The 63,414-nt window shown below is 45.6% G+C and overlaps 1 protein-coding gene and 1 pseudogene across 2 annotated transcripts; one reads left to right on the top strand and one right to left on the bottom strand.

The window, feature by feature from the left end:
* Window positions 1–4,080: 4,080 nt before the first annotated feature.
* On the bottom strand, window positions 4,081–35,171 carry Incenp (inner centromere protein). 2 transcript variants are annotated; one of them, XM_075973455.1, is made up of 18 exons: window positions 34,970–35,171; window positions 27,183–27,333; window positions 26,676–26,789; window positions 25,094–25,839; window positions 19,293–19,344; window positions 18,140–18,209; window positions 17,947–18,019; window positions 16,956–17,007; window positions 16,433–16,547; window positions 16,227–16,361; window positions 12,589–12,698; window positions 12,396–12,516; window positions 11,918–12,037; window positions 10,940–11,088; window positions 9,748–9,826; window positions 9,485–9,589; window positions 8,221–8,371; window positions 4,081–6,964 (listed from the first exon to the last, which is right to left on the bottom strand). In XM_075973455.1, the coding sequence occupies exons 2-18, from the start codon at window positions 27,320–27,322 to the stop codon at window positions 6,750–6,752; spliced, it is 2,547 nt and encodes an 848-aa protein (XP_075829570.1). In that variant the 5' UTR covers window positions 27,323–27,333; window positions 34,970–35,171; the 3' UTR covers window positions 4,081–6,749. The 2 variants fall into 2 exon arrangements, with proteins under 2 accessions (XP_075829570.1, XP_075829569.1); XM_075973454.1 differs by having other exon boundaries at window positions 16,215–16,361; window positions 34,970–35,153.
* On the top strand, window positions 22,038–24,016 carry LOC142850665 (elongation factor 1-alpha 1-like; annotated as a pseudogene).
* Window positions 35,172–63,414: the final 28,243 nt, after the last annotated feature.

Below are 63,414 nucleotides of genomic sequence, written 5' to 3' on the forward strand. Positions count from 1 at the left end.
GAGAATATGACCAATGGAACAGAATCAAAGACCCGAATATTAATCCACAAACCTACAAACACCTGATTTTTGACAAAGAAGCTGAAATTATACAATGGAAGAAAGCAGCTTTAACGAATAGTGCTGGCATAACTGGATGTCAACCTGTAGAAGAATGAAAATAGACCCATATCTATCACCATGCACAAAACTCAAGTCCAAATGGATTAAAGACCACAATATAAATCTGACCACACTAAACCCGATAGAAGAGAAAGTGGAAAGTAGCCTGCAAAACATGGGCACAGGAGACCACTTCCTACGTATAACCCCAATACCACAATGAGAGCAACAATGAATAAATGGGACCTCCTGAAACTGAGAAGTTTCTATAAAACAAAGGACATAGTCATTAAGACAAAAAGGCAACCTACTGAATGGGGGAAGATCTTCACCAACCCCACATCAGACAAAGGTCTGATCTCCAAAATATATAAAGAAATCAAAAAAACTAGGTTTTAAAATTCTAAATAACCCAATTTAAAAAATGGGGCACTGAACTAAACAGGGAATTCTCATCAGAAGAATTTCAAATGGCCTAAAGATACTTAAGGACATGTTCAACTTCCTTAGCAATCAGGGAAATGCAAATCAAAACAACTTTGAGATACCATCTTACACCTGTCAGAATGGCCAAAATCAAAAACACCAATGATAGCCTGTGCTGGAGAGGATGTGGAATAAGGGAAACACTCATCCATTGCTGGTGGGGATTTCTACTCTGGAAATCAGTGTGGCGGTTTCTCAGGAAATTGGGAGTCAACCTACCTCAGGATCCAGCAATTCCACTCTTGGGACTATACCCAGAGATGCCCAATCATACTACAAAATCATTTGTTCAACTATGTTCATAGCAGCATTATTTGTAATAGCCAGAACCTGGAAACAACCTAGGTGCCCCTCAATGGAAGAATGGATAAAGTGTGACACATCTACACATTAAAGTACTACTCAGCAGTAATAAAAAAAAATGACATCTTGAATTTTGCATGCAAATGGATGGAAATAGAAAACACTATCCTGAGTGAGGTAAGCCAGACCCCAAAATATGAATATGGTATGTACTCACTCATTAGAAAATTCTAGTCATAAACAAAGGGCATTGAGCCTATAGTTCGTGATCCTAGAGAAGCTAAGTAATAAGATGAACCCAAAGAAAAACATATATAGATCCTCCTGAAAATTGGAAGCAGACAAAATCACCAGGCAAAAGTTGGGAGCATGGGGGCGAGGGTGGGGTAGGGAGTAGCGGGTACAGGGAGAGAGAAGGGAGAAGGGTAGGGTTGGGGAGAGCTTGTGGGAGTGGTATGGTTGAGATGGAGGAAGAACGGATATGGGAGCAGGGAAGGAGATATCTTAATTGAGGGAGCCATTTTGTGGTTTGCAAGAGGCCTGGCTCTGGAGGGGTGCCCTGGAGTCCACAGGGATGACCTCAGATAGGATCCTGGGCAGTAGAGGAAAGGGTGCCTGAATTGGCCTTGTCCCTAGCCAGACTGATGACTTGAAAATCACCACAGAATCTTCATCCTGTGACAGATGGAGATAGAGACAGAGACCCACATTGGATCACTGGACTGAGATCCCAAGGTCCAGTTGAAGAGCAGGAGGGAGAATATGAGCAAGTCAGGACCATGAGGGGTTGGTTGGCCCACCCACTGAGACAGTATGCCTGAGCCAATGGGAGCTCACCAAAGCCAGCTGGACTGGGACTGAATGAGCATGTGATCAAACAGGACTCTCTGAATGTGGCTGACAATGGGAACTGAGAAGCCAAGGATAATGGCACTGGGATTTGTCTCTACTGCATACACTGGCTTTTTGGGATACTAGTCTATTTGGATGCATACCTTTCTAGGCCTGGATGGAAGGGGGAGGGACTTGGCCTTCCCACAGGGCAGGGTACTATGCCCTCTCTTAAGACTGGAGGGGGAGGGGGAGAAAGAATGGGGGAGCATAAGGGAAATGGGAGGAGGGGAGGAAGTGGAAATTGTGAAAGGTATTATTTATAAAATAATAAAAAAATAAAAATTAAAAAAATTGAAGTTTTTCATAAACTTTGCCCCCACCATTTAAAAAGATATTAAATTTGGTGAGCCATTTGGGGGTGGAAACTTGACATTTTCTTAAGTTTTTCTACCCATGAGTACAGTATCTACTCACCCCCCATTTGTCTTCTCAACAATGTGTTTATCTTTCATCGTTTGAGTTTAAACTCTTTGACAAGTATATTCCTAAGATTTTCCAGATATTATCTTTTTACTTCCATTTCTGATTCCACGGTTAACATGAAAATACAGGCTACACATGTACCTCAGTGGTAACATGTTTGCCTAGCATGCAAGCATGCACCCTGGGTTTGATCCCTAGCACCAAGAAAACAAATAATCTCTGCCAAGTCACAGTGACAAGGGCCTATGATCCCAGCACATGGGAATGTTTGGGCAGGAAGATCAAGCTTTTCAGTAGATGTTTTGAATTTTTTATATTATCTCAAGCTTTCAGTACTGGGGACTAAACCAAAGCCCTACACATGCTAAGTATACACACTAGCACTGAGGTACACCCTAACCCTTGAAGAATATTCTTACACTTTCCTCTTTTTGTCCTATAGCCCTGGCTATAAACCCATTAGATAGTTTAAAATATTGGCATCCTGAGTTGGGTGTACATACATACATGTGGGGTATAATTTGCTAGATTTTTGCTTTAAAAGTGCTTTATATACATAAACAAATTACCCTTAAATCCAATTTTTATTTAGATTTTAACATGAATTATTAGCATGCAATTGTTGAGTTTTCAGCTTCTATCTACTTGGTTATGACTTTCTTCCTGTGCTAATTCCATGGTGAATTCACAGATTTTTTAATTAACTCTACCTTGCATCCCTAGGAAAAATCTCATTTAGTCTGTTATCTGCTCATGGGAGAAAACCTGTCATAAGTATTTGTTAAAACTTTTCAAATCTTGTGTTGCCCGGCCTAAATGTGCACACCCATCTATCAGCACTCAGGAGGCTGGAAGCAAAAGGATCAAGTACCAACATAAGAAAATGCTGTTGTGCCCACCCCCACCTCCACAAGGGGAACAAACAAGACACTTGTGTTCACTGGGAGTTAATGCAGCTTTCCTTTTTCTTGGAATTAGCACATTGCTGCCCTCATAGATGCAAGGCAGTAGGGCTATAGCTTCATTTTTCTAGAAAAATATGTAATGCCACTCAGGTTACCCACACTTTGTTCTCCTTGTGAAAGATCAGCTACAAAGTCACTTTCTTTCATGGGTTACTTAGGTGTTCGATTTGTTAAGTGAACGGAGACAATCTGTATGCCCAAGAAATTTGTCATTTACTCAACTGAATCTATAAGTTGTCCAGACAGTCTCTTTGCTCTGCTTTTGGTGTTATTTTATTTGGAGACAAAAATCTCACCATGTAGCCCAGGCTTCAGTCTGAAGCCCCTTCTGCCTCAGCCTCTTGAGTGCTGGGACGACTGGCACACACCTGGTGTTTATGATCACTTTAATCCTATTAAAAGTGTCCTGATGCCATCTTTCTAAGAAGGGAACCTGTGCCTTCGCCTTCAGAGTCTCCATAGAGGCTTACAGATTTCCTTAAACCTCTCAAAAATCACAAGCTTTTGCTTTAATTTTTTCTTTCTACTATCACTGATTTCTGCTCTACCTGTGCTGTCACTTTAAATGCATCTTTGTCTAGCTGCTTTTATTTATTTTATGTGTATGGGTGTTCTACCTGCATGCATATCTGTGCTGAGCACACTGGGTACAGTGCCCATGGAGACCAGAAGAGGGAATCAAATCCCTGGAACTAGAATTAAGGTTATAAGCCACCATGTAGGTGCTAGGAATCGAACCCAGGACCTCTGGAGTAGTCAGCACTCTTGACCGCTAAGTCAACTTTCCAGCCCCTTTTCTAATTTCTTAAAGTGGCAATTGAGGCCGTGTAGATCTTTCTTCACCCCTGACATGAAGAAATAGTGCCATTAATTTCCCTAAGTATTGCTGTAGTTATATCAAAAAATACAAGACAAACACGCAAAAGGCAGTTGTATTTCTATATACCAACAATGAACAAGTATAAACCAAAATCAGAAAAGCAGTAACATTTACAGTAACTCCACAAAAATAAATATTTAACAGAAAATGTACAGGATGTACATGCTGAGACCACAAAATGCTGATGAAAGAAACCAAGGGTATAAAGATAAGCTGTTCACAGACAACAAATATCGTAGGCGTGCCAAGCTCCCCTCCAATTATCTATATATTCAATGAAATCCTAGTCAAAACTGAGAAGTTTTATACATAAGGCTGATTCTAAAGTTTACAGAAAAACGTAAAATAAAAGTCAAAATTAATTCAGAAAAGGAAATGCAAAGCTGGAAGACTTAAAGCACTGGATTAAGACGTACTACAAGTTCTGGTCCTCGGGGAGCCTGAGCAGAGCCTGCACACGGGCCCATGCCACTGTGCTCCCCCGATAAAGATGCAAAGAAATGCAGTGGAAAATGAGTCTCTTCAGTGAATGGTGCTACGATTTATCCAACGGCATGTGCTCAAATACAAAGGCAGACACCCATAGTTTAACAAGTTAACTGGAGATGATTGTAAATCCTTATGCACTGTCAATCATGGAATATTTTAGGAAACACAGAAGGACATGACTTAAAAAAGGCACAACCCATAGTCCCCAAATTAGAAAGGATGCTCTGTGAAAGGCGGGCTACAGCTGAAACAGCACAAAACGTATCTGACAAAGACTGCATTCCTACAATGTAAGTATCGTAAACTCTCCAGTAAAAAAATCCTACTTCAAAACTGTAGGCCCATATTTCTATATGGTGTGGCAGCCAGGCTCTGAAGCCATAGGCCCTGCCTGAGGATGGTCAGGTAGCCCTGCAGACAGGCCATGGCAACCTAACAAAACGTTAGGATGTTGTTGCTCCTTTTTTGTAATTTGGAGGATGCCTGGTAGAAATGTTGATTTAAGCCTACGTGATAGCCAGCATACAGAGCAGATAGGCAAATGTGGACGTGACAAAAAGCCATTCACCTGGTTACCTAGGAGACAGAATGCCGGTGTATTTCCCTCTCAGTTTATGTTTTGGTATAAAAGCTGCTTGGAGAATAAACGAGAAAAATTCTTCAGCATGTAAACTCAGGACTTCATGAGGGACAACCAAACACCTCCCTCTTGATAAAACCATGTAAGTTGTATCTTTATTTCCGCACCTCCACACCAGTCCAGAGAGATAGTTTATTTATGTTGGGGTCTGGTCAAAAGAAATAATTGAGGGTCCAGGCTAACATCGGGCACCAACACAACATGAACAAAGGACCTGAACAGACTTGTTGCCAATAAAAGATATCCAGGTGGTAAATAAGAATCTGAAATGATATTCACCATCAGCCAGCAAATTAAAACCACGGTGAAATATCTCCATATAGTCATTAGGGTGGCTAAAGAAATACAGACAAGACCAATGCTGGTGAAGATTCGGCATAACTGTCTTCCTGTTGATTTTCTAAGTGCTGAATAAATGTGCTGACAAGTGAATTTGACCTTGTGGTTTTAGAGACCTGTCCTGCAGTTTACTCAGCTGTTACCAGTGTGAATCCGCAGAATAAACTGTACTGTGTGCACCATACTTTAATGAACAAACCGTAAATGAACTCTGCAGGGGAAGATCTTCTAGACCAGGACCACTGTATAAAGCACTACTGCCTTTGTATTTAGTCTTTATTTTCACCTAAAGCAATTGGCAAAGGTCTTCTGAACAGTTTTCTACAAGCTTGTCAGCATCTCAGACCGCATAATTTAACTGCCCTTAGCGTGGAGCAGCTGGAGGTAATGGGAAAACACATGGGCCTTCCTACAGGCATGTTCAAGGCAACTGTGGGTTGATTTGGCCTGTCTGCCTGCTCCACGTGGCTGACCCCAGTTCTAGGGAAACAGCATCAGTTAGGAGCTATCAAGACTAGGGCCACCTGCACTCAGCTAAGCACTTACTTGGTGGCTGGTGCTTTTGTGGTGAAATCTGCCCCTGCTGGTAAGCACAGGTCCTAGGGTCATCTTGAAGGGCAGTCCTTCCCTGATCAAATCCCAGTACGACTTTCTCAAGTCCTTCCACTCCCCATGCCGCAAGCATGGCAGAGCCAGAGGAGTGGTCAGGCTGAGAGCATAAGACTAAATAAGAGAAGCTGTGTCACAGGCCAGGGCTTTCTCAGGGAATAGGCTCCATTTACAAACGGGAAGCATGCTCAACTGCCCTATGACAACATGCTGACATGCTTCCCAGGGGTTGTCTGGCATCAGTGACCTTGAGGCACTGCAGATGAAGGCCCAAGAATTACTGCTGCAGACCAACACCCCACTGAAGCCCCTAGTCATCTTCACAATAGCCACAGCAGCTTCAAGGTGTATACTTTATTAAATTACCTCACAACACTAAAAACTACGTCAACTGAATTTTAACAATCTATTTACAGAGTACTGCCTACAGACCAATCAGTGCTGAATCTGGTTCTTCCCCACTCCCCCGTCAAGCCCATTCTCCAATCAGGGTTGGGAACACCTGACAAGCCGAGGAGCGATGGCATGAACAGACAGAAGAGCACCATCCCAACACAGAAACAGACAGACAGACAGACATGCTTAGGCCCAGTACTGCCAGGAGGGCTGAGGATTTGCCTCATGGCTTCTTCAGGCTATAGGCCAGGCTGCTTGCGACCCTGGTGGCTTTCAGGGGTGGCGAGTTCCAAGCAGCAGAGCTAGTGCGCTTGTGGTAGCGGGGTTTGCTCTTCTTAAAGATGTCCTCCAAGTCCAGTGGGAGAATGATTCCGAAGAGCTCTGGAAGGTTCGGGGGATGGTAGTACTGGTGGATGATGGCCTGGCTGAGCTGGGTGCCTGAGGAAACCAGAGGCCTGGATCACTGCCTGATGTTCCCTGGGAGCATCCCTGATCCCTGCACCTACCTACAGAGTCCAGCCACCCTGTCCATACCAGCATGCCCTGACCCTACTCTACCTGCTCCCCTGGAGACCTCCTCCTACCCATCCCCTCCCAACACCAATTATGCTCTTATCTCCATCTTCTAGCAGCCGAGCCCAAACAAAGCACACTGGGAGTAGGCTTGGGCAATAGTTTATTCTCCCCATTTTGTAGGCGGAGACTTGCCCAAGGCACATGGCAAATGAATGGCAGAGCTAAGTGTGAAGACAAGCCTGTCTCCAGATATGAAGTCTTCTTGCCTGGCTACTCTCACCAACCTCACAGACCCTAAGGAAGAACACAGGCTGAAGCAGCAGAGCTGCAGGAGTCACAGCCCTGCCAAACAGGCTGAGGAGGACCCTTGAGGATGATGAGGGAACTCACTCAGGGCTTGCTCCGCACGAGGTACTATTCCTGCATTATTTCACCCTCAATAATCATCTCAGTTGGGTCTTAATACTATGCCCTCTTCACCGATACAGAACCTAAGTAATCCAACAACAACTACAATCAGGCAACTTTTGGTCTTACTGGCCCCTGCTTGAATGGCTTGGAGAAGTAAGATTCTAGTTACTATGGAGTTCAAACAAGGTCAGAGTAATGAAAGTAATAAAAGTGCTGACCCACTGTGGGATTTGAGGACCCTTATTCTGAGGTCAGTACCATGTGCTAACCTCCAGTTCACCAGTCCTAAAAGCACCCTAGCAGGGTCTCACATCCAGGCCAGAGACAGTATCACACCCCTATATAAATCTGAGACCTTGAGACTCAGGACAAATCCTGCTCTAGTACATACCCCTTCTATGACCTTTCTTAGTCTTAGCATTCCAACCAAACCTTGCTACACCCTTAGTACTATGCTCACCCATGGGTGCTTACTGGGGTCCAAGCCTCAAAAGCCCTGCTGGGCCAGACTCTGACAAGGGGACTCAAGTCTACGTCACATAGCTACAATCATCAAGAAAGAGTAAAGAACTCAACTCCTTCATCCTATATCCTCAGATAAGCCTTCAGTCAGAGTATTCCTCCTACCTCTAGGTGCATACTCAAAGCCCAACACAAGCCTCTCAGGTCAATGCCATAAGCCACTAGCAGCTAAGCCACCACTTCCACATGCCACAAAGACGAGGAAGGCAGCCCAAGCCTCTTCAGGAGCTCAGAGATCTGCTCACCTTTGGCCCAGGAAGGGATGGGCTTCCGGGGATGAGCCTCATCATCCGTGGAGTCATCACTATTTAGGTCCATTCCATAGTTATCTGTGCTGATCTTGGGGTGGGATTTGGGTCCCTGTGGAGTCATTTGATATGAAGTACAAACAGGAGACTGGAGAAAAAAAATAATCAGCATGGCCATTACTCCCCTCTGCTGCATTCCCGGAGGATGAGGACACTAATCATCTCCACCAACTTCTCAACATCATCATTTGAACAAGCCAAGCAACACACATCACTTTGCACCATGCCCAATTTTCTTCACTTGCCCTCCCGCTCAGAGATGCTACAAGACACACCATGACTTCAGCTTGCCCTCCATTCCTTTAACTAAATTCTACATCTTGACTTTGTGGCAGTGATAATCTATTTTCTAAACAATTTAAATACTCATTCATCAACAGGAGCTTGTCAAATCCCAGTATGATTAACTGGGACATAGCCATCAAAAGAAAGAAATTTATATGTAAGACAGATGTCTAGGGTAGGTATGATAGTGCACTTGGAAGGCAGAGAGAGCAGATCTCAGAGCTACATACATAGCAAGGCCCTGTCTCAAAAAAAGCTGTTTTTGTTGTTGTTGTTGTTGTTTTTAAAATAACAGTCTAGCCGGGCAGTGGTAGCACACGCCTTTAATCCCAGTTAGTTCAAGGCCAGACTGGTCTATAAGAGCTGGTTCCAGGAGAGGCACCAAATCCACAGAGAAACCCTGCCTCGAAAAACCAAAAATTCTAGTTTTATAATAACAAAAACCTATGCATTATGAAAAACAGCAAAAACAGAAGTAAGGTATAGGCCGACATGCCTGTAATACCTGGAACTGAGAGGTTAGAGATTAACATCTGTGAAAGGATTACAAATTTGAGGCCAGGCCAGGTGGTGGTGGCTCACACTTAATCCTAGCAGTCAGAAGGCAGAGTCAGGCAGATCTCTGTGAGTTCGAGGCCAGCTTGGTCTACAGAGTAAGTTCCAGGAAAGGCTCCAAAGCTACAGAGAAACCCTGCCTCAAAGAACAAAACAACAACAACAACAAAAAAAAAAACAAACTTAAGGCCAGTCTGTGTTACAGAGACAGACCCTGCCACCAAAAAAAAGAAAAAAAAAAGGAGAGAAAAAAAAAAGACTAGTAAGTGACTTGTCCTTTCTTCAGGCTCTAACACAGCCTGAGCTCGTAAGCAAGCGGAGAATGGGGTAGAGCACCTCCCAGTGCAGACACAGGCCTCACCTGCACATCCACAGTCACGTTCAGGGCCTTGCTGGCTGCCGCCTCCTTGGCTTTCTTTGCCTGCTCTTCCTTCAGTCGTTGCTCAGCCAGGCGCTGCTGTTCTTCCTGGGACCCAGCCAACAACAAGGTGCGTGTGACTCCCCTCTCCTCTGGCCACACTGTCACCCCATGTGACAAGGCAGGCCTGCCAAGTCTGCCTGAAGAGTCTAGCGTAGGCTTCCCAATTCTCTCACCCACAGGGAGCCCACACTCCAGCACCCTACCTTCTTCTTCTTCTCCTCCAGTTCCCTCTGAAGTCGTTCCTTCTGTAGCCGCAGGGCTTTCTCTCTCTCCTGCATCTCCCTGAGAACCACCAAGAATCTGTCAGGGCAGTCATGGGACCCCAGCCCTGCTCTGGAAGCTAGGCTTGATGGCCATGCCTTTAGAGAAGGGAACACTAGAAATGGACAGCAGCTTAGAGCCAGCAGCTAGACTCTCTCCAAAGGCAGGATTCTGAGCCTGACTTGAGTCTAAAACATGCAGCCCCGCTCTTGCAGGCAGGTGCAGACCCTGAGCCTGACCCTTCCTCCAGCCTTGTCACAACAACCACATGGGACAACAGAGCACTCGGCTCCACCCACAGCAAGGAGGGGTCACCTCCACACTCAGGAGTTGACCTCAAACAAGTCATTGAGCCTCCCTCTCAAACCAGTTTCCTCCATAAAGCTGGTAGTTTCTATGCCATAAGAGCTTCATGTAAGGATTAAATAAGAAAACCTGCAGAGCATGCAGCTCAGAGATACCAACCACAAAACCCCATCACCCTTCAAACCTAACCATTCCATTCCAGCCCCTTATCTCTGAGCAGGGATGCCTTTGTGTCGATCTATATGTCCCTTATACTGCCATGAGCTTCCAGCCCTCCAGCTGAGCTCCTCACTTCTTCATAAAGCCTACACCCACCACAAAGACAGTTTCTCAGGAGTTGAGGAGGCGAGGAAACAGTTGCTTAGCCTGTGGATCTACACACACATGTGGGCACAATTGTAATAAATGCCAAGGAGGGAACACCTCACTGGGTTACCACCACCACAGAGAAGCACAGGGGCCAGAGCTGAAGATGCTCCATGTCCTGTACTTCACTACAAACATCCCTCCTGCCTATGATGCCTGTGGCTAGTCTGTCCTGAGAGTCTTCCACCCTACTGTATCTACTGAGAAAGACACCAAAGGAGTTGTTAGCACATTTGGTGGAAGCAGAATAAAAGAAGGTGTGACCCCTAGCTGTTGCCCCTTGAATCGTCCACAGCTGGCATACACCCTATTTGGTGGTCCACCAGCTATAGGCATTTGGTTTTGAAGCCAGGGGCAAGCCTGCCAACCTTCAAGAGAAGATGAGAACCGCCAAGAAGCTATGGCCCTGCTGCCTCTCAGTCCTCACATGGATAGTAGTAAATGGCCAGTGGGCGGCCTCACCTCTTGGCCTGAAGACGCTCCTGCTCCGCCAGTTGCCGCTCCTGCTCACGCTGCTCCGCCAGCCGCCTGGCTTCAGCTGCCTTGCGCTGCTCCTGCTCCTCTTCCCTCTTCCGCTGCAGCATCTCTTGATGCCGCCGCTCCTCTTCCTCCTGAGTTGGCAATGCATTGAAGTGCAGGACACTCAAACCGGCTCAGGCCCACAGGGAGAAGCCAGCCAAGGCCCACAGCCAGGGCTCCTAAGGCACTAGCCACTACCATGACAGCAGCTAGGACTGAGTCACCAGACTCCTTGACAAATGAACTTTTGAAGTCACAGCCAGACTGAAAGGCATCTGGCAGCTGCTGCAGCACAACTAACAAGCAAGAGTGGAGCCTGGAGCTAACTGCATACAATGGGCAAGCCATCTGCGTACAATGGGCAAGCCATAGGACCCCACAGTCAGTTTCCCATCTGTAAAACAGGAAAAGCACAACACCTGCCCCTCACTTAAGAAGTGTCTATCACAGCAAAAATAAACCATACAGATTAGTACTAGAACTTCCCAATGATGGACATTGGTTCCCTAAAGTAGTGAGACTGCCAGTTCCCAGGAAGAGCCAGACCCTACTCTTCCAAGGCTAAGGCCCAAGGATGGAGGGTAAATGCCACCGATTGCAGGACATTCAGCATATTCCAGGCATGAAGTACTTCATATACATTAGTGAAGTTTTCTCTCAACTACAACCATATCAGCAAGATTGCTGTTACTTGAGTAACCTGCTAAGAAATAGCAATTGTGAGGTGAGGCCTAATACCAGATGCACGTATTTAATCTCCAAACTTTGGTGTCGAGAAAAAGTGTCTAGAAAAAGTCACCACCACCCAACCCTCAAGCCAGCAGGTAGTCCAGCATGATCTACTCTACAGGATGGGTGTGTCCAGTCAGTGTTCATGGCATGTCAGCATCAGAGCCTGTCTTACCCCACCTGTAATCGCACCTGTTGGAGCCACCTGAGCCTGCGTGCCTCCTCCTCCTGCTTCCGGCGTGCCTCTACTTCCTCCATCTTCTTGGCAGCTGCCTTCTTCTTGGCCTTCTCTGCCAGCCGCTCCTCCTTAGCCTGCAGAATCCACTCACATTGCTCTCTGGAGCAGCCCCTCACTCAGAATACAGAGTGGGACTCAGGGCTCTGTGATAAGCACCCCAGTTCTACTACAAATCCTGCTTGCTGCTCAAGCCCAGGGAAAAGGCACAAGAAGTCATACCTGCCCAAGACTGCCCACTCACAAAGAGCTGCTGGAAAACTTAAGTCAGACTTCCAGCATTTAACTTGCCTCAGAAGAGACTACAGAGCCCATGTGACAGAAAGCAGGGGTACACAGGTCACCCAGTGGATGACTTGGGGAGGAGTCTAGTCCCACCCTTCAGTGCTTGGGGCCCAGCAGGCATCACCCACCTGCCCATCAGCCCAGACTCACCCTCTCTGTCTTCTCATCAATCTGAGCAAACTTCTGTTCAATCTGCTTCTTCTTTTCCTCCTTCATCTGCTCCACCCGCTCACGGGCCTGCAGCACCTTGCGGAGGCGCTCTTCACGCTTCCTGTGGGCACAGCACAGTTAAGGAGAGCCTGCCTAGGCTGGGGCAAGCTGGGCTGGAAGTGGGGACACTTACAGCTTCAGCTCCTCCAGTCGCCGTCGCTTTTCCTCCTCCACCTTCTGTCTGCGCAGCTGCTCAGCCTCCTCCTTGCGCCGCAGGCTCTCCAGACGCTGGCGCTCCTTCTCCTGAGAGGGCAGGGCAGGTACTGGGATGTGAATGAGGACAGCCACCAACCCTAAAGGCTGTCTGGCGGCGTGCATCAGTTCTCAGTCACACACAGCAGCAGATGCTTCTCGGGAAGTAATGCCCCAGTGTACCCTGCGCCCACCCTAGGCAAGCACAGACATTCAGTTTCTCTTTCCAGGTGGACCTGAATGCCTCTCAAAAACCCAACTTGTAAGCAACACAAAAAGCTGCCCCAAATTAGATGTGTGTTGATTAGAATTATATAAACAGCTTTAAAAAAAAAAAGACTAAAGACTAAGAATGCAAAGGAAGGGAACTCACAAAATGTCTGCAGATGTTCTATGTGGGAGGCAGGATGAAGAAGAGTTACTTATCAGCACTGTGACTTCCAATGCATGCTAGGAGTACACACATGCACCGCTCTTCAAAAACACAATGCCATCTAGTGAGCTAGATCAAGGGTGCTATGTCTTCTTAGTTTCCAGACTTCGTGTGATAGGCCTGGGTTAATAATTTTTAAAACAACATTAAGAGCTAGCTAGCTGAAGAGATCAGTGCTGGTGTCACCTGCCAGGCACATCCAGGAAGTCATAGCCATTTGCAACAGCAAGGGTGGGGAGGGGCTCCAAACTCCCTGACCAAGGAGCAGACTAGTACTTTCCAGCACCCACAAGGTAGCTCACAAGCATCTCTAACTCTAGTTTCAGAGAACCTGATGCCCTTTCTGGCCTTCTTGGGTATAAAGCATGCAAGTGGTGCATGGTGCACAGACATCCATGCATATAAATACCCACACATGTAAAACTGTGCGTGTGTGTGTAATAAAAGACACTGCCTAATTTTTTTAAAAAAAGCCAAATATGTGGTGTTTACAAAAAACTTATTTCAAATGCAACAATTTAGATAGGTTCACAACCTTATCTGGAAGAACAATGTCTAACCAGCAAGGGTGGTAGCATATGACTCAACACAAATCACATGACATCCTCCAAAAATATTCCTAGTGACAAAGAACAAGTGTGTGGCTGCTGAGATTAGAGGATGAGGAGGGTGTGGGTGTGAAGGAGAGGCTAAGAACTTTCTGTGGGTAATGGACATGATCTATATCCCACATTATAAACCACATTAAAATTCATAGAAACATACCTTCCTCCAAATTCCATACTGTGTGACTTTTTTATTTAAACAAAAAATATTTAAGAGAGAAATGGAAAGAAAGAGGAACACTAGGAGCCACAGAAACCAAGCTGGGTATAGAAGAGCCTGAAAAACACTGATCTTTGGGGAAATCACAAGGAAGAAATGGGTGACTGTTAGCAGACCCCGGTTCTCCAACTACCCAGACACAGGAATAAAAATGGGAACCACTCTTCTCCTCCCTAGCAATTTCGTTTGCAGTCTGTGGTCAAATGCACTCTAGAATCCATTGGAGAACTAGAAGGAAGTGAGCCAAACCAGTTTTAGATTGCACACATAATAAAGCAGCCTGTGTCCTCAGCATGAATTTTTAGGAGGGCAAAAAAAACCTTATTAACATCATATACCTATGTATTACTGGGCTTACGTATTATTAAAATTAAGAGATGTACAAACCACACCTGCATAGGTCAGTTTCCATCTGTCAATCAAAGGTTTACTAGAGCAGAAAACCACCTACACCCTACTCCTAGCAACCAGCTCCCCTTTCTCCTGGACCCACTCGGCCTGTTCTTCCCTTGTAGTGTATCTACCCTGCACTTTCACTTTTAAATACTGGACCTCTGAGAAGGGCAGAAGCACCTGCCACCAAGACTGACGATCTTACTTTGACCCCAGAACTCCACATGACAAAAAGAGAACAGACTCAAAAAACACTATCCTCTGACTTCCTCTAACCTCCTTCCAAACATGTCCCATAGTGTGTGCTTGCATGTACACATACATGTGTATACACACACACACACAAATAAAATAATTTTTTTAAAAACTCACATTATCTGTATGTGTGTGCATCTTCAATTCTTTAAACAGAAGCTAAGAAATAACTGGTCTGGTGTAGGAGGTCCTTCTGTCTATGTGTTGCTTTTATTGGTTAAATAAATAAACTACCTTGGCCTTTTGATAGGGCAGAACTTAGGTAGACGGAGTAGAAAGAACTGAATGCTGGGAGGAAGAAAGCAGAGTCAGAGAACCACCATAGAGCAGACAAGCTGAATCTTTCCTGGCAAGCCACGACATCATGGTGATATACAGATTATTAAAAATGGGTTAAATCAAGATGTGAGAGTTAGCCAATAAGAGGCTAAAGCTAATGGCCAAGCAGTGTTTAAATTAATACAGTTTCTGTGTGATTATTTCGGGGGCAAGCAAGCCAGGTGGCTGGAACCAAAAGCAGGCCCTCTCTCTTACAACACTGGTCTACACAGCAACCACAAGACACAGGGAACAGAACTGTGGGCTGCCCCTAAAGCTCTTGTTCACAGCAAGTGACCAAGCCCAGCTTGGCCCAGCTCTGAGGTGTCTAGAAAAAGAACAGCTTCTTTGGTCATGTTTCCAGGTGCCACTGACAACAGCTACACTGTAACCTGCACAGCTGAACCCAGTCTCAGTTTATAGCTACCAATTTTCTCCATCACATATCCCATCAGGGCTACTGCTCAGGTCTATGACCAATAAATCTCAGTGGCTCTGTGAAGCAGAGACATGTCTGTTCTTTTTTCCGATCCTCAGGCCCCAGTGCTGGGGATGAGGAAGAAGATGGCTGTGAGAAGCACTTTTAGCTGTGGCCTGGATAAACACTGTAGGTCACACCCCACCCTTGTTCTCCCTCTATCAGGTTAAGGGCAGAGGGATATCTCTACAGTGGGAAGACCCAGAGTCCCAGAACAGTTGGATCCCACCAGTTACCCTGGTGACTCCAGTGCCCTCACATGCACATCTGTCTTCCTAACACTCCCACTTGCCATGTTAGCGCTTCCACGGGGACTGTCAGCTGCACAGTGACATGGACATAGTTAAGAACTAGGTGTAGCTCTGTTAAGGGGCAGGAACATACTTTACTTACAACAAAGCTGCACTGTGGAGAGGAAACAGAAAACACCAAGAGTTAATGCCAAGGGCTATTCTACAGGGCAGGCCACGCACCTATCTGTGGCAGTGGGTCTACTCAGGGCCTTTCACAACACTCTGCTGCCTTATCCCACCCAGCTCTCCCTCCCAACAATCAAGGTGTCTTCACCTGTTCCTCCAAGTCCCTCCCACCACTGGTTTGTGGACATGATGGCCTGCATTAGGTCTGCTAAGCCAATCCTCCCACTTTCCAGCCTAGGGTTCACCAAGTGGTTGAGCCTCTGAGTCCAGGGTCCATAAGGCCCAAACAGCACCATAGTATTGAGGCGACCCCTGGCCACAGAGGCCTTAACTGCCCTGTGATCAGTGTCAGGTCTCCATATGACCAGGCCCACACACTACCTCCAGCAAACTAAGAGAGCCTTCAACCACGCTGCCCCAATTCCAGCAAAGCACAGCCAAGGGACGGGCTCCCTTACCTTAGGGTCCACACGGAGGGGAGTGTTGCGTTTAATGAAGGACTTCATGACACTGCTGCGGGAAGCCAAAGTAGGGGTCATGAGCATCTGGTTCTTCTGCACTGTGTGCAAGAAGGTCCGGAGTGGCCGTACCACCTGCAGACCAGAGCGAGAATAAGCACAGAGCAGGCAGGGCAGACACCAAGTAAGGGCAAGAATCTGCTTACCTTGTTGGCTGGACAGGGTGGGGAAGGGGTCTTGTTCTGCGGGGGTTGCAGCTCCTCATCCTCCAGATGCTCCTCGTCTGGTTCACTCATTGCCTGCTTATAGCTGCGTTTCCTCCTGCCACAGACAGGACACATCATAAAGAAGACCTGAGAACCCACCTCACGGCCCTGCTACATTTCATAAAGATCATCCTTTACAAACAAATCTGGGCTCAAGCCACAGAACTCTGGACTGGAAGAGACTGAAGACTGGCCCTTTGCTGCTCTCTCAGAAAAATATAGGTGGCCAGTCAAAGGTCACAAAGCCAGAAGCACACAGAAGGACACAATCACCCATTCCTAAGCCAGCATCTACAGCATCAAGCTTCCTCCTGTTTAGTCAGAGAACTGAGTTATGATACCAGACAAGAAGTAGAATGCCTGGCAACATACCTACCCTCCTACACAAGAACCCCAGCTTGGTTCAAGGCCTTCTGGAAGCCTCAGACCAGAGCTGCCGGCATACCCCTTCCCAGATGCAAACCTGGCACTCGGAGGTGGTTCTCTGTGTCCATCTGTTTGGTCAAGCTTGGCTTCTGTGGAGAGAGCAATTTCAGTGAGGTTGTATGGATGCCAGTGGAGTATTCATGCCAATTTTAGGGAAGGGATTCAGCACCAAGAGTTACAGGAGGAGCAAGGCCCCCTCCTGGCAACCTCAGGGGGGCAATGGCAGAAACACTAATCTTAGCAGTAACTAGCCTTGAGCCCAGAATACTGGCTCTCAAGTCAGGTCCTCCAGCCCTAATACTTGGCACTGTGACACAAATGGCAGGACAGTACCACCGAAGCCTCAATCTACATGCCACTCCCTCTACCACAAAAAACTATGTGCAGAAGCCTTATGACAAACACGCCTCTCCTGCCTTCAGTTGGTACCATCATGACAGGAGGAGGAAGGTTCCTTTCATGGAGGCATCATACAGTACATTCTATTTCACACCAAAAGGAAGTACCCTTTACTCCAAAGCATCTTTGCAGCAGTCCTGGGAGCTTTCAAGCTGGCCCAACTATCCTTGACCCGTTCACAAAGAGGATGTTTTGCTCAAAACCTTACTGCTGCCGTTTCTTCACACCAGGGAAATCACCCTCCACAGAGAAACAGGAGCCAGACTCCAGAAAACTACCAGTAGCCTGGGAAGCCAGGCAGGGCTCCTGACCAATTCCCAAAGCCCACAAGTAACCCTACCCGTTTTGTACTAGAAAAGTTAGAAACCCGAATGCCAGGTAAGCATTCAGACCCAGCCTGCAGTTCTTCAGGAATCCCCTGGAGTAGGCCTCATGACCTGGATGTGGCTCCTTCACCTTATTCAGGCACTTCTCTCTGCTTCCTAACTACCCAGCTAAAGTTACTCATGTGACACCCAGCAGCAGCTCCAGCCATAAGATTATGGCCTCTTCAGGTTTAATTTATCTTTGGTCTATCAGATCAGAAAATGGGGCTCTGTACCCCAAGAGACAGGGCCAGGCTAACTCACCTTGCTGCTCTTCAATGTCTGTTGCCTGGTCAGTGGTCACAAGTTTCGAGGTATAGTCACTGTTTTTGGAGACCTACAGGAAGAACCAAGTCTTGAAGAAGCCCACATGGATCCTGAGGCTCAGGATAGCTGTGGCACATAGATTCAGACCTGGAGGGCTCAAGTCCTACCCACCTCTGGCCTGTAGCCTTACCTCTGGCTCCTCCTCAGGAGGAGGAACTGCCTCCTCAGACTCAGCCTCCTTGGTGGACTCCTGCTCCAGGCTGAAAGCAAAGCAGAGCACTGTGAGAACTCTACATCCAAGCCTTTTCTAATTCCTCAAGTTAGGACCAATATTAGATGACCAGTCCTGGACCACAAAGCAACAGTTTAGGCTAGATAGGAAGACAGCAGCCATCCCCAGTGGCTTGCTAAGTAGAGAGTGATGTCAGTTTCTGAACCTTGTTTGATATCAACCTATCAGAGATCTCATTTGGGATGGGAACTTGCTATAGTTTGGATCTTCACTGTCCCCCAAAGACCTGTGTGCTAAAGGCTTTGGTCCCAGCACAGAGCTACTAGGATACAGTGGACACTTTGACAGGTGGGACCTAGCTGGAGGGTTTCAGCTTATCAGGGATCCTTTCCTCCCTTTCTCCTTGCAAGTCCCAGCCATAAGATGAACAGTCTTGTTCTACCACACCCCTCCACTCTCCACTGCAGCAGGGCAGACTGGGCATGGATGGAAGGCTCTACAACTGTGAGCTAACCGAACCATTTTCCTTTGCAAGCTGAGTATCTCAGGCATTGTTCCAGCGATGCAGAGCACAAAAATACTTTACCCAGGTCCGTCTCAATCTATGGGGCCCAGAAAAGTCCCATCTCTTCTGAGGCCTGCTCACTACTCACCCGAGGGCCAGGTAAGCCAAAGGTATGCCCAGACCCCATTTCTTCATCCCAAGCACTGACCCTCTCTGCCCCAAAGTAAGGAAGGGTTAGCTCAGGATAGCAGAGCACAACTCCTGAGAAGCCAGTGTCCTGGCCCCAAGTAATCTAGGTCTAATCCAGGGCAGGAAGCACCCCTGAGCCCCACTACCCCACTCCACCACACCTCATTTACAGCCATGAAACTCATGAGTCAGAGCTGACAAGTGATACTGATTGAATGTTGCCTAGAGACCTGACAGTCATATTGTTTGCTGCCTGGTTACAGAGGGACCAGGCTAAGGGAACATGGGGCTGTCAGTAGTGCCATGGATAAGGAGGGAAGGCTTAGCCTCAGTAAAAACTTCCACCTGGTGGTCACCTCCACCCACCCCACGATGTGCCCTGACCACCCTTGTGGGAGGCCCTGGCATGGAACTTACCTAACTTTCTGAGGCACTTCAACATTCAGGAGCCTCTCTAGGTAACTGTGACCTGAAGGAGAAATGGGGGGGAAACAAAAAAGCAAAACAAAAGGTGCCATCGGAAAACAGTCAGGAACCAGGCCAAGTAGTCCAGGAAGTTTTGACAAGGGCATGATCATTGCTCCTTTCATAGACACATAGACCTCACTGTGCCCGGGTCTCACCCTCATTCATCCTACAACCGCAATGCAGCTCTTAGCTTTATGTCACTTGCCTAGCAGGCATACTTCCTCCTCTTAACGAGGCTAGAAGTATCTTGGAAAGAGGGGTGTCTGACATAACAATGGGCCCCAACATACGCAGTTTATTCTCTCAACAGATAGTCTCTCAAGAGACAGCTAGTCATCAAGTGCCTACTACGTACTGGGTTCTGAGCCAGGGCTGGAGGCTGAAGGCAATGGTAAGGAAAATCGACAAGGCCACTGTCTGGTCTTCCTACCAGTATCAGACCATCTTAGACAGTAAACTAGGGTATGTGCAACAATCAAATCAAGGATGCTGAAGCCTAGGTGGGGACACCTGAACTGAAGACCAAAGGGGAGGAGGCAGAGGAGTAGGAAGGCAGAGGTTTTCAAAGCATATTCTCCAACTTCTCGAAATACTTGAAGCCCTTTGGGGACATCCACAGGTCTTACTATTTTCACCAATGCACTAAAGTGTATTTTCCTTCTTACTATATTTAGCATTAGCCCAAACAGCACCATAGCAACGGAACCAAGGAGAAAATGCTGAAGCTTAGCACCCATCGAGGCTCCAGCACCAACTCTCATCCTATCATACACAGTAAAGCAATGCCCAGTTTTGGGAATGTCCTTGGAGAATCTGCATTAATACAGGAATGATTAAATATACCTTTAATCCCAGCACTCAGAATGCTGGGACGGGGGATTGCCACAAGTTTAAAGCCAGCCTGAGCTTTATAGTAAATTCTAGGGCTATCTGGACTACAGAGTGAGATGGTGTTAATGATCTAGGAAGAAGGAAAAACACTCACCAAAACCACAAAGTGTAAAAAGGGCTTGGGGGAGGGGGGGGCTAGAAAAAGGCCAGCTCCTGGATCAGGGAAGACAGACCAACACTAAAGAGACAAGGAACCTAGGTGGTGCCCAAGGCTGAAGATAAACAGGGAAGACAGGTAACAAACTGGCAGGGCTCAGAGAGAACAAAGCACCAACAAGAAGCAGGAATTTCTCCTTTCTGGGCTATGAAATCCAGGTGGGGGGCCAGAAGGAGGCAGCAACAAAATGAGACTGGCAGCTTAGCACCCATCAAGACTGTGAGGGTCTATGGCCAGAAGATAAGCTCCCCTCTGGTGTAGGAATTTACAGTCACTGTAGCTGGGTAGACAGTAGAGTGAACAGCGTTTTCTACAAGTTCTTTGACCTTGGAGAATCCTCGTGGAAAACAGTGGCTGTTTCCCACGATTTGTAGGTTTTCCTGAAGGGGCACTGCAACCATTCCATGACTTTGGTCACAAAGCACCTGAGGCACACCTGAGGCTCTTGTATCATTGTGTATTGCAAATAATATATAATAAAGGACTAGAGTCATGGGGACATGTGATGGTCTCCTTCAGTAAGACATGGAAATTAGAGACCTTGGCAAGAGGAAATACTTTATGTAACAATCAATAAATATGCCTTTGTACAGTTGTTTGGGGTTCAGTCCATTAAAGAAGCTGGACCTTCCTGCTGACACATAGGCCCTAAAATTTCATCTTGGAGTTCCCTCTTTCTTCAACTGACCTGTGCTACACACTGTACCCCAAAGCACCAACAAGAAGCAAGAATTTCTCCTTTCTCCTAACTTCAAGTTCCTTGACTGGGAGTAGGGAGAGGGGGGTAAAAAGGCCAGAAAACACCTAAGTGCACACATAACTATTTCACAGCACAAAGACACCCCTGCATGCCAAAAGAGGCCCAGGCAAAGGAAGTGGCCTGGCCTAAGGACTGAGGAGGAGCTACCCACCAATTAAAAAAAGTAGCCATGAAGTCTGAATGACAACGCTGACCTATATAACTGGACTTTCTAGAAACCCTGCAGCAGTGACCGTTGTTCCTGTCTGCCCAGTGATGCCAGAAAGCTTCCTCCTGGAGAATGCACACCAGATCAGGAGGAAAAGAGGCTTCAAGTCCTCTGAGCTCCACCACTAGACTCTAGAGACTCCCAAAGCACCCTTTACTGCCAGGCTCATTTTTGTGCCTTCTTCCTTCCCCACTCCCCTGCTGCAAGTGTGTCAAAAACTGCCTTAGGGAGAACCCAGGCAACATAACACCTGAGTTGCCTATCCAGTCCCACCTCAGAGCCTGGCATCAGAAAAGCACCAGGAAGCCTCGGCTTTGCCCTTTCTCACCCTTTGAGTTTCAGTAATATAGGCCAGGGTTAACTTTTCTAAATGAGTTATCCAAGCACTAAGATGAGCTCTCCAACTACATTCAAGGCAAATGTCATGACCATTTCAGACAGGAAACCGAGATTAAGAAACGAGGTGTACCCAAGGTCGCCTGGGAGCTGAGTGATGCCACATTCTGGTCCTTGCCTCTTTTGCCATCTTCCCTCTATCTCAAGAAGGAAGAGGATTACTGGGCTGGGAGTAGACAGAACCCAGAAGCCCATCCGAGCAGGGAAGACTGGAGGGGAAGAGCAAAAGGGAATGCTTAAGAGTTACAGGTTTACTGTTATGAAAACCAAGTTGAAGCAAAAATGGGAAAGGGAAAGACTCACATCAACAGTGTTACCACTGCGTGTGCAGACTCAGGCAAGTCCCCCACTGCTGGTCCTCTACAAATGTGGTGGAACTGGCAAACGAATCACTGAAAAGATGAAAAGGAGGCTGCTCAGATAGAAAGCAGCTCTTTCAAGAAAGCCCGGGTCTTAGAGAAACTAAAAGCATGAGCATGGCATGAGCATCACACCACATCTCCCTGTGGAAATTTTATCAGCAAACATTTTGTGACTATCACTGAAGACCTGGGATACAGAGATTTTATCAATAACATCAGTACAGACATCTCAGGATGGTTGCGCTGTCCTGATTATAGCTGCTAGTGCTGATGAATCTGAAGCTGGTATCTCCAAGAATAGGCACTCCTGTGAGGATGCCCTTTTGGCTTACATACTGGGTGTGAAACAGCTAATTGTTGGTACCAACAAAATGGATTCCATTAAGCCACCCCACAGCCAGAAGAGATATGAGAAAGTTAAGGAATCAGTACATCCATTAAGAAAAATGGTTACAGGGGACTGGAGAGATGGCTCAGAGGTTAAGAGCACTGGCTGCTCTTCCAGAGGTCCTGAGTTCAACTCCCAGCAACCACATGGTGGCTCACAACCATCTGTAATAAGATCTGGTGCCCTCTTCTGGCCAGCCAGCATACAGACAGACAGAACACTGTATATATAAGGAAGGAAGGAAGGAAGGAAGGGAGGGAGGGAGGGAGGGAGGGAGGGAGGGAGGGAGGGAGGGAGGGAGGGAGTTACAACCCAGAAGCATTTGTACCAATATCTGGTTGGAATGCTGACAACATGCTAGGCCAGGTGTTAATATGCCTTGATCCAAAGGATTAAAAAGTCACCCATAAAGCTGGCAGTGTCTTTGGAACCACACTGCTAGAAGCTTTAAACTGTATCCTACCACCAACTTGTCCAACTGACAAGCCTTTGAAGCTGCCCCTCCACAATGTCTATAAAATGGTGGATTGAGATACATATACATTATAGAAGACTATTCCATTGTGAAAACTGAATTCATGAAATCTTCAGATAAATCTTCAGAAAAGATTACAAAGATATATTGAGTAAATTAAGCCCAATCCAGAAAGACAAACATCTCATTTACTCTCCTAATCCAAATCTTGAGATTTGTGTATATAACCTAGATTAACTGCAGAAACTAGAAAGCTAAAAGGGGATGAGCGGGAGAGTAGAGAAGGGAATAGCAGGGTAAACATGATTTGAATAGGGAGATGGGAAAAAACAGAAGTGAGGGCTTCAATTTAGAGGGAGCTGGACATGGTGGCACACACCTTTAATGCCAGCACTTGAGAGGAGGATCTAAGTTCAAGAACAACCTGATCTACAGAACGAGCTCAAGACTACCAGGGCTACAGAGAAACCCTATCTCAAAAAAAGGGGGGGGGGGGGGCAGGGGTGTCTATGAGATTCTCCCTAATTCCTCCTACCCTTTCCAGAACTCCACGCTTACCTAGTCCTGTAGACCCTCCCCAGGACCAATTTCAAGCCTGTGACACTGGCCCCACTCCAAGCCACCTGATAATCTGAAATGGACAATGTGTCAAAGCTCATGCTGCACATGACCAGACTGTCTCTCCAGCTGCAGAGCCTAGAGCTGGGTCAGAGAGAACCTACCGAGGTGTGGCATCTTGACCTACCTGAGCCTGACAAACCCAGCCCCTCAGCACCTGCCTTTCTGGATGAAATGCAAGTGGGCTCAATTACCATTTTCTGGACTTTACAGTTTGTCTACCCCAGTTTCCTCTTCTATTAAAAGGTATAAACCCTGAGGAGCCAAAAGTGTTGCTGCACTGACAGATTTCTCCCATAGATCTTACAAAAGTCAGGTAGACTTACTTCCCATTTACTATGGAACTCGGCCTGTCCTCTGACCTGGGTCTTGCAGAAGTCTGATCTAGCCTCCTCCTCTATTTTTACAGGGTGCCTAAGAACCTCCAGCTATATTTGCTTCAGTAGCAAGAAGCTCTAGACAACCTATCATTTACTGCTTGGTATCTCCAAGTCTTGGTACAAGCTGTTTCCTTGGCCAGATAGCTAGTGCCACATTTTCTCCACCTGGCCAGAGCACAGCCATCCTTCAAAATCTTACAAGTCCCCACCCACTCAGACAGCCAACCCCAACTCCCAGGACTGCCTACTCTTCTCTATGGCTCATAAGATCTATTCCCATCAGAGCACTGACCCCCTGGGCTTAGATCTGAACATAATGAAAGCGGCTACTGGGTACCAGCCCGCATGTTCTATGTGGCACATCTCCACAGCAGTTTCACCATCACTGTAAAACAGCAACAAGGGATATACTGACTCTGGGAAAAGGACCATAGAATACTGGGGCTAATATTCTAGGCCTATTTCCTCACCTATAAACGATGAACTAGATCTGTCACCCAGTAGTGGCAGCCACTAGCTACATGTGGCCATTTAAATCTAAATCGAAGAAAGTGCAACGAAAATTTTATCTCAGGGCCAGTGAGAAGACTTAGAAATAAAGGCACCTGTTGCCAAGCCTGTCGACCTGAGTTCAGTCATCAGGCAGGACCAACACAGTGGAAGGAGAGAATTGACTCCTACAAGCTATCCTCTGACTTCCACATACATACACCATGGCAAGTGTGTGTGCGTGCACACACATACTATTAAAAAGAAAAAAAACTTACCAAAATCCAACTCCTTGGTGGTACACACTTACAATCCTAACACTAGAGATAGAGGTAGAAGAACTTTGAGTCCAAACCCAGTCAGCGCTACATAGCAAGAGCCTATCTCAAAAAAAAACAAGGGCTAGGGAATACTGTTCAGTAATAGAGAACTTGCCTCACTTATGAGGCATAAAATCAGCTTCTCCATCAGACTAGACACATTTTCAAGAGTCAGGCATGACTAGCTAGTGGCTCCATGCAGATTCACGTAAGAAACATATCTCTGAAGGGTCCATGGAAAGTCCTCTCAGCAACACCCCAGCTGAGCCCCCACTGCACCATCACCCCATCTTGCCCCACACTCACAGATGATGCGAGCAGAGGCCTCTGGCTCCTTGTCAGCCATCTTGGCAAGCCGGCTTGACCTACGAGTAGCATTTTCTTGTTCCGCCACCAAACAGTACTTTTTGGATAGTGGTACTTGGGAATCTTGGGAAATCAGGCTTTGCCTCACTGACCGAGCATTCCCAAGAGGGTTCTTGGCTGTGGTGGGCAAGATGTTGTTTGGCAGGAGAGGAGAAAGCACCCTCTCCTTCCGTGGAGAGTCTGGAGAGCCAGGAGAGTCCTGAAGGCCCTGAGAGGCCCGAGCAATCTTGAGTTTGGAAGCAGAACGTCCTGCTTCAATCCCTCTGTTCTTGGAACTCTGGGGTGTAGCCTTGAGGGAGCTCACTATGACGGATTCCAGCTTCCCAGCCCCTACCTTCTTGGGTGTTGATTCCTCCTCTGACGTCAGGATGTCTTGGGAAGTTGGCGGTGTGGCTGGAGCTTGAACTGAAGATGGAGGATAGCCACCTTTGAGCTGAATGAGGTGCAGCTCTGCATTCAGTTGCTCTCTGGAGCTTACCTCCACCACAGCTTTCTTGATCACTGGGGGAGACCCAGCAGTGGGAGAGGAAGCAACTGATGCTACAGAGGCTGCTGCTGCTGCTGCTGCAGCCCGAGTTATTCGCCGCAACACAGGAGAGCCGTTTTCCCCAACACTAGTAGTTGCCTTCTCCACCTTGTCCTTGCTGCGGAGGCGCTGGCTGTTCCGAGACTTCCTGCGGGATAACCTGTTGAGGCATGCAGAACAGAGGCTGAGATAGGGCAGGGGCTCCCCCAAAATAAAATTCAAGTACAATCTCCCTAGTAGTTTCAATGAAATGTGAACAAAGGGTCTGAAGGCAAAGCCTGGAGGTCCCAATGCAGACTCTACCATCAGCCATGAGAGCCCAGTTGTTCCTCTCTGATCCTAAGCCTCCCCAACTGTAAATGGATGACAATGAGTTCCATTACTCACAGAACTGCTGGGAAGATTAAATTCACACAAACTTCTCGACTGTGATCACACTGTGCTAAGCACCTTCTACGGACTTCACTCATGCCCTCAATCTGCAAGACTGAGATAATGGCCCTAGGAGGCAGGCCCCATTACTCCACTTTGGAAGATGAGAAAACAGAGATGGAAATTCATTCCAAGGACATACAGCTGCTGAGGAATGAGACAGTGGCTGACATAAATACCAAAGCTGATTTGGATTAGAATGACCAGCATCTTTACCTGAGTACTGCAGTCACCACCGTTTCTGCAGGGAATTATAACAAGCCCAACAACAGAGGAGTTGGGAACCAACAACCTGGGCCACACCTCTGGTGCTTCTCCCCTCCATCAAACCTCAAATCAAACCCCACCCCACCTTTGCCACCAATGCACAGAAATTCACACCTGTGCTCTCAACTGAGCCAACACTGCATTTTACCGACGGCATCTCAACTATGTCAGCGTGAGGTACCAACTACCACTGCCTTCCAGCGGCTGCTTCTATCAGCACACTCAGGAGCAGACTCTCCCAGAGCGCACCAAGTCTCCAGAGACCACCTCTAGTGCAACCTCCCCAGCCTTTCCTACCTTTTCCTCATAGGATCTCTGTTTTCATCCTGAAAGTTAGACACCCTTCTCTTTCTCCGACGGTTCTTCTGAGAGGGAGTTTTGGGCATCAGCTCCGGTTCATTGTTGAATTCTCTGTTAAGTACAAGAGTGAACTTGAGGCTTCCTGGGAACTGCTGAGCTGCCCCTTCTCTCACTAGACAACATTCCACCCCATTCTTGGCAATGACAAGTCAAGCTAGAGAGACCATCACCAGGAAAGCTCTCCAAAGCTATGTGAAGTCACCAACTGGACACTCAGAGCTTCCTCCTGGTCACTGACAGGGAAGCAAGTTCCAAGACAAGTTACCACAGGCCACCCACTCAAGAGACACAGCTAACTACAGTGAACCAGGAGAAGGGCTCAATCGCTTCTCCCCTGCCCACTGCACTAGGGTGGTCCCAGCATACCAGGCACTTAGGAAGAAACCCTGACAGGCTATTTGTCTGACCTATCAGGATACCCATGCCAGCATGTCCTGCCTTTACCTGATGAACATGCGCTCAGCCTCCTCCTGAATCTCCTTGAGCCACATCAAGTCCTTATTGTCCACGTTGCAGACAAAGTCCAGGAGTTTCTGGTCACATAGTTCCAACAGGTGAATGGGCCCTGGGGCTCTAGTCCCCATGGTGGCACTGTCTGGTGAGGGTAGAAACAAAAAGCATAAGGAGTCAAGGCTAGGACAGGACCTTTTCTAGGGAAAGTCTACCAGACCCAAAAATCACACACAATACCCTGTGCTGAAACCCATGCATCTCCCAATACAGAGCCTCTTGCCATTGCAGAATTCCAAACACCAACCCAATGATTGCATCTCACGAAAAGAAATGACATTACCCACTCTCTTTATAACACAAACATAGAGCATGACTGTCTCTACACACCCACACTTTAATTCTGATATAAACTTTACAAAAGTTCTTTTGGGGGTTTAATATGACCTTTCTGGATGAAGGGAAAACACCTATCCCCCATACTCTCTCTCTTTACCCAAATACAGAACTGTTTTCTTTCGTGTGGGCTCTCTTCCCACTTCTCATGGATGGACTAAGACATGGCCATCCTGTGTTGACCCCAGATACCAGACATCAGGACATCAAATCCACCTGCCTCTTTAAAATGACAGTGGAGGGCTGGCAGGACAACTCAGCTGGTTAAGGCACTTGCCACCATAACTCATGACCTGAGTTCAATCCCTACAGCATGAATTCTAACTGGTAATAATAATAAAAACCCAGTCAGATATAGGGGTTAATGTTGAAGATCAGAGCAGGCCAGCCACTAGAAACTTCTTTTACCTCCACCAATGCTCAAACAGAAGGGAGATCCTGTCCTCAGACTGCCATCTCCAGGCAGCATCTGTCTCCACCAAACCTCAGACAGCAATGAGATCTTGTCTCCTCCCTCCTTATATTCCTCTCTCTGTCCAGCCATATCCCTTCCTGTCTCTACCTCCCCAGTGCTGGGATTAAAGATATGAACCACCACCGCCTGACCTCTAGTGGTTTAGCTCTGCACTCTGATCTTCAGGCAAGCTTTATTTGTTAAAACACAAACAAAATATCCCTACATTACATTTCCCTATTTTGTCTAAAATAAAAGGCTATAACTAATATAAGAAAAACTATATACAATAAGTACAATAACTATATATAATATATTCAGGCAATAAGTACATCAACAACGAGTAGTCCATTTGCATTTGACAAATTCAGAGAAAATACTCCATTATCTAGCCTATCTTGGTGAGTTCAAAATCTTATACCTAATTTACTTTCTATCATAATTTGCTTTACCATCCAAAACTTTTTTGATATCTTTTGATAGCTTTCAACTTTATACACTTTACACCTCTTAAGTGAGTTTCTTTTCTGCATCTGGTAAACAATGAAAACTATAACTATCTAGTTATATCTCAGAAAAGGTAGTTGAAGGAAATAATATTAACTAAGTAAGCAGGAAGTGTGAGCAATTGACTTCCAAAAAAATTAGATAAATGACAAAAACAGCTGGCCATCTGGATAGTCACCCAAGGTTCCTCAGCAACATTGGGCATCCATTTTAGGCCTACAGACCTAGCATATCCAATAGAGTTTCTGTAAAACAGGATACTCTGAAGGACTGTCCATCCCTCCTTGTCTTGACAATGTCTGGCAGTCACTTTCTTTATGTCCTGCTTGTCCAATTAGGCAAGGGCACTTTCTTACCCAGTGGTTTACTTTTGCAACAAAGAAAGTAAACTCCATGTGGAATTTCTTCGATGCCCATTATCTTTTCTGAAGTAGAGTGGTGCTGCCAGGATCAGACATGTCTCATAGTTATTAAAAAAATAAAAATAAAATAAAAAGAACCTATGTTAATAAAACATCTTAAATGTTATACCATATTCTATAGATCTTTGAAGTATTTAAAGATGACCTGTCTATCTAAAGTATATCTCTGTGTGACATTGAAAACATACCTAATATGACTACTAGTTCAATTATAATAGGAGACTAACTACTAATCTGCATTTCCTTATTATCCTAAATATTTGGCAATAATAACTTTCAAAGGCTAAAAATTTACATTACATTGTTAAATAAGCTCTATAGGTACAATACCTTGAATAAGAGTAGAAATGTATATATAGTATGTTCTAACAAAATTAATCTCAAATTTGTATCAATATAAAAGTTTGTATACAGTGTACAAAAGTCCAATCCAATGTAAAATATTTAAAACTAGATTTTAAAGTAGATTCAATAATCTACCTTTTATCTTATATCTATATCCTCTCATTTTTCTTTTCAGAGTAGATTCAACAATCTACCCTTTTATCCTATCATATCTGCATTCCCTATTCTCTTTTCAAAAAAGAACCCTGAATCTAATTTCCTTTGTTTAGCCTTTTTCCTGACTATTACCAATAACAATTTGTAAGCAATCTCCTTAAACAGTAACAAATATCCATAACTCACAGAATGACCAAAAACCACCCACCCCACCTCTTGGGTATGTGAGTGTCATGTTCTTAAATTTACTTCCTGCTATCTGGGGGCAATGGAATCTTTAGGAGATCCTGAAAAGAAAAATCGAGTTAACTGTCAAATCCTAGGAGAGGTAGCTGTCATCTTTTGCTGCCCAGTCACTGCATAATGGGAATATGCAGGGTTTATTTCAAGTCATGGCTAGAGTAGTCTACGAGGCTGGATCATCATCTCAGCTAATCACCTCAAAATTTTTCTGAGCACCTTGTAGTCCAAAGCTGATCTTTAGGTGGTGTTTTTGAGCTTAGTGGTATTATCACAGTGCTGGTGGAATCATCAGTGTGGGGCCCCATCCTCCTTTTAGAGACTTCAAAGGTCACTGTTAGGTATGTTCATGGCTCACTGCAGAAAACTGATAGAGATTCAAACCCAAAATCATATACAGGAAGCTAGATGAAGCCTTTTTCTAGAATTAGTTAGTATTCTATATGATCATTAATATAACAAAAAGTTTAAAATATATATATATTAATCTCATAAATTTTGAGATATACATTAAGAAAAGTTGTTAAAGAGTCAAAAATCAAAGGATTATGAGATTAGTGGCAATAAAATAGTCCTTAAATATTTGTTTTTCTACTGTTCCACATCAGGTGGCTCTTCTGACATGAGACGGAGATTTTGGACTTTACTTTAATAAGCATGCTTCGGTTTAGAGGAGAGAGCCACACTCCAACTCCAAGTCCAGCTTTAATCTTTGACTGGACTGTGACTACAAAAAGACCACTTGCATGAGACTCTTAATCTCAGGGTCATGGGTTTGAGCCCCATGTTGGGTGCCAGGTGTGGCACAAATTCTAATTGGTATTAATAATAAAAACACAGAGTCAGATATAGGAGCTAATGCTGAAAAAAAAAACAGAGTACAGACCTAAGCCATCAAAGGCCAGGAAGTGGTGGTTCACACCTTTAATCCCAGAACTTGGGAGTCTCACAGCTTTAATCCCAGCACTAGGGCGGTGGAGACAAGAAGGGATATGGCTGTGGAGAGAGGAATAACCCTGGGACTCACATGGAAGGAGAGAAATAACTCCTATAAGATGCCCTCTGGCCTCTACATAAGCTATGCCACATCTGCACGGTTGTATAAGTGTCCTCCCAGAATGAACCATTCCATCTGCAGGGAAGCTCCTTAAACAGGAAGGTCAACAATTCAAAATTGCTCCAGAAAGTGCCTGAAACTATCAATTTCACTAGGACCCTCCCTGCCAGAGTAAGCAGCAAAAGTTGAGGGTCCCTTTCAAACAAGCAAGAGTTGAGCTGCAAAGAAGAAACTCAGAGGAGGAGCCCAGATGCCAAGAAGATTCTCAAGACAAGCTGAGCTGCAAGAAGCAGAAACCAGCTGAGCTTCCTGGATGAAGTTTATAGACTAAGTAACTTAGAAGGATACTGTATCACCTGTTGAGCTGGCTGCAATCTGTGCAGTGTACTACAGGCGTCCCAGATTTTGTGATCTGCCGATGCTGGAGTGGGCCTTGGTGATGAGGCTGTCTTTGAGTCGTTTTTGCTCCCCAATAAAACTCCCTGGTTCATCAAGTTAAACTTTGGTGGTATCTGTACTTTGGTCTGCTGTAAGTTCTCTATCTAGGGTTAAGTAGACCCTGGAGTGTTTGTTGCATGTCCCCAGGTAAAGTTTTGTCACACAACATGCATACACACATACACAATAGAAATAAACACATAAATGCACAGTAGAGCTGAGAATGGTGGTGCATGCTAAGAAATGAGGAGTCCACAGACACGCTCTCCAAAGAAACCCCACAAGCCCCTCCCTAGATTTAAAATGGACGAGGGAATAGGGTGAGTAAGCAATGCATTGTTTTCAGGAAAATCTGTCTATAAATATCAGGCAAAGGATGATGAAATGCCAGTTTCTTTCTTTAAAAAAAGTTTGGAAATATGCCTTATGATCTGGTTATAAAATCATAGCAAAAGTCCTACACTAAGTGAAAGTATTCTGTTACTGTCATAGCAGGGCCTCAATAAATACCCCAAGCAGTAAATACATTATAAATACCCCAAGTGGTAAACAAATATAAGGACAAAATAATGGATGACAGCCATTATAATCTATAGTACATCAGATTTCGCCTTACCCAGGGACACTGAGCCACCACTCTTACACTTTCTTTTAGGATAATATGCAACTTTTTTCTTTTTTAAATTTTATTTAATTAACATTTTCATTTATTTTACAGGCCAACAACAATTTCCCCCTCCTTCCTCTCCTCCTCTGTCTTCATTGAGAAAGGGGCAGTCCTACCATGGGCTTGAACAAAGCATCAAGTTGAGGTAGGAATGAGCTCCTCCCCCTGCATAAAGGTTGGGCAAGGTAATCCAGTAGAGGTAACAGGTTCCCAAAATCTTAATGCTAGGAGTCTTACAGACCAAGCTACACAACTGTCACACATATGCAGAGGGCCCACGTCAGTCCCATGCAAGCTCCCTCACTGTTGATCCAGACTCTATGTGCTCCCATGAGCTAAGGTCAGCTGTCTCTGTGGGCCATCTTCGTCCACCCCCTCCTCCCACTTGTACAATCCCTCCTCCTTTCTCAGGAGTCCCCCCAGTGCTTGGCCGTAGATCTCGACATCTGCTTCCATCAGTTACTTGGTAAAGGCTCTCTGATGACAAATAGGAAGAGACATCTTGATGGAGAGGGAAAGTTTTGGAGTTAGGGAGAAACCTGGTGCCAAGGAAATTCCCAGGAATCCACAAGGATGACCTCAACTAAGATGCCTAGCCATAGTGGAGAGGGTGCCTGAACTGGCCTTCTCCTGTAATCAGATTGGTGACTACCAACTTACACTTTGAAAAGCAGGAACCACACATGTACACCTCAGTCTCTTGCCTACAAAGGTCACAGAAGGAAAAGCTAGATTACTGATCCCCCGTCCTTCTGGAATTTAATGCCACAGATACGCTGTAGCATTAAAACATTCTAGGGTTTTCCTTTAAAGTTCTACGGTTTGATTTGTGGGGCACACTATCCCTTTGTCCTTCAAACAAGTTCTGGCTTCTAGGAACTCTTGTCTCCTATTCTATATAGCTTCTTCACTTAGCTCCACACTACACTCAGGGAGGCCAGACCTCCAACCCAAACCAAGATCTCACACACACAGATTCCAGTTATGTGCACAGCAAATGAGTGATTGTTTGTTTGCTTACTGTTGCTCTCTCTACCTACTAAACATTGCTCCCTGAGGGCAACCCGTTAGTCTTGTTCATCAACAAGAAAATGTGTAGTAGCCGGGCGATGTTGGCACACCCCTTTAATCCCAGCACTCGGGAGGCAGAGGCAGGCGGATCTCTGTGAGTTCGAGACCAGCCTGGTCTACAGAGCTAGTTCCAGGACAGGCTCCAAAGCCACAGAGAAACCCTGTCTCGAAAAACCAAAAAAAAAAAAAAGAAAAGAAAAAAAAAATGTGTAGCCCTCCAGATGCCTGGCACTTGAGGAATGAACTCATCCATTCATCAACTTTTCCTGAAGCTTCCCTTCCCATCACCGTCACACACAGGGACACTCAGTGACTAACTGACTAGGTACAGGTTAGGGCAGGCGAATACACACCCAAAGACCCTGAGCTACCTGCCAAGAGCAGCACTAAATGGAGCAAAGGCAGGAGCACTATGGCTTTAGGAAAAACTGTGCAGTCAGCTAATCACAAATACGGCCTTCCCACTGCCTTCCCACTGCCACCCCAAGACTTCAGTTCAAGGTCGGCAAAGAGAACTGTTCAAGGACACCAAAGATTTTTGCAGAGGAGCTACAGAAAGCAACAAGTAGGTAACTTTACAAAGCATCTGTTCAAACTGCCAACATGAGTGCGAGCTTGTCAACCAAGTCCAAAACCACACTTCCTCCATGAGGAAATGTGCCTTCTAGCAGGCCCTCACTGCAAGTTAGAAGAGGTGACCCTGAGAAAGGAGGGGTGTAACAAGAATCAGACTCCCGGGAAACTTCACCCTAAGCCCATACAAGAACCAGAGCACCCAAATACCACCAAAGGAGAAGGGAGATCACTTCCTTTCCATAAATACTTGTTTCGTGCCATTCACCAGATTAGCGCCTCCACTGCATTCTCTCCTAAGGGCGTAGGAGGTGAACTGAGCACCTTTCCCCACGCACCTTCACGCACGAAGATCCATCACTATAGTTGCTCTCTCATTCAGAGTCCTACTCTGGGCCAGGGACCCTCTCATTTCCTTCTTGCCACATATTCCAGGATACCACGAACATAGGTGACAAGAAGTCTAAGTCAAAGTCACCAAGTAAATTAGGAGGCGGAGCATGGATTTAAACTGCTCTTAACCACTAGCTACAGGCTTCCTGGACACTACCTACAAGCTCAGAAGAGCACAACCCTGCCCCTGGACAGCAGAAGGCTGGACGGAACTGCACTGCACACAAGAGACTAAGCTTGCGGGAATGACAAAGTAAGAGGCAGGTTCGGCTTCCGGTGTAATGGTCATGTCTTGTCTCTTAATTTAAGAGACAAGACACGCCCACTCCCTCCCTGTCAGCTGAGGCAGGCCGATCTTCAGCTTCCAGCCTGAGTTCCTTCTCTTTTCCGTCTGCCTCTCAGACAGGCATCTCCATCTTTCCCTTCTCTCCCCTCCCCCCTTCTCTCTCTCCCTCTCAGCTCTTCTCCCCCTTTCCCTTCCCCTCCATAACCCACCTAATAAATATCCAACCTCACTCTACAGGGTGTGCCCATCCGTCTGTCTCTGGCCGCCGGGGACCAGCCACCTTCGGAGACCTGCGGCGGCGTGGTCTCGTGCGCTGTCCCTACCTGGGACTGGCTGCTCTCGGACCCGCAGCCCCCTGCTAGCCACCACTTGGGGACCTGCAGTGTTTCTGCCGCCTGCCGCCACCAGGAATCCTGCAGCAATTTTATTAATCACACCTGGGACAGTTTTAAAATGCTACTCAGCTAGGGTGCAGGAAGCTCAGCAGCCGTTACGGTATGGAGACTTGGGTCCGGATCCACAGAGCAGCCCAGGCTGTGTACTAGGTGTTAAGGCACCGCGTGGGGGAGGGGATCGGTCATTCTCAGATCCCAGGGCCCAGGTGCACGGGAGTGGAGGTTAGCTCCAAGCCCAGCACCACTGGAAAGTGACCCCCCACATCACAGGTAACAAGGGACGAGGGTGAGTGGTCAAGCCCCTGGCCCAGACCAAGAAGCGGACAGGACCGGATGCCGACCACCGCGACCCCGCCACGCCAGCCTCCTGCACTCACTCACCCGGCGTCGGCGTGTCTGCCCAGACCACTACGATTCCAGCCCTCGGCCTCCGCAGAAGAAGCTCCCCGCCAAGCCCAACCCGCTACACGCCGGGGCTCACGGCTCGCCGCAGGCAAGGACCAACGGAGCGGCGAGCGCGGGCGAATCTACGATTTTCAAAACTGTGGCTCAGCCAATTCCCCCTAAGTTTCTCAGGGCGGTTACAAAATTGCAAACCAATCATGTAACAGGACAAAGGATTCCGGTTATCTATTGGCTGTCAGTGCTGTCAATCTGTGGGAAAAGACTATAGACGCTTTTAACACGCCCCAACTTCCGGGAGCCGCGGTACGCAAAGCAATGAGGAAGTGATTGCTCGGTCCGGGAAGCGAGTGTAGCTCGGAACTACAAGTCCCAGCCTGCATTGCGAAGACGAGCTTCGTTACGGGAGGACTCAAACTATCTTCGGGCCATTCACTTCGCTGGTCACAGGTTCACTATTCTGCTTTTGGAATGGCAGCTTTGTGACCTCTGCTATTTTTGAGAAGTAAAAAGGAGATTAAAAAGAAACACATTGCAAATCTCACAGAGTGTTTCCTGAGAGCCGCGATTGTCACCCGGAAGTATTTGCTAAGTACCTTACAGATTGAACACAACAGAGAATTCTCTAGCCACTGACATTAGTAAAGTATTAGTTGAGGGTTGCCACCACCTGTAAAGAAAAAGCTTCAGTCTCCAAAATACTTACACCTCCACCCTCTTTATCGAATCATTCGCAGTAGCCAAAAGGTGGGAGAAACTGAAAGTTCATGAACAGATGAAGAAGGGTTTTGTTTTTTTGAAATTGTTTTTCCTTTTATTGAAAATAGCTTTTTTTTTCTCACATAGTATATCCCGATTACAATTTCCCCACTCTCTACTCCTCCCAGTTCCTCCCAACCTCCCCTCCCATCCAGATCCACTCCCTTTCTGTCTTTCATTAGCAAACAGGCAGGCTTAGGAGATGACTCAAAAGCTAAGAGCACTGTCTGGTCTTCTGGAGGTTCTGAGTTCAATTTCCAGCAACCATATGGTGACTCACAACCATCTGTAATGAGATCTGGTGTCCTCTTCTGGGCTGCATGCTGCAGAACACTGTATATATAATAAATAAATCTTTTTTAAAAAAAAGAAAACAAAACAAACAGGCTTCTAAGGGATAATAATAAAGTAAGACATAATAAAATATAGTATAAAAATGCAAACCCTAACACATTGAAATTGGACAAAACAACAAATAAAAAAGCTCAAGAGAAGGCACAAGAATCAGAGACCCCACTTGTTTGCACACTCAGAAATCCCATAAAAATACTAAACTGGAGGCTTAGTGGTTAAGAGCACTGACTACTCTTTCAAAGGTTCTGAGTTCAATTCCCAGCAACTCACAACCATCTGTAATGAGCTCTGTTACCCTCTTCTGCCCTGCAGGCATACATGCAAGCAGAACACTGTATGTATAAATAAATAAACAAATCTTTTAAAAGAATACTAAAGTCATAACATGTACACAAAGGACTTGATGCAGATTTGTGCAAGCCCTGTGGATGCTGCCTCAGTCTCTGAGCTCATATGAGCATTGATCCCGTTGATTTAATGAGCTGTGTTTTCTTGGTGTCCTCCATTCCCTCTGGCTCCACTTACTCCTGAGGGGAGGGACTTAATGGAGACATCCTATTTATAGCTGAATATTACAAGGTCTCTCACTCTGAATAATGTCTGACTGTGGATCTCTGTTTCTGTCTTTTGCAGGAAGAAGCTTCCCTGGATGATGGCTGAGCAAGGCACTGATCTGTGAGTGTTGTGCCCACATTACGACCCCCAGAGAGAGACCACCAGAGAGGCCCAGACTGTAATAAGCAAGTTTTAATTAGCATAATACAAACATGTTTGGAACCCCTGTCTCCAAACCCCATTGCAGCGAGGTAGAGAGAGGAGTTGTATCTCCTCTGTGGGGTAAGCTTTTAAAGGTATAACTACAAAGAGGCTTTTTGAAGCTGCTTTTGGCACAGGCACAAGGTCTTTTGCTCTCTCCCATCCTGCTTCTTTATCATCAGGTGGCTGGCTGGGCTGAGCTAAGTGACCTTGTGCTCGGAATCTCCCAGGTAGGAGAGGGGAAGGCCACTATCTTCCTGGGAAAACATTCTGCTAGGAAATTTCTTCTTGACCCTTTGAGAATAAGGGGTGAGGGTCCCACATGAATACAACAGAATGTCGTTAGAAATCATTTTATTGATATGTTCCTTTACTAGACCAGTAATATTTGACTTAATCCTAGGTCCCTGGGTTATCTAGTCACAGATTTGTGGTCACCAAGGTAGTGCCGGGTGTGGGTTCCATCTTGTGGCATAGGCCTTAAGTCAAATTAGGTAATGGTTGGTTACTCCTAAACTTTGTTCCTCCATTGCCCCAGCATATCTTGCAGGCAGGACCCCACTGTTGATGAAAGGGTTCTGTTAATCCCACCAAACAAAAGTAAAGACCATTACCCAAAGTTAAGCAAGCTTTATTTTCTGTCAGACAGGGCTTTTTCTCTAAAATAGGGCTCCATTACCCAAAGTTAAGCAAGCTTTATTTTCTGTCAGACAGGGCTTTTTCTCTAAAATAGGGCTTGAAAGAACAGCATCAAACACAACAGAATGTGGAATTTATATAGCCCAAGAACTGCAAGACTAGGAGGTTTTCAAAGATTGAGGGATTTCCAGACCATCTTACCATAGTAGAGGTCAGGGTACACAGTGTGGAACATGTCACGTTCCAGAAATGAGGTCAAACCAAAGTTTTACAGAAAACAGGAATGACTTTATTTTGATTTTATAACAAAATGGCTTCTAATCTCTGGGAGGAGGTGGAGGTTGTTGTGGGATATTTTTACATGGTGTGAAGATGTATTGCTGTGATTGGTTTAATAAAGAGCTGAATGGCCGGGAGCTAGGCAGGGAGAGCAAGGACGCACAATACAGAGATGAGGTAACGAGCCACGAGGCAGAACGTAGATTAAAAACTATGTTAATTAAGTTATAAGTTAGTTGAAAACAAATCTAAGCTAAAGGCCAAGTTTTCATAATTAATAATAAATCTCTGTCATTATTTGTGGACCGTTGGTCTCAACAAGAAAATACTACTACTGGGGGTCTCTGAGACAGGGTTTCTCCATGCATCCTTGGCTGTCCTGGATCTTCCTGCCTTTGCCTCCCACGCACTGGGATTAAAGGTGTACATCTCCACCACCCAGTTAAGATGGCCTCTGATCTTACAATGGAGTCAGGCTGGTTCATCAGTTTGTGGCTGGGCTGTTGCTGATGTTTCTTTTGGTAGTGTGCAGACTATCTCTTCCTGTACCAAAGATGCTAGGACACATGGGTGAAGGCTCTATGTAGGCACCAGATTCTACTTCTCAACTTCTCCGTGTTCAATGAGTTTTGTAAGTGTGGTCATCAATAATGCTGCCTTCAGTTTGTCAAAATCAGTGTGTAGTCTTGGCAACAGACTCGATTGTTTGGGGATTCCTGTGGGGCCCCTTTGGCCAACAACTCAATTAGATTTAACCCAATCCCAGTACTAGAAGCTTCACTTGGTGACAAGAGAAGGCCCGTTAGGGCTCTGTTACCTCCATTATTTGGCAATTTCATTTAGATTGCCTTTACATATAGATATGTTTTAGGAAGCTTCTACTGTGTTAGGTTTTTGTACTATTCCTCAAATTACCCTTAATTTTAGCTGTCTCTTTCTGTATTCCCTCTCTTGCCCCCTTTGCTCCTCCTTCTTCCCATTTGATGTTCCTGTTCCAGCCCCCATCCATCTATAACTATTCTGTTTCCCTTTCCTAACAATATCTATCTGTCCCACCTAGTCCCTTATGAATAAAAATGAGGACACGACTGTAAGAAGTCCCCAGATCTTAATAGGCCCCCATATCTTAGCACAACTGACTCCATGATGGAAGTGCCGTTGGGGCTGTAAAACTCAACACATAGCTCCACCTGTCAAAACTAAAACAATGGCCTAATCCATCAAAGTTCATAGCTCTGGGAAAGACTAAATGTACTAACTTGGCTTTTTAGCTACTACAGTTCTGCTTCTGGATAACTGTTCTAGTTAACTGAAGTATGTTAGCCAAAAACATGGTTTTTGTGTTTAAAGCTCACCCTGAGAAAGGCCCAGGGCTACACTGGGATCCTGAACACACAGTGTGATTACTGCCCAGCTAATAAAGGCATTCTGTTGGCTTAAACCCACATGCAAGCAGGGTTTTTCTAGGAATCTAGGCCAAGGGAAACAAAACTCAGGGGCTAGAGGGGTTTAGCATAAAGAACAGGGGTGAGAAATGCCAAGAGGAACCAGGACTCTGGTACCAAGTACTTGCTATGCTAAGGGAGCCTGGCAGCCTACATGTGCTTTGGTATGTCAAATAGGCACAACAATTAGTTGTTTGTCCTGAGTTTCTTTGGGACATGACTCCTAATTCTGTACCTAACCTCTGGGGTTCTATGGTTTTCACCTTGGTTATTTTTGACTTAACAGCTAATATCCACATATAAGTGAATATCTATTTACTTTCTGGGTCTGGGATACCTCACTCAAGATGATTTCTTTTTCTAGTTCCATCAGTTTGCCTACAGATTTCATGATGTTATTTTTTAACAGCTGAGCCATGCTCCATTGTGTAAATCTACCGCATTTTATTTTCTTTATCTATTCTTCTGTTGAGAGACATTTGGTTGTTTCCAATATCTGACTTTTATGATTAGAGCAGCAGTAAGCATGGTTGAGCAAGTGTCTTTCTTCTCTAAGGATAAAACGTCCTTTGGGTTTATGTCCAAAAGTGGTACGGCTAGATCTTGAGGTGGATCAATTCCCATTTTCCTGAAGAAACGCCGCACTGATTTCCACAGTACCTGTACAAGTTTGCACTCCCACTAGCAGTGAAGGAGTGTTCCCCTTACTCCACATCCTCTCCAGCGTGAGCAGACATTGTTTTGTTGATCTTAGCCATTCTGATAAATGTAAAATGAAATACCAAAGTAGTTTTGATGTGCATTCCCCTGATAACTAAGGATGTTGAACACTTATTTAAGTGTTTCTCAGCCGTTTGAGTTTCCTCTTTTGAGAGTTCTATTTGGAGCTGTATTCCATTTTTTAAAATTGGGTTGTTTTTTTAAAAAATCTAATGGGATTTTTTGTTGTTGTGTAGCTACAAATATTCTCCATTCCACTGTAATTTTCCTGCTACTATGCTATGAATAGTAATGTAAATATCTGCTATGCAGGATATCTGATATGTGACCCCTGTGAAAGGGTCTCTCGACATCGAAGGGGTCACAACCCACAGGTTGAGAACCACTGGTCTGGAGCAATAAGAAAAAACACGAGTCTCCTGTTCTTACTGCCGTCCAAATGTTCCCAGACTCATCCCTTTGATCCCCCTCATTACCCTAATAAGGTCAATGTGATCATCGCTGCAGTTCTTGCAGGACTGAAACCGACACTTTGTAACTGAGCAAGCAGCTCACAGAGCTGGGTGGCTAGCTTCAAGTCACATGAAAATTCAGTAATGTGCCCAGAAATGGACATTATCAAGGTCCATCTTCTTACAGTGGAGTAAGAGGTGGTTTCCAGGGTTCCTTCAGACCTAAGAATCTGAGTGTTCACAGTCCAGAACCTTCTACTTTCCTGTCTTGGTTCTAAAATGCTAAAGAGCTGGCAAGTGGCCCTGTAGTACCCTGTAGAGCTGGGATCATTTAAAACCCTCACCAGAATAGGAGTACGTTACATTTCATGAAATTAATTATCTCAACTGAATCTAAGGTAAAACCCTTGCAATTGTAGAGCAGGAACATTTATAGAAGTATTATACCTACATTTTGATAATTTTGAGTTTGGTTTTGTTTTTAGACAGGGCTCATCCTTGAGTGTCAGGATGACAGGCAAAAGCCACTCGCTATATCCAAGTTCACAGTTTGATTTTTTTAAAAATGTGCACGGGTATTTTGCCTGCATGTCTATCTGTGCACCACATATGTGCCTGATTCCCACAGAGGCCATAAGAGCCGTTATACTGTATGGGCTAGGAATCCAACTCAGGTCCTCTGGAAGAGCAGCCAGTATACTCTTAACCTCTGAGCCATCTCCTCAGCTCAACCTCCCTCCATTTGGATAATTTTACAATGTGGTCTCTACATAGGCAATATGTAATGGTCAGATCGGGATAACCCCCCACCTTCTCCACCCCAACTGTGTGTGAGTGTGTGTGTGTGTGTGTGTGTGATATTCAAATGTTCTCTTCTAGGTATTTTTGAATACCTGCGGTGACTCGTCATTAACTTTAGTAGCCCTGCCATTCTGTAGAGCTCTGGCGTTTCTTCCTAACTAGAATCTGAGGCTTCTGTGTGCTTTCCCAGTGCAGACCTGTGGGAGTGGCTGACTCCAGGATTCCAAAAACCCACTCGAAAGCTGAGTATGGTAGTTATCTCAGGACTCTGAAAATGGAGGCGGGACCTCAAGTTCAAAGTCATCCTCAACTCCACAGCAAATCTAAAGTCTGTTTAGTATCTAGGAAAGCTTGTCTCAAGAACAAAGGAGAACAAAATAAAATGAAGCTCGAAATCAATTACAGAGCCTGGGAGGGCACAGAGCCACGAAGGCCACAGCATCCTGGTCTAGCAGTGCCGTCCGGTGGAATGCAGAAAACAGAAGTTGTCTATAGGCAGACAGGCCGTGGGTCATTGGGACAGAGACCACGAAAGTCATCTGTAGGCAGACAGGCTGAGGGTCATAGGGACAGAGACCACAGAAGTCCTCTGTACGTATACAGAAGCCACTATCAGGTGTGACTTTAATCGCCCAAAGTCTCAGAGCCCTAGGAGGACACTAAGCATGTTTCCAAAGACACGGAGTAACTGGAATTCTCCCAACAGAGTTGTCAGGGCAGAGCCCAGGGTCACTGCTCAGCAGAGTAGCTGATAACGCACTTCATGGTGTCCAGAAGTTGTTTCCTTGGTCTGGCCTGAGAGCAGACCTGAACAACCTCGGCTCTGGCTTAGAAACCCCTGAGGGATTTTGAAAGTCAGCAGTCCACACGTCTCCCCCATGCCTTTCCCAGACTTACATGCTTCCTCTTCTTCCAGAATGTTTCCTGGACCTTGGAGGATGTGATGAGTGTGTCCCATTTGTGGCTAAATGTTCAACAATCATTAACTTTCGGTACCTTGACAATCGTGAGTCTCTGCAGGCACCACTGACCCCTGCCAAAGGAAGTTCTCTGACCAAACCAGACAACAGCAGATGCTGTAGGTAGTAACGGCTGTTTAGGGAGTATTTTGATGGGCACATCATGTCTGTTTAGCAAAGTAACCAAAGCAGCATCCCCACAGATCCTTTGCCCACCTCAGCCATGTACTTTTTAACTGGATTTACAGAAGCAGATGTGAATTCTTTGCAGTGGAGCAGGCATCAAATCAAATCAGAAAGTACTTGGTTCCCCCCACAACAGGCTCCCCACTAGTACATCGGGGGCTCATCTTGCCTGGCTGGTCAGTATTCTAGTCCAAGTCTAGGTTGGTTTCTCTAAGTCCTCCAAAATAATATGGTGTCTTCAGCAATATCACCAACAGCCAACAGCAGCAGCTACTTCCTACAGTGTTGGGGGAAGGGTCTCAGGAGTCTCTATGACCAACAATTCCAAGGGAAGTAGCCTACCCCAGTACTAGAATGTCTGTGTAGTAACCTAACCTGTGCCTTCAGGGAGCTCTTTATGTACCCGTCTGTGGCATAGATTTGTTTGTGTTGTGAGTGTGTGTGTGCATGTGTGTTTGTGTGTGGGGGCATGTTCAAACACATCGGGGCATATGTCTGTGTTCAGAAGCACATGTACTTGTGTTCGTGCAAGTGAGAGCGAGAGGTTGACATAGCTGTCTCCCTCAACTGTTCTCTACCATATGTACTGAGGCAGCATCTGTTACCTAGACACTGAGCTCACCGGTTGGGTCCCTCTAGCCCGCTCGCTCCGGGGACGCTATCTCTGCCTCTCCAGAGCTGGTATAACAAGTGGGCCATCCCATTTATATGGGTGCTGGGCAACCAAACTCTAGTCCTCCTGCCTGGACAGCAAGCACTTCGCTTTTACCCACATTTTAAGGATGGAGTGTCATGTTTCCCAGGTTGGCTTCAACTTGCTTCACAGTCAAGACAAGGGTGACCCCGAACTCCTGATCCTGCCTCCACCTCCCAAGTGCTGGGGTCACACCCATGTACCACCTGCCTCCATCTTGTGTTTGCTGCTTTTGTTTTACCTAAATGATATATTTCTTCTTCTGAGAAGACAATTTTCTACATCAGAGTGACTTTTTTTAAAATGAAATGGACTAGATTATGGTATTTATGTTGAAAAAATGGAAAAAGGGGGCATTATAGCTATTGGAGGTAGTAGCTCTCTGGTATAGTGAAGCGTAGGTTCAGTCCCAAACAGAACACATGAGGAAGATCTTTCCAATGATACCAAATAATGCCATTTTTAATGAAAACACTGCTATATGTGTTAGTGGTACATGCATACCGTTGCACCAGTATTATTACACACATCAAAAAAAACTACTATTCTGAATTTCATTTTACTTCCAAGGCAAAGGAGAAGTAGTTTTAGTGTTTTGGAGGGATAATTTTGAAGAACTAATTTTCATATTTTTAAGATCGAAAGATAATATTTAAGACATTTGAAAATTATAAATAAAACTGGGCATGATGGCAAATGCTTGTAATATCCACACTGAAAAGGGAAAGGCAAGAGACTAGAAGTTTAGGGTCATTCTCAGCTACAGGCTGAGTTGGAGACCAACTGGGTAACATAAACTCCTGTCCCCCTAAAGAAAAACATCATATCAATTACAATATTGCTGGCCTTTATGTGTGTGCACAAATAGGCTGAATATCTCAAATGTTGCTCATGTGCCGGAATCCCTGACGCCTCGGCTCTTTCTCTTTAATATGCTAGTCTTTTTTGTGCGGGTGAAGTAGTCCTTTCAGAAGACAATAGAAGCAATACAGAACCCAAGCGGTGGTGGTGCATGTCTTTAATCCCAGAACTTGGAAGGCAGAGACAGGCAGATGTCTGAGCTGGAGGCCAGCCTGCTCTACAGAGTGAGTTCCAGGACAGTCATGGCTACACAGAGAAACCCTGTCTCAAACCCCCTCATCCTCCTCCCCCCAAAAAAAAGAAAAAGAAAAGAAGAAAGAAAGAGGGAGGGAGAGAAACCAATACAGAAAATCCTCAGTCCGTGATAGACAGTAAATACAGTTATTTAAACGTCCATTTGGGGGCACCAGAGGACAACGCCTGCTGGCCGCTCCTGTTCTGGGCCTGATTTCCTTGCTTCACTCTGGGTTTTTGTCTGTTTGCAGTGATAGGGATTGAACTCAGTGTTTTTCCTCACACTAGATTAGCATACCTCTAGTTGATATTCAAACTGTTGTTGGGATGGAGGCCTGGCTTTCTATCAGACACAAAATCTTACTTCAAAAGTCCTCCATAGCTAGGCTCTGAAGGGTCCGAGAATAAGAATATAAAAATGTAGATTCCAAAAATAAGAATGTAGAAATAAAAAAAAATAAAGTTATAAATCTAGGAGAATGAGAACAGACTCTCAGCAGCTTGAGGATTAACTATTAACAGTGGGTTATTTCGCTTTACAACCCATAGCTCTATTTACAAGGCCAGAGCATCTCTCTGCAAACTGAGGCTAGCCTACGGATATGAGCTGAGTCAACTTTTAGGAAATAGATATATGACCTCTGGGTTATGCATTATCCCTGCTATGTGAGACTGGCAGCATCAAAGGGGAGAGCACAGTAAACGCCACCTGGAAGTACCAAAAAATACAATAGATTAAGTACTCAGTTACTTCTGTTAATGGAGATTATAAAGTAAAGCAATCTGTATCTGAGTTTTACCTTGAGATTGTAAAAATTCCTTTGTTCAGGCCTAATGATTGGTGCCCCTTATATAATGGGCTCAGAAACGGGCCTCTGCCACAAGCCTAACAAAATCCATCTCTGGTTGTGGTCTCAGCTAGCTGATAAGCCTTTTGTGCCCCGTGGAGATTTTTATTTATTTATTTGTTTGTTTGTTTGTTTATTCCTGGTTCTGCTTTGCTCCTGGTTTATTAGACTTTTGTGGTCTGTCCCCATCTTTGTGCTACGCTCCCTGGACCCAACAGCTCCACTTGCTTGGCCTCAGGTATACTTGAACGTATATAATAAAATGTTTTCTTACTGTTTTTGTGGAGCAATTGGTTAGCATGTTTGACTGTTAACCAAAAGGTTGGTAGTTCAAGCCTACCCAAGGAGTTAGCCTTTGGGCTTTTAAAAACGTTTCTAGTGAACAATCTCCTGTAGTAGGAATTCTCATTCTCGTAGAATACCTGGTATACCCTAACACATTTCTATCTCCTACTCACAGATCCCCAAAACCTGACCTTGCCTGGCACAGGTTCATGGCCTAGACTCAGACAAGGAAACAAACAAACAAACATTGTGGGGAGGCATTGTGGACAAATGGTTCAGATGTTAAGAGCACTGGATAATTTTCTAGAGGACTTCAGGGTTCAATTCCCAGCACCTGTTTGGCCACTTACTGCTCAGTACTCCCACTCCAGAAGAGATCTGACGCCCTCTTCTGGCTTCAGCAGGCACCAGGCATGTATGATGTGCCCAGGCATTCCTGCATACAAAATACCCATATACATAAATAAGTAAAAAAAAAAATAAGTAAAACAAAATGTATCCTTGAGTTAACTTGTGCCCTGCATAGGACGGCCACCCCTACCACCTTGAAGACATGGATCATATCCTTATGAAGAGCCTTCAGTAAGTCATGCCTCTACATGACAGAGGCAGGGAGACACACAGAATGTGGTCCTTATTCCCAGGGAGCATACAGCAGAGAAGAGACTTGAAAGCATGTGTGCTCACAAACCCAAGCCCGAGAGAGATGAGGTTCCATAGCTCAGAGATAGAAGGTACCTGCTCCTGGGAGGTCTCCATCCAGAAGCTGACATTACCCTGGAACAGAGCCTTCGCATAACAATCCCCTACATGGAAAAGCATTTTTAAAAAAGCAGTGGATGTGAATTTTTTGCTTTGTATCTTATGTTTTGTTATTGTTTTTGTATGTATGCATGTATTTAATTACTTATGTACATATAATTTTGTTTGATTTTATTTTTAATCAAAGATATAGATGCATGCAATTTAAGAGTAAAATACTCTGTGAGTTCAAGGCCAGCCTGGTCTACAGAGTGAGTTCCAGGACAGCCAGGACTGTACAGAGAAACCCTGTCTTGAAAAAAAGAAAAGTAAAGGCCTAAATTATTTGGCAGAGGAAATTTCAAGACAACATGGCATTGTAGCACGGTTATTGCTGGCAGTTTTGAATTGACTCTACAGTGAGAACTGGGAGCAAACACAGAGCATATGGATTTCAAAATGTGCAGTTTGGCTAAGAAGGGATTGTGGACGTGGTGGGGAAGACAAGATGGCCGCAACTGTTACCAGGATCAGCACCACATTTTGCACTGGACAACAGGATAGGAGCCATGAGGAGAGGACCTTGTTTGCCAAAGTTGCCAGAAACTGAAATATGCATTAGAAAGACTTTGCTCTATAGAGAGAGTCCTAGGTTCTCTATTCCAACAGGGCTACTTAAGGGAGTGTTTCCCTAGGTTCAGTAAAGCAAACTCAGGGGCCAATGCAGCTGTGGCTACTTCTGGCAGAAGACTCTGCTGCTATCTCCATGGTTCTGGATTTGCAGATTGCCTGGACTCCAGCGTTGTGGAGTCGTGGAGATAGACAACATCAGTTTCCAGAGAAATGCCTAAGTGGCCCTGCAATGTGTAGCAGGAAACCCCTGAGTGAGCTATGCATGAAGCTTCTAAGACAAAATCTAAGTTGCAGTGGCAACCTCTGGGTGCTAGAAAGGCTAAGAATGTGAGCTAGCTGCCCCCAAAGACCAATAGGCATTCAAGGGGATTGACCCTAGAGAGACGCCTTATAAGCGGCAAGTGGTAGGCCCATAGAGGTAAGGCTGCCTACCCCACTGAAGCTTACATCCTGCAAACTCTTGCTTTGAAAAACCAGGCGTGAGCTGCAGGGGGCACTGTTTCCCCTGCTGGGTTCAGCCCTGCTTTGGCCCAGTTTTCCCTTGCTAGCCTCCCAGTCCTCCTTTTAGAGCCAGGATTCTTCTTATTCTGTGTTGGAAGAGAACATTATAGACCACCATGGTAATAAAGCCAGTTAACAGGCCAGCTCTCTGCAGATGGTGGTGTTGCATGCCTTTCATCCCAGCACTCATCAGGCAGAGGTGGGTGGATCTCTATGAGTTCGAGGCCAGCGTGGTCTACAAAGAGAATTCCAAGACAGCCAGGGCTACACAGGGAAACCCTGTCTCGAAAAACCAAAGGACGAAAAGGGAAGGCCAGCATTCACATGTGCGCCCACACACGCAGGCACAGAGAAAAATAAATATTTTAAAAACTAAAGCACTCAAGTGTTTTTGTTTTGGTTTGGTTCTGTTTAAAGTGGTATTTCCAGCTGTTTATTCTAGAACAGTTTGTGGTTGGAGTTCTTTTTACTTTACTGTTTTTCCTTCGCGTGTAATGAGCAGAAGACACCCATGTAGCAGAGAATAAAATTCTCTAGACATTCTCGGGGTAGGGGTTGCCGTAAAAACACACATGTTCCCAGCTTGAAGCAATATGAACCCTGTCCTTGAGATGGTGACCCTTTCCTGTGTTGAGTCAGCTCCGGGGCCACTGAGACCTGAAAACTGAGAGCAGAAGGGAAGGCAGTCTGAGGTCATCACTTGTCTCCAAAATGTATTGAGTTACCCTGTGAACACTGCCGATGCCGTTTGCATTGCCACAAGAAAAAGAGAAATGAGGAACATGGAGGGATTGAGGGCCACGGGGAAAAGGCCAGGAAAGACTTCTGTGTGCAGGTCAAGCTGTACCATAAACAGCTCTTGGGATAAGAAAGCACAAATGAACAGAGCAATCCAACAGCGTAAGAGGAGAAAGACCAAACAAAAGAAAGATAAGGACTCTATCGGAGTGGTCCTGTCTGACTTCCGGTGGAGAGGAACAGTCCCTGTAGCTTCCAACAGGACAGAACCAAAAATGGGCAGCATGGAAGATGGGAGGCCCCTCTACCTAAGGCTCATAAGTCCCGAACATCATTCAGACAGGAGACAGAGGGAACAACGCCTGGAATAGACGGTTACTAGAGCCTGCCTTTTCCAAATCCACCTAGACACGAAAGACTCGTGAACCCAGAGGGTTTGCAAGTCAAGAAGATCCAGGCCACACCCTGAATTCAAAGCCACTTCTGCCTCTTCTAAAGTCACCTTTTGGCCTCATTTCTTCTATGTAAAATGTGGGGGTTTTATACTAAAGATACTATCACTTTCGTTGGAGTCTTGCTGTGTAGCCCAGGCTGGCCTTGAATTTGCAAGCTCTCCGTCTCTGCCTCCAGCATGCTGGGATTGCAAGCTTACAAGACCTTTGCGCAAAGGTATTGCTGCTGGCGTGATAGTGAGCAAGTGGGGCCTCTTTCTTTGGCCAATTCTGCTCAATGTCTGTGGGTTTTCTTGGCAGATATCCCACATGTCTGGCATTTCTTGCACTCCGGCGGGGGGGGGGGGGGGGGGGGGGTTGCCATGGAAACTTAGGCTTTCAAAGCTTCAAAAATTGCCAGCTCAGGGATTTTCTGATGCACATTGGTTTGGTTTGTTGGCTTGTTTGTTCATTTGTTTACACAGTGTCTCCAGCCCAGGTTGACCTCAAACTCCCTATGTAGCCAAGCATGATTTTGAACTTCTGCAAGATGCCCAGAGCAGAAAACATGAAACACAGAGAGCAAACTGGGAGCTGGGGGAGGCGATGAACTCTCAAAGCCTGCCCTCAATGACCTACTTTCTCCAGCAAGGCCACACCTCCTAACTCTTCCTAGGGGGACTTTTGTCATTTAAATCACCCCAGAGACAGGACCCTGAAGTCACTTCCTCCACAGTGTTCACTGCTACTCCTTGACTCTGGTTCTCAACCTTCCCAATGCTGCACCCCTTTAATATAATAATAAATAGTTCCTTATGTTGTGGTTGTTATTCTTTCGGTCCCTGCCCTGGCCACGCCCACTCCTTTTAACCTCTGACCTCGCCTGCCATTGCTCTTTCTTCCTGTTTCCTCTCCCGGTGAACATGGGGCTTTGCCTCTCTCCTCCCCTCTCTCTCTCTCTCTCTCTCTCTCTCTCTCTCTCTCTCTCTCTCTCTCTCCTTCTCTCACTCTCTCTCTTCCTCTCTCTCTTTCCCTTTCTTTCTTTCTCTCCTTGTTAATAAATTCTTATATGGCTATTTCCTGTGTTTATATGTCTGTAACTGCCGCCACCGCCAGCGCAGCGGGCTCCCTCAGCCGGCCCAGGGATATTTTTTAAGAATAAGAGTGGTGACCCCAACCATAAAATTATTTCATTGCCTCTTCATAATTGCAATTTTGCTACTGTTATGAATCACAATGCAAATATCTGATATGTGACCCCAGAGCGGTCGTGAGCCTCAGGTTGAGAACCACTGCCCAACTCTTACTTAGGTAAACTTTCTCACCTTTGAGATTAATCATTATAGCCTTTATAAAGTCAAAAATTTAGTATTTGAAACGTTTTTCCTTTACATCACATAAAATAATACCTACTTGGATTGTTAATCCTGCAAATTGCTGGATAAAAATTAGTTCTACCATTTTGGGTCAAACTTGAAGCAAGCTTTATTAAAATCTTAAATACTCACCAGGATGGACTTTGCTCAGAACCACTCCCTGGAACTATTCCAGCTGAGAGGCCCTAGACACATGCTGCTGGAGCTCTTACAGACAAAACTCAGAACCACCATGCTTTCCCATGAGTCTTTGCTGTGATTTTTCAAGCACTAGAACTCCTAGCATTCCAGAAGTTACCTGGTCCTTGAGCAGGTGGAACTTACAGGTGCCACAGCCGGGTGGTCTTAGCACACACCTTTGATGCCAGCACTTGGGAGGCAGAGACAGGTGGATCTCTGGGAGTCCAATGCCAACCTGGTCTACAAGAGTTAGTTCCAGATTATCTTAGAGTATGTCAGTAATATATTAAAGAAGATACAGGGTATGTCAGCAGTATATAGAAGAATATACATATAGGATATGCCAGTAATAGATTAAAGAATAACAAAGACTTCCTATGGGAGCTTGACAAGAGTGATGTTAGGTCTCAAACTTGGGACCAAAGGCTGAGGTACCTATTTAACATATCAAAATGGGCCTACCCCTGGGCTGGAGAGTTCAGGGTAGGGTAGTGATGGGGGAAGGTCATTGGTTAAGTAATAAAGAAACTGCTTGGCCTCATAGGTTAAAACATAGGTGGGAGGAGTAAACAGAACAGAATGCTGGGAGGAAGAGGAAGTGAGCTCAGACTCGACAGCTCTGCTCTCTGGAGCAGAGACGCCATGCTCCCCTCTCCCGGGCAGACACGATAGCTCTGCTCTCTGAGGCAGATGCATGAAGCTCAGACCCAGGATGGACGTAGGCTAGAATCTTTCGCTGTAAGACTGATGCTACACAGATTATTAGAGATGGGTTGATCGGGATATGAGAATTAGCCTGTAAGGGCTAGAGTTAATGGACCAAGCAGTGTTTAAAAGAATACAGTGTCTGTGTAATTATTTCGAGGCATAAGCTAGCAGGCAGCCAGGGTGCTGGGGACGCAGCCCGGCCGCTCCTATTACTACAGGGTAGGAGGCCAAGCCAGCCACAGCCTGTAACAGGTAAGGGCTAAGGAATGCTGGGAGAACTTGGTGGCCAGGTCCACTTTGATTTGTTAAGTAGGCATCTCAGTTAGCCACAGGTTTGACCCTGTTTGAGACCTAAAAGTCAGCAAAATTAGAATCTCCACTTCCTCCCTGTGTCCTCTGTCTGACTGTAACAAAGGGTTTAGCTTTGTAGCTTTTGAACTCCACAGAAAGAGAATCCTTAACTGAGATTTAACAGAAATTACAAAGGAGGAAGTTACTTAACTGACCCAGAACGGTTTGCACTAACTACAAACAGATGTTATCATCATGGGGTGTTTGTTTTGTTTAAGGTTTCTTTCAAACTGTTGGCTGCTATCAGCAAATGATTACAGCGAACACACAGACTTTGGGTCAGGGAAATGAAAGAGCACATATCTGAAGATTAAAGCCATACATTTAACCCAGGCTGTAAACAGTGATGCAGGGGAAATCTAAAGAGTAGTAAGTTTGCTTACATTGTTCTCTTAAAGGCACGTTAAAGCTTACCCCTGCTGAGTAAACAGGAAGATGGCAGGTTGCCTGCAGGGTCTGGCGAAAGTTCAGTCCCTTTGAAGGCAAGAGGGATTTTCAGAAAATACATCACCCCAGTTTGGAACTTCACAAGAAAAGATTTTAAAATCCTAAAGATGTAATGTGCTGCTAGCATTTTTATGTGTTAAACACGATTATAATTTCAAAATGATGTTGAAAATTGGCTTTAAAAGCTGGGTGTGTCAGGCCATGAGGGCACATGTCTTTAGTCCCGGTACACGGGAGGCAAAAGCAGGTGGAGCTCTGTAAATCTGAAGTCAGTCTGGTCTACAGTGCAAGTTCCAGGACAGCCAGAGGTGGAGTGTGACCTTGTCTTAAATGAATGAATGAATAAATAAGTGCAATTTTAAAATAAAAGAAAATATGGTCAATTTATTTAGCTCGATTTATTAATTTAAGCCAGTTGTTAGAAGCTAGGGTCTCTTGGTAAGCCATGCCCTGCCTCCCCTCTTCCACACTTCTCCCACTGTGTGCAGAACTCAGCAGTTTGGGTCTTCACCCCTCTAGGGTTTCAGTCCAGGAAGTCAGGAGCTCCGTTAGCTTTCAGCAGACCTTTCCATAATTGATGACCACAGGGCTCAAAGTTTCACATACTGTCCAAAGGATTTTAACCTGAATACAGAAGCTTCCTGGGGCATGAGTAGCAAGGAGCCTGGAAGGACAGAGCATTGGGGCATCCGTCCTAAGAAGGTCGAGAGATTATTCATGAACAGCACAAAGTGGTTCCCCACCCTCTGTAGAGGCAGAAGCAGAAGAAAATCTGCCCCCCCACCACCACCCTTACCCCCCAATATCACCCTACCCCACCACCACAAACAGCTGGAAGGAATGGGACAGGCTGCAGCACTGACCTCCCTCAAGGCACACTGAACTGGAGAGACGATGTAGGTATACAACATTGTAAGTGCACTGGAAAATGGTTAAAATGTTTAATGCTAAGTTCTGTTACAGATACCAAGGTTCTAGCGGGGAGGGGAAGGCTCTCCTGCATCAGAGAGTCTGCAAAGCTGGTTGATTGGAACTTCCTGATTGTGGAGAGTCAGAATGCTGCAGGTCCACAGCCAAATTATGCTAGGCTATCTTTAACCCTGAATACCATGCATCGCCCACCTCTGTGTTTGACATAATATCCTGTGACTATCATGTGAAATATTTTGGGATGCATTCGCTTATCAAATCACTTGATTTATTTTATTTTTTAAATTTTATTTATTTATTATATACAGTGTTATGCCTAGATGTATGCCTGCAGGCCAGAAGAGAGCACCAGATCTCATTATAGATGGTGACAAGTCACTATATGGGTGCTGGGAATTGAACTCAGGACCTCTGGAAGAGCAATCAGTGCTCTTAATAGCTGAGCCATCTCTCCAGCCCCAAACCACTTGATTTATATATGACTTTCTTTTTATCTGTAACTATAAAGCCATCATGAAACTGTTTCCACCTTGGAACATGCTATTTAGGACAACATATATCTGTGTTCCCAGGCCATGGGCACTCATGTTTCCCTCAAGAATAAACTGTCTTTTTATTCTCTTTGAAATGAGAAAAATATTTGGCATCAACAATGCATTTTGCAGCAGTTAAAACAAAGGTAGAATCTGGACATGGTGGCATGCCTGTAATCCAATATTTGAGAAGCAGAGGCAAGAGGATTGCTATGAGTTCTAGTCCAATATGGATTTCATAGTGAGTCCAGGACAGTTCAGGCTTCAGAATGAGGTTTCAATATACAACAGGGGATGAGGAAGTAGGGTGGAAACTCAGTTACTTATAAAGTCCAAGATCCATTACCCACTACCTTTGTTCACTCCGCAGACAGTCAGTCTACCAGGGGGCTGTCTCTGATTCCTCTGGAAAATATTCTAATCCATCCCCTCCATCATGCGCTGGTCCCAGCCTTGCTTACGGCGGCAATATCCTCCTAATGCATTCCACCTCCAATCTTCTTTCCCACTGTTCCTCAATAACAAAGGAGGGTCTTTACTTACTTATCTGTTTATTTGAAATATGGTTTCCTGAAGCCTAAGCTGGCCTTGAATTCTTACATAGCTGAGAATGGCCATGAACTTCTAGTCCTCCTCCCTAGCTTTTAGAGTGCTGAAATTAAAGGCATGTGCTACCATGCCCAGTTAATGCGATACGGGTGATCAAACCCAGGGCTCTACCAACTGAGCTATGTCTCTAGCCCCACGCTGAGCTTTTAAACACATGGCTGAGACCCTCCCTGGCTCTTGGAATAAACATGGCACCTCCTCCCACCACTCCCGCAGGAGGCTTGTCAGGCGCTTCTTGCTTGCTCCCCTTGTTCCAGCCATTGCAGCCACCTCTGTCCTTTGAATGGATAAATTCACCCCCACATCAGGGGGCCTTCTAGCTGTCTCCAGGCCTACACAGCTGCCTCCTTCCTTGCAGTCAGACTCAATCTAAATGCCACCTCTGCAGAAAGACCTCTTCTTTCTAAGTCCAAACTTGCCACTCAGCCTTGCCATCGCAACTTTGCTATGTTTTCTTTCTAGCTCTTGTCATTCTTTGATATGTTCTTGTCTGTTCTGTCTGTTTGCTCTCCTTATCACAGAAGCACTGAACACAGCACAGCGTGTTCTCTACTCCTAGAGTAGGCCATGGCACAAATAGAGGCATGGCAAGTATTACTTGAGTGGATGGGAAAGAACCAAAGTCCACATCTTAGCCAACCATGGTGGCTCATGTCTGAAAAACCAGCACTCCGGAGACAGAGGCAGATGGATATCTTTGAGTTAAGGCCAGTAGGCAACACAGAGTTTCTTAAAAATGAATCCCAGCATTTGAAAGCTGAGTCAAGAGGATTGCCATGAATTTGAGGGCTTTGCAGAAAGTGATTGACACAGGTGTTAATGATAGACCGGGAACTTGGCTACCATGGTTGACTCAGGGCTGGCTTTATTTCGAACCAGTTCACAGTTAATTAAAAGTTTTTCGACCTTCACATTTAGGTCCTGTCACCTGAGTTCTCCCCGCCACCCCAGCCCAGCCATTGTGGGGTAGGTTTTGAAGCCTTGCAATCTGACCTGTACTTACACAGTTACAAAAAACCCACTGCTGACAGAGGGCCACAACATGGCAGATTCACCGGGTTTGTTCCAGGTTCTTCCTCAGCTGCATCCGCTGGTGAACATCCAAGTTTGGGATGCTCACTGGAGCTCTCCCAGGTGATAGAGGAGGGGATAGTGAAATAAATGTAAAAAGCAAAAATAAAGCTGCAGCTAAACACGCAGGTGTGCAGGCCTGTATTTCTGGCCTTCCAGGGGTGAGGCATGAGGATCAGAAGTTCAGAATGGGGCTGGAGAGACAACTCAGTGGTTAAGAGTACTTGTTCTTGCAGGGTCCTGAGTTTGATTCCCAGCACACACATGGTGGCAACCATAACTCCAGATTCAGGGAATGTGACTCATGCGTGTGGTGCACTTACGTGTACGTGGGCAAAATGTTCACACACATAAAATAAAAATAAATTAAGAAAAAAAGAAATTCAAGATCACAGGCTAGAGAAAGTGCTTTCGGAGCAATCTTGAGGACCCGAGTTTCTTTCTCCAGAAACCATGTTAAGCAAGGCAAAGTAGCAAGTATTCCTGACGCCTGATGGTCGGATGGGAGGTAGACACAGGGCAATCCCTGGAAGCTCACGAGTCAGCAAGCCTGATGTACACAGAAAAGCAGCAATCAAAAAAAGAATCCTATCTCTAAGAGAATGGAAACCAAAGACCCATACCACAGGTTGTGCTCTGTCCTCTACATGTATGTCATGGCACATATCACATGTACCTCTACTCTATTGCACACATATCACATGTACATACATCCACATGTACCTCTACTCTATTACACACATATCACATGTACACACATCCACATGTACCTATACTCTATTACACACATATCACATGTACACACATCCACATGTACCTATACTCTATTACACACATATCACATGTACACACATCCACATGTACCTCTACTCTATTATACACATATCACATGTACACACATCCACATGTACCTCTACTCTATTACACACATATCACATGTACACACATCCACATGTACCTATACTCTATTACACACATTGCCTGACACACCCACACATGTACACATCACATGTACACACACCCACATATACCCAACTTTACTTACACATATGATGCAACACACACATACGAAGGGGGAAAAATGTTCCACAAGAAATCAGCAGAAAAAAAATAAAACGTCCAAGAACTTCGAAGCTCTTTGGTCAACAGAAAGTGGCTGAACAATAAAGCTTGGGTATGCTTAAGCAAAGAAGGAACCCCTCTGTGTCTACTTAGAAAATGTCAGCCTTGTTAGGGACAGTGGACACATGTTTTCCAAAGTCTGAGCTCTGGAGATTTGTTTGTTTGTTTTTGTTTTTCAAGACAGAGTTTTTCTATGAAGCCAAGCTACACAGAGACCTCACTCTGTAGACGAGGCTGGCCTCGACCTCACAAACATCTGCCTGCCTCTGCCTTCCAAGCACTGGAATTAAAGGCGTGCACCACCACCACACTGACTTTCTCCTTCCCATCCAGCCCTCTTGGCTGGTTCTCAAGAGCAGAGATTTTGGAAATGTTCTGCGGGCACATGGGATCCCAGAGACAACAGGATACATCCTACACCCACCTGGGCCTGTTTTTTTTGTTTGTTTGTTTGTTTGTTTTGTTTTGTTTGAGACAGCGTTTCTCTGTGTAGCTTTGGAGCCTGTCCTGGAACACATGTTGCAGACCAGGCTGGCCTCAAACTCACAGAGATTCACCTGCCTCTGCCTCCTGAGTACTGGGATTAAAGGCGTGCGCCACCACCACCTGTGCCTGTTTGAGAGATGAATGGCAGGAGCTTTTCTGAACTCCTCCTCTGTGGTGATATTTTATTTATGCTATAACAAATAAAGCTTGCCTGAAGATCAGAGTGCAGAGCTAAGCCACTAGTTAGCCTTAGAGGCCAAACAGTGGTGGCACACACCTTTAGTCCCAGTACTCTGGAGACAGACAGACGGATCTCTGTGAGTTCAAGGCTACCCTGAGCTACACAAGATTAAATCTGTCTAAAAGAGATACAGAAAAGACAAGATCTCCTGAGTAAATTTGAAGCATGGGGAACTTGGAGGAGGGCTGAAGAGGGGAAGGGAGAGGCAGAGGGGGGAGCACTTAGGATCACATGCCTTTAAACCTAGCACTAGGAAAGTAGAGACAGGAGTGATATTACTGGGTGGAGAGAGGAATATAAAGCGGGAGGACACAGGAGCTCAGATGCAGTCTGAGGATTCATAGAGACAGGATCGCCACTTTAGTCTGCGCATTGGTAGAGATAAGAACTCTAGTGGCTGGTCAGTCTGCTTCTCTGATCCTTCAGTTTTCATCCCCTGATAGTTTTGTGCCCAGATTACAACCCGCAGACAGACCACCAGAAACCAGAGAAGTCCAGACTGCAAAAAAACAAGGTTTATTTTTAATGCAATAACCTGTCTCCAACACCCCACCACAGCAAGGTGGAGAGGAGTTCAGAGTTCCTTTGTGGGGTTAGCTTTTTAAAGGCAAAACCACAAGCAGCCCTTCAGGGCGGTCAGGGGCTTTTGGCAGGAGTGCAAGGTCTCTCCCACCCAGTTTAGTCAGCTTGTCTTTGTCTTCAGAGCAAGGTCACCCTGTCCCTGAGTCAGAACACCTTTATCAGTCTCCACCAGGTAGCTGAGTGCCTCAACTCTGTGTTTGGAATTTCCCGAGTGTGGGGGGTGCACTATCTTTTCTGGGCACATGAAGCTAGTCTGGGGTTTTTGATTTTAAAAGACTCTGCTAGGAAATTCCTTCTCGTTCCTTTGAGAATGAGGGTCTTACAATAGCTGAGTCCAAGTTTTTAGGATTAAGACCAAAAAGAATTTGTGCTACACTCCTCTTCTCCTCCCACTTCCGCCTCCTCCCTCTTCTTGTTATTGTTTAATGATTTCCCCCCTTCTGTTGTCCAATTGCAGAAAATAATGAAAGTTAGTGTAAAGCAAGCACTAAAGATGAAGACTAGAAAATTTCAGATAAGGATAGGAAGTAACATTTGTGTGATAAAAATGTAAAATTTGAGGAGCTGGCAAGAATGTTCATTCAGTGGTTAAGGTTAAGCCATGTACTGCAGGGCTGCGGAAATGGCTCAGTGGTCAGGAACACATACCGCTCTTACAGAGGACCGGGTTTGGTTCCTGTATCAGACGTTTATAATCATCAGCAACCTCAGCTCCAAAGGATCCACCTTCCTCTTCTGGCCTATTCAGGCATGTGCACGCATGTACACATTCCCTGCTCTCCATGACCATACAGACACATAATTTAAAAATAAAATAAATCTTTAAATAGGAAAGCAAGAGAAAGAGAGAGAGAAGAGAAAGAAAGAAGAGAGAACTGTACTACTACTCTTCCAGAGAACATAAGTTCAGTTTCCAGATGCCACATTGGGTATCTCACAACTTCATGTAACTCACGATATCCTATACCCTCTTCTGGACTCTGTGGGTACCTGCCCAGACACAGATACAAACAGAGACACATGGATACACATAATTAAAAATAAACATATTTCTAAATGTGTAGCTTTACTAATGATCAGTTGTTTTCCAGTTTGTTTGCTTGTTTATTTTGCTTGTGTTTTAAGCCTAAACAGAAGCTGAGCATGGCGGCCCACACTTGCAGTTCTCTTGACCTGTGCAGCTCTGCGCAGGATGGTGGAGAGAGAAACATGAGACCTACGTATGGAATACTAGTGCACTAGAAGCGTCTGACATCGTTACTTTTGGACCATATTCTTAGTTTCTTTCTCTTGCTTGCCTCAGAGGTTTGGTTTTCCCCTCTTCACCAAATTCAGACCAGCTTCTCCTCTCACATGGGAGGTACAGAGAATAGCCCAGTCTTCCTGGGGTTGAGGACTATGTCCTGGCACAGACCCCAGGATGTAAGGCAGGGGGCCCAGGACCAGCTGGGCTATGGGGACAGTGAGATGACACATGGTCACGGGCTCCACTGCTGTGAGGGCCAAGTAAGTCCTTTGTTGCCCTGTGGATGCTGAACATTTCCTCAACTAGAGGGACTTGTGGGTGTCACAGAGGCTAGGGCAGCAGAGAAGGATTTCTGTAGCAAGTTCACAACGAGGAAATGCCACATGCTTCCTCATGATGGACCAGAACGTTCTTGAGGTCCTTGTCACCCAAGAGGGTGGTGCTGGGCACTGTGCCAGAGAGCTTACACAAAGCTGTTGATCCCTTATGGCTGAAACTGACAACACCCCTGCTGAGAAGGCTGGGCAGCCCCGGTGCTGTCCTCAGATGAGGAAGCTGAGGTCAGAGGTGAAGTCACTGACTGCCTGGCCTAAGGTGGCATAGCTGGCAGGAGACAGGGCCCTGCATTTCACTGTGGGGAAATGTTCTAGTGGGGCATGTTGATGCATCCGCGGTGGCAACATCCTGAAACCCATGGCCTTGTGCAAAGGTGTGGAGGAAGAGTCCCCAGATTCTAGTTGTCAGAGACTTCTGAAATCTGAAATGTCACCATCTCTTGGTGTCCATGGTTTTTGAAGGAAATGGGACGGTTGCAGAATCCCTCACAGATCCCTTTTCCTTCCCCACCTCCTTTCCTTCCTTCCTTAAACTGGGAAAATCCTTAGCTACTGTTACAGTTAGGAGATAGCTTGAATGAACCCTCCAAAGGCTTATATTTTACAAGCTTGGCTTCCAGTGTAACGGTATTGGAGCTGGGGATTGCTAGAAAGTCTGCCTACATGTTCACAGCCAGGGACTCAGATCCCAGCACAGCATAAAATCAGACACGGCAGTGCAGACCTATAATCCCAACATTAGGATCTAGAGGTAGAAGGATCAGAAATGCTAGGCCTTCTTTGGTTACAGAGTAAGTTTGAGGCCATTTGGGCTACATAAAACCCTATCTTAAGAATCAAAGGTCCAGCTGGGCGGTGGTGGCGCACACCTTTAATCCCAGCACTCGGAAGGCAGAGGCAGGCGGATCTCTGTGAGTTCGAGGCCAGCCTGGTCTACAAGAGCTAGTTCCAGGACAGGAACCAAAAGCTATGGAGAAACCCTGTCTTGAAAATCAAAAAAAAAAAAAAAAAAAAAAAAGGAATCAAAGGTCCAACAAGATGGGGTGTGTGGAGTGCTGGGCAGATGAAGCCCTGAGTGAATGAATGTGTGTTGTTGACACGGACACGACCATGTCAAGGACCACAATGCCTCAGACCCATGAAAATGGCAGGTAAGGCTCGGAGACTTGACAAAGCCTTCTGGTCTGAGTGTAAGTATCCAAATCAACCAGTGTGTGCAAAACAAACAATAGACCAGTGTGTACAAAAACTAGCAACCACAGCTTCTTTCTCCTAGATGACAGCAGTCTGAGACTAGTCCCCTACACAGACTTCCTACTAACTCCTCCTTGTGTCCTACATTATAAAAGCTGAGTTTCCAGGTCGCAGAGTGGGTGCCCTCCATCAGAGCCAGCACAGACCACCCGATCCCAGCTTTTCCGTATTTATATCTGTCATTTCTTCATTCCCAAGCTACCCCAATCAGGTTTCTTAGAGCCAAGCTGTTTGGGATGAAGTAACTGCCCTGGGAAGGGGTTGATTCCTGTCTCATAGAACTAGATTGATTCTTGTGAGGATAGGTTATTGCAGAAGATGATGCCTGGCCTTTCCCCAGCCTCTTCCTTTCTTGCAATGACTGCCCTTCTGCATATGTTCCCACTGCTGTGATTCTATCCACTGCGAGGCCCTCATGCCAATGCTGTCAGGAGCCAATTTCCTCCTAAAATCATTGCAGGAACCATCACCCTGGGGAGTCTGCAGAGAACCCCACACCCCTAATTGTGTTAAGAATGGTTCTATTGACAGAGCCTACCCCACACCCAAATTGGCTGTTAATGAGAGCTATCTGTTAGCGGAACCCACCCCACATTCTAAACTATCTAGGGAGCTAGGTGTGTCAACTTCCAGGCCTACAGTGACCTGACTGAAGATAACCTCCTGGCTACGTGACCAACGAGGACCACGTGACCAACGTGAACCACGCGGCAAGAGCCCAGACCCCTGTGCCCATCCCCCAACTCTTTACTCTATATAAGTTGTCCCCCATCTCTAATAAACGGAGGCTTTGACAAACTTTGCATGGCCTTCTTCCTGTCTCCTAGCCCATATCTTCCAGGTAGTGCCTCTCCGTGACCCTGGAATAACTGAACCGCCAGGCGGGCTACTAACCCTAGACTAAGTAGCCCGCCAAGGCAATCAACACAATGCCATGATCTTGCTCTAACCTCCAGAAATATAAGCTAATTAACCACCCTCTTTTAAAGTTAATAAGGTTCCCAGCCTCAGGTTTTTTGTTGTAACAACACAAAATGGACTGATTGGACTACATTAAGAAAAACATTGGGCATAATGGGAACCCCTTGACAGGGATACGGGTACTGTCTTCAACACTAAATGGGAGACTCTCTGGTGTGGCCAAGACACATGTGGTTATGGAGTCCACAAGAGTAGGGATCAATTCCTGTTCCAGGACTTTTAAAAGAGATGTCATTAATATCCCAGGGTCATTGTAAGGATTCAATGACTAAAGCTAGTTTTTCATATTGTTCCTAATATATAATAACTATTCCATACTGCAGTTGAAGTGTGTGTGTGTGTGTGTGTGTGTAAAGAGAGAGAGAGAGAGAACCCTAGGCTAGCCTTGAACTCACAATCTTCTGGCCTCAGTCTCCCAAATGCTGGAATTAGAGGGTCTAGCACTATACTTTCATTATCATTGTTTATAACATTTCTGTTCGTTCTTACTCATTTTTATAACTATTACTTTTTAGATCAGATTGCTTGTGTAAACTTTAGGTTTGCAACACAAAGAATCATATTTTATTTCAATTAAAAATACAAGCTGAGCATGGTAGCACATGACTTTAATCCCAGCATTCTGGAGGCATCCCCCCCACCCACCCACCCACCCACCCACACACACACACACACTCAGGGTTTAGCATTTGAACAGAAAGAAATACAAGAATATTCTGGAGAGAAGTCTGTGTGACGTAACTACTGGGGAGGCTAGTTTCCATGTGAGTCCTGCTGCCTGGCCCCAACTATGGGGTCCTTTTTGCTGGGGACAAGAATGGAGCGTAATCTTGCAGTCATCCATATTCTCTTTATACTGTGTATTTCCAGAAACATATTCTGGGCACATGTCCATAGGGAAAAGAGGTTCCTGCAATGTGTGGTAGTTTGAATAAGAATGACACCCACAGGCTCATATATTTGACTATTTGGCCCCTGGTTGCTGGAGCTGTTTGGAAAGGGTTAGGAGGTCTGGCCATGGTGGAGGAGGTGTTCACTGGGGGCAGGCTTTGAGATTCCAAAGGCCTCGACACTTGCCTGCTTGACAGCTGCCATTTTCCCCACCATGGTGGTCATGGACTCACTCTCTGACATGGCAAGTCCCTATTAAATGCTTTCTTGGCCATGGTACTTTGTCATGACAGTAGAAAAATAACTAAGACACCCAATAAGCCGAGGACTGTGGAGGCAGGCCACATGGACCTAAGGAGGCACTGAGAACGGATCCAGGCCTCCTGCATAATTTGCATAGGAAATGGCCCCTGTGGCTGAGTGCTATGGGTGACATTGACTGGTCTCCTTCGTAAGGGTGTTCTGGCTTCTCTATTTGGAATAAAGAATGCCATCCTCTTGCTTGCTGACCTTGGTCATCCCAAAGCAATTACTGTTATTGCAGCAGCCCCAGCAATAATGAGCAACACCCAGGATGAACTTCAGTCTGTTTATGAGTCCTTGGCGTATAAATAACATGTGTCAATCATCACACTTTCATCACCCAAGAAGCCTTTGGCACTCTGGCTGGCCCTGCGTTGTTGCATACTTTCCTTTGTTCTCTAGCCAAAAACAAAACACACAGGTCGGTCCTTGTCTATCAACTTCCTGCCATCCTTCTACAGACATCTGCCAGCTTCCAGAGCAGTGTTCATCACACAGCACTCTCGTGTGTCAGTGAGATGCAAAGTACAAGTTGCCATAGGTGCGTTCTCTGTGCGGCTTTCAGACCGCTCCTGGGCCCCTCAGAGACAGAGGAACGTCTTAGACAACGTTTTTGTTTGTCTGGATGATTTGTGATGCTGGGAATGGAAGCCGTGGCCTCTTAAATTCTAGGTAACTACTGAGTTGCTAAGCCACGCCCAAACCCCTCCCCCGCTGCTGTGCCACTTGTTTCAATCCAGAGATGGTCCATCTGACTTTTCCTGTGTGGGATATCTTCTGTCTAAAACACTGAAAAAGAAACCTTAAGCAGTAGAACTTCCACAGCAAAATCCAGAATGTTCTAACTGGACTTACTGGCAATGTTTGGGCCAATCTGACTCCAAGAGTGAACCCATTCTAAGAAGCTTGTGGTAAGATTTTCAGAATTCTTTATCCTTTTTACAAATTGTTTTTGTTTTCATACAAGAATGTGCCACCACGCCCAGAGAGTCTGTAACTGAGCTACATGTAGGTCCTGTTTTGGGATATATGTATATTAAACATATACAGAACAGATATACGGGGCAGAGGGTATCTCTTCCATGCATTCATTCAATGATTACATCACTTAGACTTCTTTCTAGAACATTCTCTTCTTTTTGAACCAATGTCTCAAAAAAAGAGATAAATATCAGAGACCGGAGAGATATCTTGATCAATAAAGTGTTTTCGGAGGACCGGAGTTCAATCCTTAGCACCCACACAAAAGCCAGGCCAGGTGTAGCAGCGTGTTATAATCCCGCACAGGAGAGGCAGAGAAAGACCCTGGGCTTTCTGTCCAGCTAGTCTAGAAGAAAGGGTGAGTTCCAGGTTCAACAAGAGACTGTCTTTAAAGGAAAGAAAGTAAATGAAAAGAAGAAACAAAGGAAGGACAAAAAAAGAAAGAAAGAAAGAAAGAAAGAAGGGAGGGAGGGAGGGAGGG

Source organism: Microtus pennsylvanicus, chromosome 5 (assembly GCF_037038515.1).
Source record: "Microtus pennsylvanicus isolate mMicPen1 chromosome 5, mMicPen1.hap1, whole genome shotgun sequence".
Classification (NCBI taxonomy): domain Eukaryota; kingdom Metazoa; phylum Chordata; class Mammalia; order Rodentia; family Cricetidae; genus Microtus; species Microtus pennsylvanicus.

Bases quoted from the DNA above. Each gene is read 5' to 3' on its own strand.
- Incenp (XM_075973454.1), bottom strand. From the start codon at position 27,322: ATGGGGACTAGAGCCCCAGGGCCCATTCACCTGTTGGAACTATGTGAC. The intron at 12,517-12,588 runs GTAAGTGTCCCC...CTGTGCCCACAG, and splicing joins CGACTGGAGGAGCTGAAGCT to GAAGCGTGAAGAGCGCCTCC. The intron at 8,372-9,484 runs GTGAGGCCTGTG...TTTTTTCTCCAG, and splicing joins ACGTGACTGTGGATGTGCAG to TCTCCTGTTTGTACTTCATA.